At 43.4% G+C, this 62,003-nt stretch overlaps 2 protein-coding genes and 2 pseudogenes across 2 annotated transcripts; all 4 read left to right on the forward strand.

Moving 5' to 3' along the window:
- The first annotated feature begins 26,967 nt into the window (after window positions 1–26,967).
- LOC117443849 (E3 ubiquitin-protein ligase TRIM35-like) lies at window positions 26,968–28,401 on the forward strand (annotated as a pseudogene).
- Window positions 28,402–38,834: 10,433 nt separating this feature from the next.
- Window positions 38,835–41,680, forward strand: LOC117443848 (nuclear factor 7, brain-like). Its single transcript, XM_034079668.2, has 2 exons — window positions 38,835–38,922; window positions 39,019–41,680. The coding sequence occupies exon 2, from the start codon at window positions 39,035–39,037 to the stop codon at window positions 40,421–40,423; it is 1,389 nt and encodes a 462-aa protein (XP_033935559.1). The 5' UTR covers window positions 38,835–38,922; window positions 39,019–39,034; the 3' UTR covers window positions 40,424–41,680.
- A 4,492-nt stretch (window positions 41,681–46,172) lies between these two features.
- LOC139433593 (E3 ubiquitin-protein ligase TRIM39-like) lies at window positions 46,173–48,238 on the forward strand (annotated as a pseudogene).
- A 10,972-nt stretch (window positions 48,239–59,210) lies between these two features.
- Window positions 59,211–60,614, forward strand: LOC117443851 (nuclear factor 7, ovary-like). The gene has a single exon (XM_034079669.1). The coding sequence runs from the start codon at window positions 59,214–59,216 to the stop codon at window positions 60,612–60,614; it is 1,401 nt and encodes a 466-aa protein (XP_033935560.1). The 5' UTR covers window positions 59,211–59,213.
- Window positions 60,615–62,003: the final 1,389 nt, after the last annotated feature.

Genomic DNA, 62,003 nt, shown 5'->3' on the forward strand with positions numbered 1-62,003 from the left:
AACAACGTTACTGTTGAATGTCTCGTTTACTGTGTCGATAATTATCTGCTTCATAAACAAAGAAGCAGAGATTTCGTGGCAACTTTTAGAGGCAACGGTTGATTTGCGGAAGCATATCGGCACCTCTGGATGACATTAAAACACATTTCCATTCATCTATGATTCTCTCGCTGCAGAGCTGCCGATATTTAGTCCTTCATTTGTTAGAAAAAATGCCCATGACATGTTCCTTATCTTGAACATGTAACCCATTTGCTTGGAAAATGTTACAAGTTAAAACTGGCTTTGAGTTTTTCTGCAGGTAGACGGAGGGTTTTTGATATCACTCCATCATAAGACAATAAAAACCTCCACTTACAGGTCTCTTTTTTAATTATATCATCATCAAATAACTTCAATATATCAGCAACGCTTCTGCAGATACAGATTGTTTCACGCAGGAAACCAAATTCTAAATAAAAGTATTTTCCACCAAAATGACCAAAGCTAGAAACGTAGAGATACCATCAAGAGAAATGATAATGCAACAGCTAAACGGGTAAATAAGATATCGTGACTGGACCTTCAATTCTCACTTAATGATCTCTGGCAGGAGTTTGTGTTTACTTTTTTTTTTTTTAATGTACCTTTTAGTTAACCTGTATTTATCCGCAGTAGAGTTTGGCTGGGCGCCAGTAGCTGGTTCTATGTTGGGTCCTTTTCCAAACTGTTTAAATTATTAAGTTAAAACCGGCATTTTCACACTCAAACCTTTTAGTTTTTCTGCAGTTTTTTGTTGCCTAACATCATGAACACAGTAACCAGACTTCTTTCACTCTTCACATCTCAGTTTCTATCAGATATTTCTGTAGTTGTTCTCGTTGACGACTCCTTCTCTCGCTGGATAAACGAGAAGAAACTGAATTCAATCAAAGCATCTTCATAAGTGTTTCTTAAATTAGCATATTTCTAAACCATCCTCAGTAAAATAATCCGTGATTTCAGGAAAAACCACGTTGGATAAAAGCTGCCTCTCAAAGTCGCCCGTGGATTCATGGCTATAGCTAATTATTATTCTCAAAAGCCGATGAATGCAGCTAATTGGTTCATTACATATCAGATAATATAACAGAAAGCGCCCTAGACCTCGTCTCAGAGCCTCGTTTTGTCTGATTAACGAAACGTAATCCAAAGATATCCAGGTGACAATCACATGATCAACATTTGCTTTTTTATTCAGAAATGTGTTAAATAAATGTTATTATATAAAATGCTGCTTTTTTCTGTTTACTGTTTCAGCTTTACATTTCTACATCCAGGTTTTCCTTTTACACCTGTTATACATTTAGACCAAAACGCAGGAAACCAAAGTGAGAAGAAATGTATTTTCCACCAGAACTACGACTCTTACATGTGATCTGAACAATTACGAACTTATATTGCATCTAAACCGTACAGAAACAATGATCAATGTTGTGACTTCCTTAAATACTGGTCGCTCATTCAATCTCAAATCATCTATGTGGCCCTGCTGGGAAGCTGTATTACAGAGACCAGTTGCATTCTGGGAAATGCAGTTTTTAGAGATTTTCTGCAGGTGAACAGGATTGTTTGGTCCAAAAAGCTGTGTGTGTGTGTGTATATTAGTGCTTCTATTCCTTGGAGAGATCTAGATCTATATATAAAACGTTTGCATATCCTGTATTTTTGTTGATTTATTGATCAGACGATGTGACATGTAGGTCGCCATATTTTTGTATAAAAGCTTTAAAGGAGGAGAACTTCCTGATGTTTAAGTTCTTACATCTGTTTGGATGTGAACATCCTGTTTTTTTGGGATCTGACACCTGATTGGACTAGAACTTCCTGAGTTTTTAAGTTCTTACATCTGATTGGACGTGAACTTCACTTTATTTAAGGATATGACGCCTGATTGGACGTGAGCTTCCTGTTTTTAAGGATCTGACGCCTGATTGGACGTGAACTTCCTTATGTTTTGAAGCTCTGACGCCTGATTGGACGTGTACTTCCTTATGTTTGAAGTTCTTACGCCTGATTGGTCTAGAATTTTTTTTTTTGAGGATCTGACGCCTGATTTGACGTGAACTTCCTTATGTTTGAGGATCTGACGCCTGATTGGACTAAACGGCCGACGTGAACCAACAGAATGTAAAAATGTTTTCTCTTCTCTTGACGTCGCTGTGGGATCAATAATAATAATAATTGATTCATGAATTCTGTTTCTTTTGTGTGTCTTTTATTTACATCTGTTAATATTTAGCCTTACTGGGATTCATTTGTCTTTCCGTGAAATAAATGAGGGGGAATCGTTTCAAATCAGTGGATAATTTAGATATTCATATCAGGTGTTTTTTATTCAAATTATTTCACAAATAAGCCTAAAATCTTAACTTAAGTCACACTCAGTTGCTGAAACTCAAAGTGATTCTGCATTAAATATTTAAATAGGTTTTAATACACAATTTATCACACAATTATCAAAAATGTTTTCATAATTCCCTAAAGTTTAGCTTTTCTAGGTTAAAAAACTGAGTAAACCTTAAGCCCCGAGCCTGTTTTTCAGGTCCCAGGCTCGAAAATGACATTCCCAGAACAAATGACCATATCTTCCCTTCTAAAAGGGTTAGATTAATCATCTTTTTTCTCAAAGCAAGGTTACACCTGTGAGTTGGATGTAGAAGTGTCATAATCAATATAGATGTTGTTATTCTAAAGTAAATTCAGATTGAACACAGTATAAAAATGTAAATGATTGTGTCCGTCCAAAAAAAAAAAATTACTTATAGTGAAAACCAGCCTTGAATGATGGGATGGTAGACTAACAGCTTTAGGAATCCAAACTACAACATATAATAAGTACCCTGAATCAAGATTGATGCAAAACAAGTGACATTTGACCTTTTTAGAGAGATTTAGCAAAAAAACCCACTTCTGGGGTCATTTGGGTGGATTTGACCTATCTCTGGCCCCCCTCGCTCGATTTTGCTGATTGACATCTCTTTCTAACCGTCAGAGCCAATAGAATCGAGTCGAACTCTCACATAGTCCTTATTTGGTAATGTGTGTGTTTGAGACTGCCGCATAGCCAAGATCGGAAGCTGCGATAACTCTGGTGGCTACCATTAGCAGCTAACTTTTACTCTCCGATTTTTACATAAAAATGGAATTATGGATTATAAATAAAAAAAAAATATTACCCCGAAACATTATCAACCTATGGATCAACCGATTCAGCCGCGTTTTTTCTCGTTTTAATGCCATTGAACACGTCTTTTGATCAGATTGACAGCTACGGTGAGACGATCTCCCGTAAAAGCTCCGTAAAGGTACGTGTTGTGATGTCTGTGTTTGCTTCCCCTGTCCGAGTTCGGATGACTCAGTGATGATACTATATACCTAAATAATCTGTGGAACCTCAGCTTTAAGTGGATATCTTGTATGTGCAGCTACGATAAGTAATAAGGGTATTTTCTATCTTGTGTTCTGTGCCAAAGTGCGTCAGCATTTTTCGCTCATGGGATATTTAGATGCTTCTTATGAGACTTGTGTTTTGTTTTGGTAAACACGGATTATATCGTCGGTGAGCTGAGATTATTCCCGTTAATCTGGTATAACACATTAATAGGTTCTTAAATATTAAAATACCCTAAACAGTGTCGTGAAAAAAAAGGTACCCGGGTCATTCCAGAATTGGAGGACAATTTAGACAGCAACATTTTTGAAAAATTAACCTTTTATTTAAAAAAAATGTTTTATGTATTTAGGAAAAACAGATAATAAACCATCAAAAAAGTGATTTGCCCAGCTAGGCATCAAATGTATATTTTCCAATGAAGAATTACCCCCGTTACTCTAATTATAGTAACAGGGTTGAAAATCAATGCTAATTTGAGCTTTAACCTCAGGAATTATTGCTAGATGTAGCATGTACTGCTACTTTCAAGGCAAGGACACACTTGGATATCTATTGCAAGAAAGATAACTTTGAAATGAATATGCTTTATTCTGATAATATCAGTAACAGGGTTGAGTGGGTCAGAGTGCCACACTCTTTTAAGACTGAAAAGATTGTGAAAATATGAAAAATGAAAGAGGACTTCGTTTTGGTCTACCCATGGCACAGCACATGGCTTGCTGATGTCACTTCCTGTGTGTCATCTGACATACAGTTTTTTCACTTCCTGTGCCAATCTAAAAAGGTTTGGGTAACAGGGTTGAACGCATGTTGAGGGACACACCTTCTATGCAAAATTACTGTTATTTAAAATATGTTTATGATTTAACAAATAGATTTTACCATTACAAGAGACATCAATAGAATAATACCAAATAAAGTAAATGAAATCCTTATTTTAAATGTTATATTTGACATGCAAGTTGGTCACCAAGAAGCGGGGACAAGAAAAGAAAAATGACATTTAAGGGGATGTTCGAGAGCTATTTGATCATTAAAAAAATATTTTGAAACCACTTTTTCTACAACTTTATACACATTTTGTCTCAAGACAAGTATGTTTAACACAAGTGCATTTATATGGGGGACATAAAATGTCCTCCAATTCTGGAATGACCCACCCGCCGGCGGGGACCTTGGGGCTTAGACTTAAAGAGATCATAAAATCATGAGAAATCTCCATTACAATATACTATATTCTAAATTGTTGCATGGTTTTCCTTCACATCACACAGTCTGAACATTTCGCTCACACATTTAATTAAGAAATGAGAAATCGCTGCAGAAAAATTCCCTAAAAAGCAGGAAATTAAGTGTTTAATTCCCAAATGTCCCGCCTCCAGACCCCACTGTTTATATATGTGTGTTAAAATGAACCCTACGCCCTTTACGGACCCCTTAACCCCCTGAGAAACATCTGGATTATTGCGGTTTATAAATATAATGAACTTTAATGAAGTCATAACTGCAGAGCTCCGCCCACAACATCTATTTTCTGAAAAAACGGAAACGTGTCGTCTTTAAATCACTGCATCTCATCTGAAAGTGTGGTGAAGCATCCTCATTACCCACAATCCTCGGGGTGTCATTGAGGCCAGGGTGGGGAACACACACACACACACACACACACACACACACACACACACACACACTGGGCGGTGTATTGTTGGCGCACTCTGGTTATGATTTGTTCCCTCTGTTATGTGTTGTTACCTCAGGATCATCTCAGTGAGTTATTTCCCATGTGACACACACGTGCTGCTGTAATTAAACACACACACTCAAACTTGGTGACCCTCAGTTAGTGCTAAACGGGACAATAAAACTGTGCACAAACTACAGTATGGTCATTTTCAAAAGTCTTACGATGTTATTTTATAAAACAAAATTTTTTTCAAAGAGTTGCCAATAAATGCACATTATTCTTTTGTAAGACTTTTTTAAGACATGACTATCCATGAATGCTGGAAACAGACTTAGATAACAGTAGTAATTATATATTTATATTAGCAGATAGTGTAATGTGTGTGTGTGTTCAGTATGTAGGTGAAAGGTGAGCAGCAGGAGACTGAAGGAGAAACAAAGATGGAGACTTTTTATTATTCAGAGTCTTCTTCTTTTCTTTCCTCAACTGCTGTGTGTGTCGTCTGATGCTCCCGGCAACAGGTGGCAGGTGAGGGACTTGGAACACACACACACACACACACACACACACACACACACACACACACACACACACACACACACACACACACACACACACACACACTAAATCAGACATTATATCGCTGAGATCATCCCTCCAGGGTCAGATTAACTATAAACAAAGAGAGACAGAGAGAGAGACAGGTGAGGCGGTGAACGTGTAAGATGCTTAGTCATCGTACACACACACACACACACACACACACACACACACACACACACACACACACACACACACACACACACACACACACACACACACACACACACACACACACACACACGCGCGCGCACGCACACATAGTCACAGCATTGAATCAGACTGACTCAGAAAAATAACTCTGTGTGGCAGCTGCTCAGTGACTCTGCACAAGTGTGTGTGTGTGTGTGTGTGTGTGTGTGTGTTGCACTAGTGTTGCACCAGTGTTGCACCAGCTGCAGTACCACTCTGCCCCACCAGAGGAAACGGTAGACCAGAGTTGTAATCCTGCATGGAAACCTCTTCTTGTTTCTTGCACACATTTCTGAATTTACAGAAATAGGAAATAAAAACTTCCTGTTAACTCACAATATCTGCTAACTGTTAATAATTAATGGGAACAGAACATATTGTTTTTTCATATATAAACTTAAAAAAAATATATATTTTTATTCTGGCTCTTATGTGTGTTTTATAACCCTGTTTTCTTATTTATCATCATCATCTTCACTGTTGATTGTTATAACTTGTTTTATTCTGTTATATTTTTCATTAACATTTCACTAGTGTTAACATTCAATTAGATTTCAATTGCTTTTAAAGAGGCCCTGTTTTGCTTTTAGTTTTTTTGTTGTGTTATAGGTTTGTGTGCATGTAAATGGTCTGCAGAGGCTAAAATCCTGTGTTCCCTCCAGGGGGAGTGACATCACTACGTTGCATCACTCGCGCTTCAATTGGCTAGCGCTCCAACACATTGTACGTGATAGGCTAAGAGGCGGGACATCTCTAAGCGGTTGACCAATCACAACAGAGCCGGCCAGCTAACCAATCAGAGCAGACAGGGCTCTGGTTTCAGACAGGCTGAAAAGAGTTGCTGCAGCACAGGCAGTATGAGAAAAATAAATAACTTTTTGAACATTAAAGCATGGAGACATTATATACTGATATACATCTGAACATCAGCAGGAGAGGACTCTTTAAAGTAGAGACGCTACATACTGATATACACCTGAACATCAGCAGGAGAGGACTCTTTAAAGTAGAGACACTACATACTGATATACACCTGAACATCAGCAGGAGAGGACTCTTTAAAGTAGAGACACTACATACTGATATACACCTGAACATCAGCAGGAGAGGACTCTTTAAAGTAGAGACACTACATACTGATATACACCTGAACATCAGCAGGAGAGGACTCTTTAAAGTAGAGACACTACATACTGATATACACCTGACCATCAGCAGGAGAGGGCTCTTTAAAGTAGAGACACTACATACTGATATACACCTGAACATCAGCAGGAGAGGACTCTTTAAAGTAGAGACACTACATACTGATATACACCTGAACATCAGCAGGAGAGGACTCTTTAAAGTAGAGACACTACATACTGATATACACCTGAACATCAGCAGGAGAGGACTCTTTAAAGTAGAAACACTACATACTGATATACACCTGAACATCAGCAGGAGAGGACTCTTTAAAGTAGAGGCACTACATACTGATATATACACCTGAACATCAGCAGGAGAGGACTCTTTAAATTAGAGACACTACATACTGATTTACACCTGAACATCAGCGGGAGAGGACTCTTTAACGTAGAGACACGACATACTGATATACACCTGAACATCAGCAGGAGAGGACTCTTTAAAGTAGAGACACTACATACTGATATACACCTGAACATCAGCAGGAGAGGACTCTTTAAAGTAGAGACACTACATACTGATATACACCTGAACATCAGCAGGAGAGGACTCTTTAAAGTAGAGACACTACATACTGATATACACCTGAACATCAGCAGGAGAGGACTCTTTAAAGTAGAGACACTACATACTGATATACACCTGAACATCAGCAGGAGAGGACTCTTTAAAGTAGAGACACTACATACTGATATACACCTGAACATCAGCAGGAGAGGACTCTTTAAAGTAGAAACACTACATACTGATATACACCTGAACATCAGCAGGAGAGGACTCTTTAAAGTAGAGGCACTACATACTGATATATACACCTGAACATCAGCAGGAGAGGACTCTTTAAATTAGAGACACTACATACTGATTTACACCTGAACATCAGCGGGAGAGGACTCTTTAACGTAGAGACACGACATACTGATATACACCTGAACATCAGCAGGAGAGGACTCTTTAAAGTAGAGACACTACATACTGATATACACCTGAACATCAGCAGGAGAGGACTCTTTAAAGTAGAGACACTACATACTGATATACACCTGAACATCAGCAGGAGAGGACTCTTTAACGTAGAGACACTACATACTGATATACACCTGAACATCAGCGGGAGAGGACTCTTTAACGTAGAGACACTACATGTCAACCTGGTCTCACCAGAATACGTGACTCCACCACGACTCCTTAACACCGCATTGCGTGGTGGAGTCACGAACTCTGCTACATTTACGTGTCTGCACCACGGAAACAACCCCAATGTAAAGTGAATGAGGCTTGTAGTGGACATTTTTAGTTATTATCATCCTTTTTCTATTTCTTTCATATGCTTAAACCAAATGCTTCTTATTTCCTGATATATTCTTACTATTATTATATATCTCTTCTTCCTCTCCTTCAAGGCCAAAGAGCTGCTTTGGCTACTAAGAGACTCACACAGACACACACGAACTTCCCTGCTCTGAGAACCGTTATGCTATCTCCCTTTGAAGGCCAGGTGTCTAATAACAATATGTGACTGTGTGAATCCAGATTTCTCACGTTCCCACTCGGGTTCTATATAACCTTTGCTTTTCCATTGTTCTGCGCACTCTCGCGCAGACTATCTTATACTCTGTGCGACTTGTGACATATTATATTATTGTATCGTGTATTTGAAGCTTCAAATAAATAACCAAAAGACAGCTTTTCTCGATTCACCATTTATTTGTTTTGATCATTTGACTTGTACTCTCCAGCGCTGTGTTGGGTCCTAGATTTCCATAACAAATGGCGTTGTCGGCAGGATCTCTGTAAGTTAGATTGGGGACATCTCCGGACGCTGGTGGTCGCTCCAGGATCTTTGGATTTTCCTCTACCTCGACAGAAACCGTACGAGACGAGAGGACCAGCGCCGGGGTGGAACCGATTGACTTCACGAGATCCAACGAACTCAAAGGGCTTTCAATACTCGGTGAGATGTGCAAAGTCTAAATTGTTTAAAGTTAAACGTAATTAAAACTCCATGACATCTGGGAGAGGGACTGCTCGAAAACAGAGATATTTGGCATATCTGGCATCGACGGATGAAAAATAGTGTTTTGGTGACACGGAGTGTTTTGGTGACACTTTAAAAGACTTTGCTATGGGGGCAAAGCAGGGGAGGGGGTATGTACAGCCTCCTGAGGGTCCGATAGTTGATGTCATGCGAGCAAAATATGGTGAAGAAAGTCTGTCTAAATTAAATATATGGACGGAAATGTTCGGATTTCCTAAGGGAGGTTCTTTGAGTAAATTAAAAATCAAAAACCTAAGGGATAAATTACAAGAGTGTGAAGATGGAATGAAGAAGAAGAGTACAATTAAAGTAAAAGACTTAGAGAAACTGGACACTCATAGAAAGTGTTTAAAATACTGGGAGGATGAAGCAGAGTGCCGTGAAAGAAGGCAATTGGCCGCGGAAATAAAAAAGATACAGGCTGAGGATAAAAGTGCAAAGGAAGAGAAAAAGTGTTTTGTGTTTCCACCACAACATAAAATACAGGCTCCCCTCTATCCTCTGTTTGCAGGCGTGCGGGACCCTCTCCTCGACTCGGGATTTCCATCCCCTCCTCCACCTCCCCCCGTCTGCTACCTGCTGTGGAGGCTCCTGGAGGGGCTGCTGCTGCTGGACCAGAGGTCAACATACCAGCCGCCGCTGGAGCAGCTGCGCAGCAAGACACACAGACAGGGAGCAGAGACGAAGAGAGACAGAGAAAAGAAAATGAAGAAGAAGAAGCAGGACTGAAAAAGATCCATGACAAGAGAGAGAAAAAGAAAAGAGACGTGAAGAAAGCTGAACTCTACAGAAAAGAACACCTCCAAAAAGGAATAACTACATGCCCCGCTTTCCCCGGCCAGCTGACCATGGTCCAGGCTATTACAACCACCTGGACCCAAAGTGATGGCCAGGGCAGAGGAGGGGGTTTCCGAGGCCGCAATAACCACAATCGCTGTTTTAACTGCGGAGAAACGGGTCATCGGATCGCTGAATGCCCACAAGAGAAGAAGAAAAAGAACTTTTGATCGGATAAATCGGACCACAACAAAGACAATTCTTCAAACTGACAGTCGAGGGAGGGAGTGGAGGAGGAAGGAATTCGGTCGGAGGAGACGGATCCCAGGCCAACCACATCAAACCAGGGAAGTGACACACACACACGCATCATACATGCTATTGAGAAATTAGAAGAATTAGAGGACATGTCTGTGGTTAAAAAGGGTACATATTTGAAATATGACAGTGAATGTTTGCATTAAGAAATGTCCCACACATTTTCGGTTGATTCTGGGGCTACACATTCTGTGGTAAAAAAGGGCAGATTTGCCTGAATGCAAATTTAGTGATAGATGTATTCATGTGCTGGGTAAACTGTAAAGGAGAAGTTTCTGTACCACTTCAGAGTGGAGATAACGGTGGTAACAGTCATCCATTCCCACATCAGTAAAAAACAGTTATTTTATCATCTGTCTGCCCAACACATTTACTGGGCAGAGATCTGATTCTCTGGTTCGGCTTGGACCTCATTTTTCCACAAATGAGGGTCTTAAAGTCCGACAGCCATCTCCTACGATGGTTCAAAAAAGTGTCATTTGATGATAAAGAACTGGTGAATGTGTATCAATGGGCTGCTGACATATCCTGATTTTCAGGAGTTGTTGCGTTTGACTGATCAACGTGGTTTTCCACCTGCTGTGTGGAAACTTCTCATTTTGCATTGTACTGCTAACGTGGTTGAAAGATCCGTGTAAATGCTATGATGAGAGTTTTACTGTTAGAATGTGTGAATGATGAGCTCATATTTAAAAATGTATTGGAATTCGCTGGGTAGCACTATCTCTGTTAGACTCACACACACCCAAGACACAACCAGCTGTGTCAAATCCCAGGGGCGGTCCACACATTTCACTAGCCAGGGGGCCCCACTGATAGATGGAGGGATTTGGGTCCAATCGTTAAAGATTGGGAGTCAGTCACTGATTGGGCACCTACACACACAGAATATGTCATGTACTCTATGTCACGTGACGTGTATCAAAGGAAAATGTGCACGAACGTAGCCGTTCTGCGCACATTGCTGTTGGTTGAGGATAAGGTAATTCTCATATCTCTGAGCTTCCTGCCGCGCTTTCAGATGTGCCATACTCACTCTGGGCAGCTCACAGATATGACGTAGGGTTAATGTCCACGTTCACGTACCGTACCCATTGAAACGTGAAGCTGTTGATGGCCAGTGTTTACCTCTCTGCTTAAACAAGGGATCATTATTCCGTGTAATGATTCCCCGGTCCGCACTCCAGTGTTTCCTGTCAAAAAGATCAGAGACAAACCTCCTGACGAGTGGAGATTTGTCCAGGATTTGCGAGCTGTAAATGCAGCGGTTCACGCTCGGGCACCGCTGGTCCCAAATCCGTATCTGATTCTTTCCCAAGTTCCAGCCTCTGCAGCATTTTTTTCTGTCATCGACCTCTCAAATGCATTTTTCAGTGTCCCTGTACACAAAGACAGCCAATTCTGGTTTGCATTTGAATATGATGGTAAACCTTACACTTTTACACGCCTGTGTCAAGGTTATTGTGAATCACCTACTGTGTACAACCAAGCATTGTGTACAAGTTTGGCCTCTCTCCAGGTTTCTAAAGGCACTGCTCTGATCCAGTATGTTGACGATCTTATGATTTGCGCACCTACAGCAGAGCAGTGTGAGGCCGATACTATTGCTTTGTTAATGCACCTCGCAGCCGAAGGCCATAAGGCCAGTTTGTCTAAACTCCAATATGTACAAAGAACAATTACATTCTTGGGTCATGTCATTTCAGGAGAGGGGAAAACGCTTTCAGATAAGCGGATTTCATCATTGGCTGCTCTGCCAAAACCTGTCACTAAGCGACAGATGATGTTATTTTTGGGTTTTTGTTCATACTGCAGGTCATTCATTCCAAACTATTCTCCAATCGAGTTACCACTGCGTACTATTACATACGTCACTGGTTTGAAACCTACAGATCATCTTATATGGACACCGGAAGCCGACGAAGCCTTCATTAATATGAAGCTGGCTCTACAATCCCCACCGACTCTAAGTCTACATGATCACACTAAACCTTTCACTCAGGCAGTGGATGAACGACATGGGTGTATGACCTCAGTTCTACTGCAAGATCATGGAGGAAAACAGAGGCCTGTGGCCTATTTCTCCTCCAAGCTAGATCCTGTAGCTGCTGGCCTGCCTAAATGTCTACGTGCAGTGGCTTCTGCTGAGAAAGCGCTCAACTCCTCACGTGACATTGTGGGATATGCACCTTTGACCCTGTTAGTTCCACATGCTGTTTCACTCATTCTCCTTGAACAGAGAACATCACACCTCTCTGCTGCACGTTACCGCAGGTATCACACCTGCCTGTTAGACATGCCTAATGTTTATGTCAAGCGATGTAACACTCTGAATCCAGCGTCTCTTATGCCTTTGCCTGAAGACGGTGAGGAACACGACTGTGTTGCCGTACTTTCCATTGTGTGCACACCTAGACCGGACTTAAAAGACGTTCCTCTGACCAACGCTGACCTCATTTTGTATGTTGATGGGTCTGCTTCTCGCGACCAAGGGGGCACTAATCGGGTGGGTTTTTCTGTTGTTTCAGATTCTGCTGTACTCCGTTCTGGACCACTTCCATGTCACCTATCAGCACAGGCAGCAGAGCTCATCGCACTAACTGAAGCCTGCACGTTTGCAGAAGGCAAAACCGTGACTATTTACACTGACTCACGATATGCTTTCGGGGTAGTACACGATTTTGGGGCTATTTGGAAGTGTAGACAATTTCTTAAATCTGATGGCAAACCAGTACTTAACCATGCACTGGTTGCAGGCTTACTAGACGCCATTCTGCTCCCATCTGAAGTTGCAGTCTGTAAATGTGCCGCACACGCAAGCAGTACAGACCCAGTTTCCCTAGGAAATGCGTCTGCTGACTCAGCCGCAAAGGCAGCTGCCCTGATTCCTCTCGCACCTCACGCACACTCATTTGTTAAAATCCCTGTCTCCTCCTTCACTGACAAAATGTCATCACTGACTTCCATGCAGCAGCTAGCTACGCCAGTTGAGAAGGCTCAATGGAAGGCTGCTGGGGCTGTTTTTGGGTTGGCCCAAATTCCAATCCATGTCTTCCCAGACATTTTTTCCCTCATTTCGCTAAGTTGACACATGGGTGGGATCATGTGTCAAAAGGAGGGATGTTAGAGTCTATCAATCAGGAGTGGTTCACAAGGGGGTTCACAGTAACAGCTCAAAAGCACTGTGAAGCATGCCTAATCTGCATTATGCAAAATTCTGGTAGACCAGTAAAGGTTACAGGACCCGGAGCACATCCACCTCCCACCAGGCCATTTGAGCACCTAATGCTGGACTTCATTGAGCTTAGCCCATCAGAGGGTAAGAAGCACTGCTTAGTGGTGGTCGACATGTGGTCCAAATGGGTTGAAGCTTTCCCAGTAAAAGCACAGACAGCAAATGCTGTGGCAAAGGCACTACTGAGGGAAATCATTCCTAGATGGGGACTACCAGACAACATTTCTAGTGACAACGGTTCACATTTTGCTAATGAGGCCATTACGCAGATAGGAGAATACATGGGCATGGACATCAGAAAGCATTGTGCTTATCATCCATAGAGTGGGGGTGGGGTGGAAAGAGAGAACGGCACAATCAAAAACAAACTAGCAAAATGCTGTGCAGACACAGGTCTGTCATGGACACAAGCTCTGCCCATTGTGCTGATGTACATGAGGATGCGGAAAAGAACACGGAGTCAACTCAGCCCATTTGAAATCCTTTTTGGGGCTCCTCCACAGATTGGACTCAAGGCTCCAGGATGTCCTCTTCCCTCCACAACTTTGTGTGAGGATGCTATGTTGTCATATTGTGTTAACCTATCATCCACTTTAGCAGACATCCGACGTCAGGTAGCCGCAGCCTTGCCTACCCCTGCCACTGGTCCGCTTCACCGCCTTCAACCGGGCGACTTCGTGCTGGTCAAGGATTTCCGGAGAAAGAGCTGGAAATCCAATCGTTGGCAAGGTCCCTACCAGGTGCTTCTTGTCACCCAGACAGCGGTCAAGGTCGCCGAGAGAGCTACATGGGTCCACGCCAGCCACTGCAAGGTCGTGGTCACAGGAAAGGAGAAACGATAGAAACAGATGACAACAAGTGACATGTCCAAGTCACCAACAGATGACAACAAGTGACATGTCCAAGTCACCAACAGATGACAACAAGTGACATGTCCAAGTCACCAACAGATGACAACAAGTGACGTGTCCAAGTCACCAACAGATGACAAAAAGTGACATGTCCAAGTCACCAACAGATGACAACAAGTGACATGTCCAAGTCACCAACAGATGACAACAAGTGACGTGTCCAAGTCACCAACAGATGACAACAAGTGACTTGTCCAAGTCACCAACAGATGACAACAAGTGACGTGTCCAAGTCACCAACAGATGACAACAAGTGACATGTCCAAGTCACCAACAGATGACAACAAGTGACATGTCCAAGTCACCAACAGATGACAACAAGTGACATGTCCAAGTCACCAACAGATGACAACAAGTGACATGTCCAAGTCACCAACAGATGACAACAAGTGACGTGTCCAAGTCACCAACAGATGACAACAAGTGACATGTCCAAGTCACCAACAGATGACAACAAGTGACATGTCCAAGTCACCAACAGATGACAACAAGTGACATGTCCAAGTCACCAACAGATGACAACAAGTGACGTGTCCAAGTCACCAACAGATGACAACAAGTGACGTGTCCGAGTCACCAACAGAGATGACAGCAAGTGACGTGTCCTAGTCACCACCAGCACCACACTTGCACTACATACACCAAAACACACTACACACAAGGTGTCACGAGCGAGTGCCAGCTGAGCGGTTCCATATGCTCTCTGGTTCCTCGTTTGTGTTATCGGTGTGCGAAGTCTGACGGTCCGTGTCACGAAATCGACCGAGAGAATACACACACACACATCATGGAACATTTCCCCCTCGTGATGAGGGCTCACCTGCAGAGACGACAACGCAACCGTGAGCAATGTGAATACTACTGGAGAGCCTGGACACTCATAGAATGGTTCCTCTGCATACTTGCCATGATAGTTGTGTTAGGACTAGTCCTATATTTTATGTATCCAGGGTCAGCATACAGCATGTCAGCCAAAATCGAGGTATCTAAGAGGTACATGGGGAAAGCAGGGCGAAAAGCAGGGCGAACCACATGGGTCGAGGGGCTGGTCAAGACAGGGATTGGTAACATTACTCTAAGGGATGGGGAAGATAGCACAGTGCAGTTAGACCCGTGCGACTACATGCATTGCCCCCACCCTAAGAAACTGGGGTGGGCAGACGCCTACATATGCTATGTCGAGAATGACAGTCACACCGCCACTCACTGCTCGGGGGGCTGGACTTTTGTTTTATGGACCACCGCGCACACCGATTGGGGTTATACCTTATGGGACGACAAAACAAACATCAAAGGGAGATTGTCTATCTCCAAGGTCAATTCATCGAGCCCCGTTATCCTGTTGCAACTACAGGCTGCCCAGATATCAGACAGGGGTTATTATGTTGTCTGTATGTATCCGGCGCCGACCCGTGTGGCACATTTTACATAGACATCGCGCCCAAAACTCAGACCCCGGAAAAGCGTAAGCAACCTTTGACGCCACTGTTGACATCCATAGGTACATCTACATTTAATCTATACATAGGCGACCATAGCAACATTGATGTGGGTCAGACCAGTAGTGGGATCACCGGTAACGTCTGGTGGCACACTCTGAGATCATTCTTGCAGGCCGCAGGACAAAATGGGTCATGTTATGCATGCACCCTTTTCCCCCAGGACTCATCAGTGTCCGTGCCAGTTCGTCCGCGCTCTCTGACCCAGGTTGAACACCTCTGCGCGTTTATGGCTCTGACAAAGCCCATCAAGGGTGAAGACAGCGTAACCGAGTGGCGTTATGCTAGGCAGCTTCCCCCACCATGCAGCAATCGGTCTGACTCCTCTTTGCGTGCATCCACGCTTGATACCACATACGCAAAGTACCAACCCGTCAGCCATGTGCACCCCAGTCATTTGAGAGGGATGAAACACAACCTCTGCATCCAGAGAGTTTACCACAAAACGTCTCTTACACCACCTTATTTTTTCCTAGGCACTACTACTGGTTGTACTCGCATCCTACGGAACACATGCGGTGACGGTGCTTACAAAATCTCGTATTGTCACATATCTGGTGCCCCTGAGAGAATCCTTTCTAACGTAGCATTCCCTGATGTTGAACATATTTCCCTCCAACTGGCGTGGCCCAGTGATGCTGGGTTTAGCGCGCCAGAAGATTACGTTTGGTTGTGCGGCAACAAGCTCTATCAAGTTCTGGCTCCCCTTTGGATAGGTACATGCACTCTAGTGGATTTGAATCCAGCAGTCACTGTACTCACGTCCTTAATGCACACGACACATCATTACCCAGAGTTCCAACACCCCGACCACCACAAGGTAAAAAGAGATATGACGTCCGCTGGAGCTAAATTCATGGGTGGCCTGTTCCCATGGTGGGGTACAGTAAACAATGCCCATAAAATAAATACCTTACACGTCCGGCTAGAGAATCTCACTTACGAGACGACGCAAGGCTTCCAGGCATTGACCCCATTCATAATAGCCTCTAGGAACATGCTCATGCAGCACCAATTCGCTCTTGACCTTTTGTTCGCCTCAAAGGGTGGCCTGTGTCATGTGATCGGTGACTCCTGTTGCACTTACATTCCCGACGCCACCAAGAACATCACTGACACCATGCTGCATCTTAACAACCTGTTAGCTGACATGAAAGCTGATGACATATCCAACGCAGGTGGCTGGGACTGGTGGGCCTGGCTTACATCAGGCGGGTGGAAAGCATGGCTGGCTAGTATAGTTACACCCCTGGCGATCATTTTTGGCCTATTAATCAGTTGTACCTGTTTGATTATCCCAATACTGAAGAAGTGCGTTTGCAGCATGGTATCCTCAGCTTTCGTTCAGTATACTACTATTCCATTACAAGACAATCCTTTGCGCCACAGTGAGATAGATCAGCTAGAATCAGAAGAGTCTGATTCCGATTTATCAATATAATCATGTGTGTATCTCCTCTCTTATGCTTACATTATATTGGAGTCTGTCCTCCACAAAAACAGCCAGTTTTCTATGATATATTTGTGATGTGTTTACTTAAACCAGCGATGGAGTGTATTCATTGATGTGTTATATCAGTCTATCCTATCATTTGTTTTTTCTATTGATCAAGTATGATCAAAAGGGGAGAATGTAGTGGACATTTTTAGTTATTATCATCCTTTTTCTATTTCTTTCATATGCTTAAACCAAATGCTTCTTATTTCCTGATATATTCTTACTATTATTATATATCTCTTCTTCCTCTCCTTCAAGGCCAAAGAGCTGCTTTGGCTACTAAGAGACTCACACAGACACACACGAACTTCCCTGCTCTGAGAACCGTTATGCTATCTCCCTTTGAAGGCCAGGGGTCTAATAACAATATGTGACTGTGTGAATCCAGATTTCTCACGTTCCCACTCGGGTTCTATATAACTTTTGCTTTTCCATTGTTCTGCGCACTCTCGCGCAGACTATCTTATACTCTGTGCGACTTGTGACATATTATATTATTGTATCGTGTATTTGAAGCTTCAAATAAATAACCAAAAGACAGCTTTTCTCGATTCACCATTTATTTGTTTTGATCATTTGACTTGTACTCTCCAGCGCTGTGTTGGGTCCTAGATTTCCATAACAGGCTCCTTTGTCGTGGTGCACACACACATTTCTACAACGTCCCGCAGTGAGCTTTTATTCTATGAAACGTTTTTAAAATGTAATTTATAGCTTAACTCACGGGAGGCTTCTTTTATTTTATTTGTATTCATAATCATTTGTATTTTTCGTCAGAATATATTATGGTGCATTAGTTACGAATTGTTGTTCTCAAAAAACCAACCCGGTATCACAGCAAGACGTGAACATGTGACGATTTACCATGCTGGGAGACGTGAAGATGTCACGATTTCGTCCCCTCAAAAGTGACAGTTACACGGTATTGTTAACCAGTGGAGAAATACCCGGAAATGCCAAGCAAATGCTCCCCCGACGGTCGGTTGTTATTGTCAATATTAATATAATAATGATTTATTTTGTAATAGTCACACTCGATTACGCCGATGTTCTTGTTGCCCCAGCTGGTCGACACCTCTTTGAGCAGAAACAAAGGCTACATTAATGTATTAAATCGATGTTAATCCATGCGTGTGGATGTGGAATTAACGGACGTGATGTTGTGCAATTGCGTTGCCAGGCAACAGCTTCGGTTCATGTTAATTTACAAACTCTTCAACTAGAACCGTAGTTATATTTAAAAACATTTTAGAAGGCCTTCCGAAATACTTTAATGTAAATTTAAATTTAAATGTGAAGGAATGTGTGTATAACAAAATACATCCGTCATAAACGAAACCGGAAACAGACGTAGGCAAGATCCTCAGCTCGCTGATTGGATGGTTTAGCCGCAATGCACGTTGGGACATGGTGTTTATGCGATGTGAAATCCGAAAACATTTTTTAAAAATAAAATAATACATAGAAATGTCTCTACTTTAAACGTATGTTTAAGCACTTATTTTAACTGATATTATACATATGTATTATACAGTATACTCTTATAAGATGTATGTAGATAGTATAAGAAATGTGCAGAATATGACAGTTTAATGGTGCAATGCTTCATGGGATGCATAATCCATCCATCCATCTATCCATCTTCTCCCGCTTATCCGTGGTCAGGTCGCGGAAGTAGCAGTTCCAGGCCACATCAACCAGCTCTGACTGGGGGATCCCAAGGCGCTCCCAGGCCAGCGAAGAGATATAATCCCTCCCCCTGGTCCTAGGTCTACCCCTTGGTCTCTTCCCAGCTGGACGTGCCTGGAACACCTCCCTCGGGAGGCGCCCAGGTGGCATCCTAACTAGGTGCCCGAACCACCTCAACTGGCTCCTTTCGACGCGAAGGAGGAGCGGCTCAACTCCGAGTCCCTCCCTGATGACCGAACTTCTCACCTTATCCCTAAGGGAGACACCAGCCACCCTGCGGAGAAAACCCATCTCGGCCGCTTGTATCCGCGATCTCGTTCTTTCGGTCATGACCCATCCTTCATGACCACAGGTGAGGGTAGGAACGAAAATGGCCCGGTAGACAGAGAGCTTTGCCTTCTGGCTCAGCTCCCTTTTCGTCACAACGGTGCGGTAAAGCGACTGCAGTACCGCTCCCGCTGCTCCGATTCTCCGGCCCATCTCACGCTCCATTGTTCCCTCACTCGAGAACAAGACCCCGAGATACTTTAACTCCTTCACTTGGGGTAAGGACTCATTCCCTACTTGGAGTGGACAGTCCATCGGTTTCCTGCTGAGAACCATGGCCTCAGATTTGGAGGTGCTGATCCTCATCCCAGCCGCTTCACACTCGGTTGCGAACCGATCCAGTGAGTGCTGAAGGTCGCAGACCGATGAAGCCATCAGAACCACATCATCTGCAAAAGCAGTGGTGCAATCCTTAGTCCACCGAACTGCAGACCCCCCCCCCCCCCACGACTACGCCTCGAAATCCGATCCATGTATATTACAAATAGGATTGGTGACAAAGCGCAGCCCTGGCGGAGGCCAACCCTCACCGGAAATGGGTCCGACCTACTGCCGAGGACCCGGACACAGCTCTCGCTTTGGGAGTACAGAGATTGGATGGTAGGAGTAGAGACCCCCTCATCCCATACTCCCGCAGCACCTCCCACAGTAACTCCCTGGGAACTGGGTCATACGCCTTCTCCAAGTCTACAAAACACATGTAGACAGGATAAGCATACTCCCAGGCCCCCTCCAGGATCCTTGCGAGAGTAAACAGCTGATCCGTCGTTCCACGACCAGGACGGAATCCGCATTGTTCCTCCTCAATGAGGAGGAGGAAATGTAACGAAGGTAACTTCGTTACTATAGACTGACGGCTTTGGGGACCTTGTAATATTGCACATGTGGGTTTGCACTTTATATAACGACTTCCTTTTGCACAGTAAGAATGTCACTCAGCACTTTAGTGAACAGTTTGCACTTTATTAGCATGATTTGCACAGTACAGTTTTGACATGGCCTATTTGCACATTTTTATATAATATATACTATTTATTGATGTAGTCGTTGTTAAATGATTAAACCGTATTATTTGGAATGTCGTCTGGCAGATGCTGGTCGGTCCTCGGCTCCACTTGAAAAGAGAGGGGAGTTATAGCGAGAACGCCGAGAGTATATATGATTGTGTAAGATTGACAGCGGATGAGATTAATCATTGTGTGCAGATGTCCTGTTTTAGCGTGTATACATCATGACTTTAAGTTGCATTCATTGTAGAAGTGAACACTGTGTAAAGGTTACGTCCATTGCTTACCCATGTTGTTTCGTCCGGTGTCCGCTCCAGTGTGTTTGGCCAAAAGGTCCTCGGGGGAAACAAACACTGACTAAGGAAGGTTCCGGGACGAACCAAGTGGCGGGATGGGCGTAGGGGTTTCTGTTGTAGTTGGGAATGCATTTCTATATATTATGGTCGGTTATAATGTGGGGTTTGGGGTTAACTTAACAGCTGGCTATAAACCACTGATCATACATGCACCGAATGTTATAGATTATCATTATACCAATTATGATGACATGTGTATCAACAATTGCTCACCTGTGAATGGGTTCTCCCAATAAGATCCTCTATAAAAGAGCCAGTCTTCAGTCGGAGGAGATGGTTGAACACCTCCATGCTGGCTGGCTGTTCTTTATGGTAGTGTGTGAAATAAAGACACTATGGTGTGCAACTCTACCTCCTCTCGTGTGTGGTTCTTTCACTGGAAATCCAGCCGCTAAAAGGGTCACTGTCTCAATCTGAGGTTCGACAATCGGCCTGACCCTCCTTTCGAGTACCTTGGAGTAAACTTTCCCGGGGAGGCTGAGTAGTGTGATGCCCCTGTAATTGGCACACACCCTCTGATTCCCCTTTTTAAAAAGGGGAACCACCACCCCGGTCTGCCACTCCTTCGGTACCGTTTCCGACTTCCACGCAACGTTGATGAGATGTGTCAACCATGACAGTCCCTCAACACCCAGAGCCTTCAGCATTTCCGGGCGGATCTCATCCACCCCCGGGGCTTTGCCACTGTGGAGTTGTTTGATGACCTCAGTAACCTCCCCCCGGGAGATTGGTGTTGATCCCCCGTCATACTCCAGCTCTGCCTGCATAGAGGGCGGAGTTGTCGGGTTCAGGAGTTCCTCAAAGTGTTCCTTCCAACGCCCCAACACTCCATCAGTTGAGGTCAACAACGTCCCATCCTTACTGTACACAGCTTGGATGGTCCCCTGCTTCCCCCTCCTGAGGTGTCGGACAGTTTTCCAGAACAACTTTGGTGCCGCCCGAAAGTCCTTTTCCATGTCTTCTCCGAACTTCTCCCACACCCGCTGCTTTGCCTCGGCCACGGATGAGGCTGCTGCCCTTCGGGCCTGTCGGTACCTTGCAACTGCCTCGGGAGTCCCCCGGGATAACAAATCCCTGAAGGCCTCCTTCTTCAGTCGGACGGCTTCCCTGACCACCGGTGTCCACCAGGAGGTTCGAGGGTTACCGCCCCTTGAGGCACCTAGGACCTTGAGACCACAGCTCCCCGCCGCGGCTTCGGCAATATCAATCAATCAATCAATCAATGTTTATTTATATAGCCCAATATCACAAATGTTACATTTGTCTCAGTGGTCTTCACAGTGTGTACAGAATATCAGTATGACAATACGACACCCTCTGTCCTTAGACCCTCACATCGTACAAGGAAAAACTTCCAAAGAAAACCCAGTTTAAAGGGAAAAATGGGAGAAACCTCAGGGAGAGCCACAGAGGAGGGATCCCTCTCCCAGGACGGACAGACGTGCAATAGATGCTGTGTGTAAATTGAAAAGATAATACATTTGCAACATAGGTAGTCCAAATGTTTGGAAATGCATGTGTGTATAATAGGAAGATGAATCCACGAGGATATCCATCCAGGACTTATGATCCAGGACCACAGCCACGACTCAAGATCCAGCGCTCGCGATCCAGGACACAGGACCGCAGGATCATCCATGACTCCGGATCCCAGCGTATATAGACACCAAAAGAAAGACATTTGGGGAAGCTGGGTTAATCGGAACATGAGAGTACACAGGTATAGACAGAGAGAAGGAAGAAGTAAGATGACCCCCGACAAACTAAGCCTATATCAGCAAAACTAGGGGCTGAATCTAATCAGCCCTAACTATAAGCTTTATCAAAAAGGAAGGTCTTAAGCACACTCTTAAAACCGGATAGGGTGTCTGCCGCCCGAACACAAACTGGAAGCTGATTCCACAAATGTGGAGCTTGATAAGAAAAGGCTCTGGCTCCCATTGTACTTTTAGAGATTCTAGGAACAACCAACAACCCTGCATTCTTGGAACGCAATGCCCTAGTAGGACAGTAGGGTATAATGAGTTCTTTAAGGTAAGATGGCGCCTGCCCATTAAGGGCTTTGTAGGCGAGAAGAAGAATTTTAAATTCTATCCTGTGTTCTATAGGGAGCCAGTGTAAGGCAGCCAGAACAGGAGTAATGTGGTCCCTTTTCCTAACTCTGGTTAGTACGCGAGCCGCAGCATTTTGAATCAGCTGAAGCGACTTGATTGACTTCTTGGTACTCCCTGATAATAAAGAGTTACAATAATCCAGCCTAGAAGTAACAAATGCATGGACTAGTTTCTCTGCATCGTTTTGAGGCAAGATATGCCTGATTTTTGCCACGTTTTTAAGTCCTTAAGGCAGTCTTGAATTTTATTTAGATGATTAATTTCATCAGGCTTGATTGATAAATATAGTTGAGTATCATCCGCATAACAATGAAAGTTTACAGAATGATTCCTTATAATATTGCCTAACGGAAGCATATATAATGTGAACAAAATAGGTCCGAGCACTGAGCCCTGTGGCACTCCATGGCTAACTTTGGTTTGCGTGGAAGATTCATCGTTAACACGTACAAACTGAGAGCGTTCAGATAGATAGGACCTAAACCAGCCTAAAGCAGTTCCCTGTATGCCAACTAAGTGCTCTAGTCTTTGCAATAGGATATCATGGTCGATAGTATCAAATGCAGCACTGAGATCGAGCAAAACAAGAATAGAGACAAGTCCCTTGTCTGAGGCTATTAGAATATCATTTGTGACTTTAACCAGAGCTGTCTCTGTGCTATGATGTGTTCTAAAGCCAGACTGAAAGTCTTCAAATAAATCATTGTTTTTTAAGTAATCACACAACTGTTTTGCGACCGCTTTCTCAAGAATTTTTGAGAGGAACGGAAGATTAGAAATAGGTCTATAGTTGGCTAAAACCTCTGGATCGAGGTTGTGCTTTTTAAGAAGCGGTTTTATCACTGCTACTTTGAATGATTGTGGAACATAGCCTGATAATAAAGACATATTCATAATATTTAATAAAGAAGTGCTAATTAATGGAAAAACTTCCTTCAACAGCTTAGTTGGAATTGGGTCTAACATGCACGTTGATGGTTTAGAAGAGAGAATCATTGAATTTAATTGTTCAAGACTTATGGCTGAAAAGCATTCTAGTTTCCTATCTAGTGTAATATTAGAACTTACGTTTCCGGTAGCTGTTGATAACACTATACTGGTCAAAGGCAAGAGGTCATTAATTTTGTTTCTAAGAGTAACAATTTTATCGTTAAAAAAGCACATAAAATCATTGCTACCGAGTGCTATGAGAATAGAAGGCTCAATGGAGCTGTGGCTCTCTGTCAGCCTGGCTACAGTGCTGAAAAGAAATCTTGCATTATTCTTATTCTCATCTATTAATGAAGAGTAGTAGGCTGCTCTCGCTTTACGCAGTGCTTTCTTATATTCATTGAGAGTAATATGCCAAATTAAACGAGATTCTTCAAGTTTCTTCAAGTTGTCTAGACTTTTGCTTTATTTTGCGGGTTTCGGCATTATGCCAGGGAGCTAATCTATGTTGTTTTATTTTCTTCTTTTTCAAAGGAGCAATAGAGTCTAATTTTATTCGCAGCGCATCTATAGCACTATCAACAACATGATCAATTTGGGGTGGTGTACATTTTGTATAAGTTTCCTCCCCTACATGCAGACATGCTATCGAGTTAAGTATTGGTGGAATCTCTTCCTTAAATGTGGCTATAGCACTAACAGATAGCTTTCTGTTGCAAGAGCTTTTGACTAATGCTTTGTAGTCTAGTAACAGTACTTCAAAAGTTACTAAGAAATGGTCGGATAAAGCAGGATTATGTGGTTCGACTAATAGTTGCTCAATTTCAATACCATAAGTCAGAACAAGGTCGAGAGTGTGATTATAGCAGTGGGTTGGTTTATTTACACTCTGACAGAAACCAACAGAATCTAATATAGAGTTAAATGCAACAGTAAGGCTATTTTTATCATCGTCAACATGAATATTAAAGTCACCTACGATAATTACTTTGTCTGTTTTAAGAACCAAAGTTGATAAAAACTCAGAGAATTCTGATAAGAATTCTGAATAAGGACCTGGTGCACGATACACTGTAACAAATAAGATTGGCTGCAAAGTTTTCCAGGTCGGATGCGTAAGACTAAAAACGAGGCTTTCAAAAGAGGTATAATTTAATTTTGGTTTAGTATTGATAAGTAAACTTGAGTCAAAGATTGCTGCAACTCCACCTCCTCGGCCCGTGCCTCGAGCAATATGAGTGTTGACATGGCTGGGTGGAGTGGCCTCATTTATGCTGACATATTCTTCATGTCTCAACCAAGTTTCAGTGAGACAGCATATATCAATATTATAATCTGATATTAAATCATTTACCAATATTGCTTTAGATGCTAGAGATCTTATGTTTAAAAGACCACATTTAATCTTCCTGTTTTGTTGCACTGTAGTAGTTGTTACATTTACTTTTATTAGGTTATTATGTATGACACCTCTATTAGGTTTTACCTTAAATTGTCCTTGGGCAGACACACACACCGTTAATATTGGTTATTTTATTGGGTTCGGGATTCCTATGGGTGACTGCCTAGGAGAGAGCGCAGAGAAGCGTGTAAGACTGCGACTCTGCCTCCTGGTCTCAACTCCAGTTTGTCATGGATTGAGTCCACAAAGCCCTGAAATGTTTGCCGAAATGAGATCTGCACCATTCAAAGTAGGATGAATGCCGTCTCTCTTAATCATAGAGGCTTTGAACACCGACCACTCTGGTTCAATGTCCCCAACCTCCACAGGAATGCCCGAAAAGCTCCGCCGGAGGTGCGAGTTGAAGGCCTCCTGAACTTGGGCCTCCTCCAGACGTTCCAAGTTCACCCGAACTACACGTTTGGGCTTACCAGGTCTATCCAGAGGCTTCCCCCGCCACTCGACCCAACTCACCACCAGATGGTGATCAGTTGACAACTCCGCCCCTCTCTTTACCCGAGTGTCCAAAACATACGGCCTCAGGTCCGATGATACGATAACGAAATCGATCATGGACCTTCTGCCTAGGGTGCTCTGGTACCACATACACTTATGAGCATCCTTATGTTCGAACATGGTGTTTGTTATGGCCAATCCATGACTAGCACAGAAGTCCAGTAACAAACCACCACTCCGGTTCAGATCAGGGGGGCCGTTCCTCCCAATCACGCCCCTCCAAGTGTCTCCATCATTGCCCACATGTGCGTTGAAGTCTCCCAGCAAGATTAAAGAGTCCCCTTCAGGAGCCCCATACAGGACTCTTTCCAGGGTCTCCAAGAAGGCCGTATACTCTGAACTGCTGTTGGGTGCATAAGCACACACAACAGTCAGAGTTTTCCCCCCCATAACCCGCAGGCGTAGGGAGGCGACCCTCTCGTCCACTGGGGTAAACTCCAACAACGAAGCACCTAACCGGGGACTTGTGAGTATCCCCACACCCGCCCGGCGCCTCACACCTTGAGCAACTCCGGAGAAGAATAGAGTCCAACCCCTATCCAGAAGTAAGGTTCCAGAGCCGACGCTGTGCGTAGAGGTGATCCCAACCAGATCCAACTGGTACCGCTCCACCTCCCGCACAAGCTCCGGCTCCTTCCCCCCCAGAGAGGTGACGTTCCACGTCCCCAAAGCCAGCTTCTGTCGCCCGGGTCTGGTCCGTCGAGACCCTCCGCTTTCACTGCCACCCTTCTGGCAGCGCACCCGACCCCATCGTTGTTTCCCGTAGGTGGTGGGCCCGCGGGACGGAGAAGCGGAGGTGTTGCCCACGTTGCCTTTTCGGGCTGGGCCCGGCCAGGCTCCGTGGCAAGCCCAGCCACCAGACGCTCGCCGATGAGTCCTCCTTCTGGGCTCCAGAAAGGTACATTTCAAAGTACAAGTCTTAGGGCCTTTTATGAGAGAATGAGGAAGCTGGTCTGTGACATTTGAACAAAAATGCTCCACCCACTGCATGACTCACCTGAGACAAACAAGGATTGTCAGTGTGTTGTTCTGAGACAAAGACAGAAGAGATTTACCTTCGTAGCAAAAACTTCAGTTCACGAGGGGAAAACTGGACTACTGAGACTTCACACTGAATGTAAGTGTATTACTACTAAAGAGAAAACAACACTTGATAGAAAACTGCCATACTTACAGTGCTTGAACTCTTGCTGTGTGCCTGCTTCATTTTCAGCATTTTGCAACACACAATGGCGTCCATATCAGAGGAGGATCTCTCCTGTCCGGTCTGCCATGACGTCTTTAATGATCCAGTTGTCCTGACATGTAGCCACAGCTTCTGTAAAGCCTGTTTGAAGAACTGGTGGAAAGGAAAACAAACACACGAGTGTCCAGTTTGTAAGAGAAGATCCTCAAGGAGTGATCCTCCTCATAACCTGGTGTTAAAGAACCTGTGTGAGACGTTCTTAGTGAAGAGAGATCAGAATGTTTCAGCCGGGTCTGAGACTTTCTGCCGTCTGCACTTTGAGAAACTCAGACTCTTCTGTCTGGACCATCAGCAGCCAGTGTGTGTCGTCTGCAGAGATTCAAAAGCACACACCAACCACAGATTCAGACCCATGGATGAAGCTGCTCAGGATCTCAGAGAGGAGCTCCAGAAATCTCTGCAGCCCTTTAAGAAGAAGTTAAAGACTTTTGAAGAAGTTAAAGTGAAGTTTGATCAAACAGCAGGACACATGAAGGTCCAGGCTCAACACACAGAGATGCAGATTAAGGAGCAGTTTAAGAAGCTTCACCAGTTTCTAGAAGAGGAAGAGGAGGCCAGGATGGCTGCACTGAGGGAGGAAGAGGAGCAGAAGAGGAGGATGATGGAGGAGAAGATGGAGGCTGTGAGCAGAGAGATAGCAGCTCTTTCACACACAGTCAGAGCCACAGAGGAGGAGCTGAGAGCTGATGACGTCTCCTTCCTGCACAACTACAAAGCTGCAGTGGAGAGGCTGCAGCGCCCCCTGCTGGAGGCTCCACAGCTGCCCTCAGGAGCTCTGATAGACCAGGCCAAGCACCTGGGCAACCTCAGCTTTATTATCTGGGACAAGCTAATGGATTTGGTCACCTACACTTCTGTGATTTTGGACCCAAACACTGCTGTTCCAGAACTCATCTTGTCGGAAGATCTGACCAGTGTGAGACGAGGAGAGAGACAGGAACTTCCTGAAAATCCAGAGAGGTTTCATAAATACTACTACTCAGTCCTGGGCTCTGAGGGCTTTAACTCAGGGACTCACAGCTGGGATGTTGAAGTTGGAGGCAGTGCATGCTGGTTTCTTGGTGTAGCCTCAGAGTCCATCAAAAGGAAATGGATAGCACGGTCTGGATTATGGAGAATAGTATTCTCTAATGGAAAATACAAAATATTCTCCCCATCAACAGCACCAAGTAATCTCTCAGTGCCAACGAAGCTCCAGAGGGTCAGTGTGCATCTAGACTGGAACAGAGGAGAGTTGTCGTTCTCTGATCTTAATAACAATGCACACATCCTGACCTTCACACACACTTTCACTGAGAAGCTGTTTCCTTACTTTAGCAATAAGGATAAAATCCCTATAAAGATTTTACCAGAAGTGGATTAGGACAAGGCTGATGGTTGTTATCACAAATATGAGAGCCTAAACATAGATAGATGAATGGATGGATACTTTATTCATCCTAAATTGGGATATAATATTATGGGATTATATAATTTCCCATATTGTATATGACTCCAAATGTCCATCTACATACACATCTAATACTTAATGCAGATGGTAGAACTGACATAGATTTTTTTTAAGTCATTGTCTCGTACTTCTTTGTGACGCATGTGGAAAAACTGGCTCTACAGAACGTGGAATGGAGCAGCCAGTGGTGTGAAGCAACCAAGTAAATTAACTCAAGTACTGTGCTTAAGCACAATTTTGAGGTACTTGTACTTTACTAGAGTATTTCAATGTTATGTTTCTTTGTTCTTCTACCTTTAGTTACTTTACAGATGTGGATGAATGATGTGAAATATAATCAAGTGTTGAATCAGACATTAGTTCCACCTGGAGTAAATTCACAAGCTACCCTGCAGTATACAAAGTCATTCAAACTAGCTGCACCTTTACCAACTTTGAGAACACTTTCATGATCAATCAATATAAAACATAACATATATATTATTCTGAGATTAACCTACTTTTACTGTCACTACTTTAACTACTTTGACTTGAGGAACATTTTGAATGCAGGACTTTTACTGTAAAAGTACCAGAGTGTACACTCTGGTACTTCTACTTTTACTCAAGTACAAGATCTGAGTACTTCTACTTTTACTCAAGTACAAGATCTGAGTACTTCTACTTTTACTCAAGTACAATATCTGAGTACTTTTCCCACCTCTGCTAAAAGTCTTTTTTCTCTGCTTGCTCTCTCTCTCTCCATTAAAATCATGCTCATTGGGAGTTCCACAAGGCTCTATTCTGGGGCCTCTGCTGTTCAGTTATATATCAATCATCTCCCATTAGTTTGTGAAGATGTAAAAAAATGCACATGGATGCTGACAACACGATCATGTACACTGATGGAGGATGTTGAACAAGTTGCCAACAAACAATGTATCCACAGTTTAGAGCTAATGGATAAATCTGTACCCCTCTAAAGTGCAATCTGCTATTTAAATTACAACCATCAATCATTGGCTTATATTTGCAGCTGATCTTAAATCTGCACAGACTTTCACTCTATCAATTATTCAAGTGTTTTAAAGGAAATACATTGGGATGTTGTAGTTGTACTTCTATGTGTATGTGTGGGTCTTTGTACAATATGTTGATATGACTTTGATCAGTGTTTACAATTCTTAATGTCATGAAGACTATTTACTGCTTGTGGCGTGTCTTGATTGTTATGTGTGTACCTGCAGATATAAAATAATCTGTGATAAATCTTCTCTGCTCTTTATTATTTGATTTGAATAATGCTACTTGTTTAATTAACACCAACAATCCTAATAACAGAAGGAGCAGGGATACTCAGACGTTTAACCCTTGTGTAGTGTTCAAATTGACCCGATTTCCATTTTTAATGAATAAAAAAATATATAAGGATATTTCCGTTCAATGGCCAGGGCTTATTTATTGTGAAGGACATGTGGAATTGTTTTAATTTTTTTTCACAAAATGCCCACCCGCATTTATGTCCTTCATAAGAGGTTCGGGTCAATCTGACCCGTATACATTACCAGGACAGACAGACAGAGAAAAACACACAAACACACACACGCACGCACGCACGCACGCACGCACGCACGCACGCACGCACGCACACACACACACACACACACACACACACACACACACACACACACACACACACACACACACACACACACACACACACACAGAGAAGCTGTTTGATCCTGTTTTCCCTTGATCTTTACCCTTTTTAGTGTGTACACAAAACTATCCTAGAACATTATAAACATTTTAGATCTTCCAGAAATGTATAAACATTTTTAAATGTTCTCGCACTGTCCCCCTCGCACCTGCACGCCGGAGGAGGGACTAAACAGAGACATAACCTCACATTACAGTGTAGTGCAGAACTACAATTATCTACCAGCAAAATGGCCAAAAGATATTCTGCTCAGTGAGCCTTGGAGCTAATGATGGATGAGAGTGAGTGGAATGCATTAGAGGAACACGGTGAAGTGGAACAGGAAGACATTTCTGAATATGAGGATAATGTGGAGGTAAACTCAGAATTTGACAGCAAATTGGAAGATAAACTTGACTCAGATTCAGCTGCTGGAAGACCCCCACAGCCTGCCGCTGAAAGACCCCCACAGCCAGCCGCAAGAAGACCCCTACAGTCAGCTTCTGGAAGACTCCCACAGCCAGCTGTGAGGTCTGTGGACCCTCAAAGGACTCCAAGACACAGACTACATGCAGCAACTGCAACAAGTACATCTGTGCTATACACACGAAGAAGTTCTGTACATCATGTGTTTCCTAAACGGACTTGCCCATTGACTCACATGATGTTCTGTCACTTCATCAATATAGTTTTCGGATATACTGTATTTTATGAATAGGGACTGTTAATTGTTTTTATTTGCTTTGTGTTTATATCTGTTCTATGTAATTTATATGGATGTTTCATTCTCTCTATATTTCATAGCCAAATACTTTTGGCTGTGTGGTTCTTGTGTTCCAATTGCTGATAAATTGCTTTATTTCCTTCAGGGCTTTGATTATTATATGACAGATTAAAAATAATAAACATTAATGAAAAACATTTTCATTTACATTTGTCCTAGAAAAGCATGAGCAAAATGTAAACCTAGTTTTTATTACAGTGTATTTTTTTTACACTCAGAAGCTCCTCGCCGCAAGGAATTTCTAAAATATAGGATGAATCCTATTTTTGACGCGGCGCAGTGCAGTGCAGGCAGGAAGTGGAACGTTCATCCAACAACTGCGAGGCTGCACCATGGATGTATAATAAGAACTGGATACAGCGTGGGAGGCGGGGCCTCATTCATTCCTATGAGAGTTGCTCAATGGCGCATCATGACAAAATGGCCCAACTTTTGAGAGAGCGAAACGTCACAGATGACCCGGCATGCCTGAGAAGTACCCGTATGTGCACTCATAGAGCATGCGCAACTTTAACCACGCCGCCCAAAAGGCTCGTTCACATTACGCACGTGAATTTGCGTACACGTAACAGCACCGCGCGTTCATGACAGCATGGTACTGGATTTATATTAACGAGGCGGCAGTTAGCAGCTAGCAGCTAGCTAGTAAATTATGCTAAGTTACACATCAATCGTTATGTACTTTTATATTACGCTGACATCAGGATCTAGTGATATCCAAGCAACAGAGCTTCATTTAGCATGATACTTGTGTGGGTTGTACATGAAACCACTTGGTAATATATACAAATGTATATGTTGAAGCCTGTTATGATCAATTGTGAGTTAAAACGTTATCTAAAAAGTAAAGCTGATGGTGGAGTTAAAATAACAATAGCCTATTTCTTTTTTAAATGTGATGGAGTAAAAGGATAGTAACTGTGATTATTCATGTTAAGTAGCCCACACGTAACTAAAACAATTGCAAGTGCAATAAGAAGCTACAGGAACGTTAATCTGCGTCGGTGTGAAGCTGACCGTTGAGCGGCCCAGACCAAGCAAGGAGGCAGAGGCAGAACGTCCAAAAATATAACCCGACGTGGGCATTTATTAAAAACATGGGCACACAGTGCACAGCCTCAATCCTGCTGTTCTCCTTGTCCACATCCTGCAGCCACAAGGATCTCACACACACACCCAGCCCTCTCAACAGACAGGGAAACAGAGCCTAAATACACACACTCTAATCAGCACAACAAGACACAGGTGAGAGGGGAGGAGACAACACAGGACACCAGGTGCACACAATCATCAGCCACAGACAACATAAACTGTGCAATCACGCTAATAAAGTGCCATATTACCCGGCCTGAAGCCGTCAGTCCATAGTGACGAAGTTCCCTTCGTCACAGTCGGTAATATTAACTTTATTTAATACAACATTTACGGTACAAGATTTACATCATACAGCCCATGTAGTATGATATTTTACAAATGATGAATTACAGCAAACATGTGCAATATATCCATTATTACAGCTCCGTGGGCTGGCAGTAAGGCGATATGGGTCCGTTGTTATTGTGCATCCATGGGTAAAGAGAAACTCATGTACTGAACATGTAACATGAACGTGCCGGGCAGCGCGGTCCCGTGGGTTAGATGTGCGTTCATAATGCCGAGGGAAATAACTCTCAGAATAACGTTATTAGCAGATTTTTACAACTTGAGGAATGAATGTTTTTAATAAGGGCTATACAAACGTTCATACTGGGTAGTTTATTTAGTTTAAAAAAAATTATCCAACGAGTTACAGACCACTCTTTCCCCATGTAAGTCAAAGGGAAAAAGTGTTTCCTGGCCTGGCAACCAAACGGAAGTGTAGTACCGCCGTTTTACCAGCACGAATATTCTCATCAGACTCTGGCGCACTTCCTGGGGGCTTGGGCTGCACACACGACGCTCCGCTTCCGCAACGTTTTGAAATGCGCCTGGTGGGTTATGACGCAGGAGGAGGTCGCAGCGCGGTGCGGCGCAGCGCAGCGCAGCACAGACGCTTCCGGTGGGATCAGGGGGTTAGTAGGCGGAGTCGGCCACTAACGGCTCGACAGTGACGTCAGAGTTCAACTCCCGCCTGTTCCAGCCTGCTCCAAATAAGGGCAAAGAGGCGGGACCTGCTGCCACCGAGCTGGAAGTTCCAGAGCTAGCTGAAGCTACCAAGCTAAGCTAACATGCTCCCCATCTGCACACTGCTGTCGCATTTTACGTTTCTAAGGTAAGCGGACATGAAACTATACAGCAAAACTATAAATAATAATCTAAGTTATTGAGTTTTTAGCATAATACTTCAGAATCTTAAAACCCCTTAAAGGTGGGGTAGGTAAGTTTCAGAAACCGGCTCGAGTGCACTAAAATTTGAAAGTACACAGTCGAAAAGAATCCGCCCCTTCCTTCAGACTTCCTTACAGAGCACCTCCTCCAACACACATGAACGCGCAATGCACGCCCAATTATGGCACGCCCAATGAAGAGATACATTTGTGCGTGCACGAGATGGAAGGCTGACAGACAGGGCGGCAATCCAATCCGGATTGGTCGTGCTTTTTACAGTATTACGGCTTCCACAGATGATATTTTTTTATGGATTTTTTGTCAAAGCACTTCAGATATTCATTGCTATCGGGATGTTAAGAGCATTCCATGGAATATAACAAAAAGTGTATCGGTTTCTCAAACTTACCTACCCCACCTTTAATGTGTGTATGCAATTGTGCTAAATTCAACACTGGAATCAAGCAAATATTAATATGTTTGCATGACATTAGTTATTTGTATTTTGATATCACTTAACTATACGTTTAATACATTTAAGTCAAGCTAAGGTACATGTGATGGTAGCTAGTTAGTGCTCTTACCTGTGAGGCCTCCTCCAAACAGCATAATAACCAGACTGTATCATTAAAACTAAGTACCAGTTCTAGATCCTTGACTTTAGACAAACAATTCAAAAGACAACATGTATTTAAAGACCAATCTTTATTTGAATGTGCCTCTTAAAGGTGGGTTAGGTAAGTTTCAGAAACCGGCTCGAGTGCACTACAATTTGAAAGTACACAGCCGAAAAGAATCCGCCCCTTCCTTCAGACTTCCTTACAGAGCACCTCCTCCAACACACATGAACGCGCACATGACGTCAGCAGACTGGTGAAAGTGGCCGCCTGTTGCTGGCGAGTCATTGAAGTGCTGCTGCAATGCACGCCCAATGACGGCACGCCCAATGAGGGAACAAGATACATTTGTGCGTGCACGAGATGGAAGGCTGACAGACAGGGCGGCAATCTTGACAGTACTACGGGTTCCACAGATGAAATTTTTTTATGGATTTATTGTCAAAGCACTTCAGATATTCATTGCTATCGGGATGTTAAGAGCATTCCATGGAATATAACAAAAAGTTTATCTCGAGCCTATTTCTGAAACTTACCTACCCCACCTTTAACCTGATATATTAGTTATACAGTAATAGTATTGACAATCTAAAAAAACTGAGCAACTCAACAGTCAACTTTATGTTTCTTATTGTCTAAAGCATTTATTATTTTCATTTTCCCCCTCTCATATTCAGTGTGGACGGATTGAGACAGCGTGGTGTCCAGAGAGCTGCAGAGACTTCAGGGAGAAACCTCCGTGTGATGGATGTCCTGTCTGTTGGTTTGGAGAGGACTGAGGGTCTTTCCTCAGCGAGGAGGACCAGGCCTGAAGGAGGAGCCCATGCTGGGCACAGCTGATACCAACTGCACAGGCCTAGTCTGTCACTTTATTGTTTTGGATTAGGCCAACCGGCTAACTCAAACATATCCAGGTTAGGAAAATCCAGCTTCGTAGTACAGGCCTCTGAACTCAGCTCTTGGAAAACTTGTTTTGAAGGCAAAAGTTGTTTTGTTTGATTATATACAAGCACTTTTCTAAGTTGTGGGTATGTGTGTGAGTGTGTGTGTGTGTGTGTGTGTGTGTGTGTATGTGTGTGTGTGTGTGTGTGTGTGTGTGTGTTTGTGTGTGTGTGTGTGTGTGTGTGTGTGTGAGTTTGACCTGTGTTTGAGGTCTGTCCGTTGACACAGGATCACAGGGTCAAACATACGAGGGGGTGTCTAGACGTGTGTGTGTGTGTCTGTGTGCCTGTGTGTCTGTGTGTGAGAGCTGACTCCGGGACTTCGGGTGGGAGTATACGCTGGTGTGAAAGCGGCTAATAGCCGCTGGTACTTAGCTGGTACTTAGCTGGTACTTAGCTGGTACTTGTCCCTTGTACTTGTTCCCCCCCGAACTCTTTAGTCCCTGGAACTGTACTAGTCTATCACGTCCACACCGGAATAAGTCCCTGAGGGAGGATTACGCAAATGAAGCCGCTGACGCCACTTCTTCTTCTTCTGCTTTGGGTTTACTGATAGGCCGCAAACAACTTCACGGCGTATACTGCCATCCGAAGTCCCGGAGTGCCCCGGAAGCTGCTGGGTAGCGTCTTCCGAGTAAATCGCCAGAAGCGCCAACACCTCCTCATCACTCCACCGCTCCCATATTTTATTTTGTGTTGCCATAAGTTTGTCTCTCTCCGTTGGTGCGCTGGGCTAATGCTAATGCTAATCATGCTAATGCGAGCAAATAAAACGGCGGCTTCACAAAACTTTTCAGAGTTTTACGGGGCGTTGTTTGCAATTCTCCCAGCCAATCAGAAATTGTTAGTGTGGCCGACACACCCACGAACCATTTCCTCTCCAGGAAAGTGCCAACTTTCTAGCAGGGACTATCTGGGGGTGAAAATGTTTGTGCGAACTCGGGACTAGTTCCAGATCTTTTTAGAGTGAAACCAGATCTCCCCTCTATTGGCCTAGTTCGGGGCGAAAAGTACTCCGGTGTGAAAGCACCTGTATATAGGCAGTGAAAACAGACACACACATTGAAAAATACTTGAAGTTTTAAGACGATAATTTACTTAATTAACGTCATGTTAGTTTGAGGAAGCCTTGACGGTAGAGATTGAGACTGAGCTCATCTGGAAAATGTTTCCTGAGGTAATGAATCAAGTGAGAGATAGTTACTTTCTGTTAGGAATCTTGACTCAATAGTATGAGGACTCAAATGCACAACCCATAGACAAAAGAGGTTTAAAGAAAATAATCTTTACTTTGCAAAAACAAATGACTCTTCCAGAGGATATAACAAACTGTCAAAAGTAAAGCGCTCACAATGGAGGATAAAAGGCAAAACACTGAGTCCTTTAAATGATGGCTTGGATCTGGCTTAATGGAACGAACGAACAATACGAACTGACTACTAACAAGGGGAGACAGCACAATATATACATGAGGTAAGTGGGCACAGGTGGAAACAATCAGGGGCGGGGTAGACGCTGACAATGGCGGGAAAAAGAACCAAAGCAGGAAGTAAAGGGACCTGGAATGAGACATGGTGAGTACAAAATAAAACAGGAAGTGGAACATAAAATAAACTAGCATGAACATGACAATCACAAACATGACAAAACTTAACATATTTGATGGGACACTGCACTTTCTCATAGACTTCTATACTTCTTGTGTTTTTGAGTGGTGTCGCCGGCTGCTGGCCACTTGAACAGAATAATGACTTTCCAGGCAACCGAAAGGTTATTTCTGTGTTTTGCATTGTTTCATAATTCATGCATACTGTCAGGCCCGCCCCTCCCTACAGGCAGATCACGCATAGTGCGTGGTGCCTCATCTTGCGGAGGGCCGGGCCTCATCTTGCTGAGGGGTCCTCATCTTGTTTGCAAATGCGGCGCAATTTTGTGCTCCACAGTTTCCCCGCTGCGAGGCTCCGGTGCTAACAGCTCCGGCGCTAACAGCTCACGAGCGTGCTCCCCCCCTCATGACGGAACTTTACGTAGGGCCCCAAGTTGGCCAGGAGCAGCCCTGCATGCCGGCATAAAGTAATTGTGGCAGCTGGGTGTGGTTAGAGCGCCGGCTGCTGGGGTGAGGGGAGTGGCTCAGCCAGAGGCCAGATTGTTGTTTATTTTTGTGAACTCCCCCTCAGTTTCAATAAACTTTGTTTTATTTTTCACAAACCACCTTTTACTTCCATCATTTTTAACTCTAGCGTGAGCCAGAATGCTCACAGTGGCACCTGAACTGGGACCTACATGTCGGAATGAGAAAACCCTCAAAGCGCGCTGGGGCAGGCACTCGAGCATCTCCCTACTCTCCAGGAGAACACCACCACGCTACAATGCCAACAGAGCTAGACTCTGCTGGAAATTGATGCTTCCCAGCGCGAGGAGCTGCTGCAGCGTCCGGCCACCCGGAGGCCGCCAGTGATCGGCCTCCAGAAAATGACGTCGGACGACGACCCGGAGGCTTACCTCGATATCTTTGAGGGCACCGCGGCGGCGTGTGGATGGACGGAGGAGGAGTGGGCTGTGCGGCTGCTGCCCCTGCTCTCCGGGGGGCACAGTTGGGTGCGCACAGCCTGCCGACGTCCTCTCGATACGACTATGACCAGCTGAGGACGGCCATCCTGGACCGGCTGGGCAGCACGCCGGAGGGTCATCACGACTTGACTTTATTTTGTGTTCATGCACAGTAGAAAGACTTTCAAACACTTGAACTTATAAAAGAAGAGATTTCTCATTTCCAGGAAAAAAGGGTAATTTTATTCAGATAGTACAACAGAAACAGAGAAAGGACTTGGTCAGCATGCAAAAACAAGGTCTTAATTATCCTCAGGATAGAAAATCTGCTCTGCCGGAGATTGGAAAACCTACTCAAATAAGATGGAAACAACCAACACCAGTGTGATTTTGGTAACAGTACGACTATCTAGGACAAAGTTATAGTGTGGGTGCCAAATCCGGCAGCACCAAGAACTGGTTCTGCCACATGTCATCTTTTCGGATCTTTTAGATGTTGGTAATCTTTTTGGATATTGTGTACTTTTGGGACGTTGGTAATCTTTTTAGATTTTGGTGATCTTTTTGGATGTGAGTGATGTTTTTGGATGGGAGTGATGTTTTTGGATCATAGTGATGTTTTTGGACGTTAGTGATCTTTTCGGATGTGAGTGATATTTTTGGATGTTTCACATGAGTGTAAAAATAGTTATGAGACCACAAGTACAAAACAACATGAAAGTGTTATCACTCAGAGATGTATTCAAATCCCACAGTGAAAAGTATTCTATAAGTCTCTTGATCAGAAAATAGTTATTTCAACTCTTGGTGACCATGGGGGAAAAAGAAAGTATTTTAAAGCAGCAAAATCAATATATATAATATTTACAAAAAAAGTAATGGCGCTTTATGTCAAGAATGTTAGTTGTGCCATTCCTCAAAGCAGATTCTGTCAGATACAAGCCAGAGGGCCACAGTACACTGCCTACATCTTGAGGAGGTGCACTGGTCTGCATGGTCTGCCTACAAAACAAGGCAGACCAAAAAAAAATGGTATGCAGCCCCAACAACAGCCTCTGATTCCTCTGAGTTCGTGCAATGCTTCATGGGATGGATAATTAGATCTATAATCTCCATCTAACTCCTAGAACATCTCAAATTACTTCCAAGATGGATAAATGTTCAAAAAAGATATCCATTGTTTGTTTATACACTTCTTGAAATCTAAGAAAAATAACAATTGTTTTTCTATAATGGATTACAAATTGCCTGAAAAGTTACAAACAAGCGGCAACATATGTGATGAACTTAAGGTCGCTCTGTTGCGGAGATATTTACGCGAGAGTGACATGACTGCACTTCAACCAGAGGACATGCAACACATACCTGGCTGGATTCCAACAAGGTAGGTTGTGATTACATTTCAAAGTACAAGTCGTAGGGCCTTTTATGAGAGAATGAGGAAGCTGGTCTGTGACATTTGAACAAAAATGCTCCACCCACTGCATGACTCACCTGAGACAAACAAGGATTGTCAGTGTGTTGTTCTGAGACAAAGACAGAGAGATTTCCCTTCGTAGCAAACTTCAGTTTACGAGGGGAGAACTGGACTACTGAGACTTCACACTGAATGTAAGTGTATTACTACTAAAGAGAAAACAACACTTGATAGAAAACTGCCATACTTCCAGTGCTTGAACTCTTGCTGTGTGCCTGCTTCATTTTCAGCATTTTGCAACATACAATGGCGTCCATATCAGAGGAGGATCTCTCCTGTCCGGTCTGCCATGACGTCTTTAATGATCCAGTTGTCCTGACATGTAGCCACAGCTTCTGTAAAGCCTGTTTGAAGAACTGGTGGAAAGGAAAACAAACACACGAGTGTCCAGTTTGTAAGAGAAGATCCTCAAGGAGTGATCCTCCTCATAACCTGGTGTTAAAGAACCTGTGTGAGAGTTTCTTAGTGAAGAGAGACAAGAAAGTTTCAGCCGGGTCTGAGACTTTCTGCCGTCTACACCTTGAGAAACTTAAACTCTTCTGTCTGGACCATCAGCAGCCAGTGTGTGTCGTCTGCAGAGATTTAAAAGCACACACCAACCACAGATTCAGACCCATGGATGAAGCTGCTCAGGATCTCCGAGAGGAGCTCCAGGAAGCTCTGCAGCCCTTTCAGGAGAAACTGAAGATCATTGAAGAAGTTAAAGTGGAGTTTGATCAAACAGCAGGACACCTGAAGGTCCAGGCTCAACACACAGAGATGCAGATTAAGGAGCAGTTCAAGAAGCTTCACCAGTTTCTAGAAGAGGAAGAGGAGGCCAGGATGGCTGCACTGAGGGAGGAAGAGGAGCAGAAGAGGAGGAGGATGGAGGAGAAGATGGAGGCTGTGAGCAGAGAGATAGCAGCTCTTTCACACACAGTCAGAGCCACAGAGGAGGAGCTGAGAGCTGAAGACGTCTCCTTCCTGCACAACTACAAGGCTGCAGTGGAGAGGCTGCAGCGCCCCCTGCTGGAGGATCCACAGCTGCCCTCAGGAGCTCTGATAGACCAGGCCAAACACCTGAGTAACCTCAGCTTCAACATCTGGAGCAAGATGAAGGACATGGTGTCCTACTCTCCTGTTATCCTGGACCCAAACACTGCTCATCCATTACTCATCCTGTCTGAAGATCTGACCAGAGTGAGACTTGGAGGAGAGAGACAGGAACTTCCTGATAATCCAGAGAGGTTTGATTATTACTGGCGTGTCCTGGGCTCTGAGGGCTTTAACTCAGGGACTCACAGCTGGGATGTTGAAGTTGGAGGCAGTGCATGCTGGTTTCTTGGTGTAGCCTCAGAGTCCATAAAAAGGAAAGGGAAAGCAGAGTCTGGATTATGGAGAATAGGATTCTCTAATGGAAAATATAAAATACTCTCCCCATCAACAGAACCAAGTGATCTCTCAGTGCCCACGAAGCTCCAGAGGGTCAGAGTGGATCTGGACTGGAACAGAGGAAAGTTGTCGTTCTCTGATCCTGACACTAACACACACATACACACCTTCACACACACTTTCACTGAGAAGATGTTTCCATACATTAGCAATACAGATAAAATCCCTATAAAGATTTTACCAGAAGTGGATCAGGACAGGTAGGTAGGTAGGTAGGTAGGTAGGTAAATTAACTGTAAGTAGTGTACTCAATCACAATTTTGAGGTACTTTACTTGAGTATTTCAATGTTATGTTATTTTGTACTTCTACCTTTAGTTACTTTACATATGTGGATGAATGATGTGAAATATAATCAAGTGTTAAATCAGACTTTAGTTCCACCTGGAGTAAATCCACCAGCTACCCTGCAGTCTACAAAGTCATTCAAACTAGCTGCACCTTTACCAGCTTTGAGAACACTTTCATGATCAATCATTATAAAACATATCATATATATTATTCTGAAATGGACCAATCTGCACAATGACTACTTTTACTGTCTTTACTTTCACTATATTTTGATGAGAATACTTTTCTACTTTTACTTGAGGAACATTTTGAATGCAGGATTTTTACTGTAACAGAGTATTCCTACACTCTGGTACTTCTAGTTTTACAAGTACAAGATCTGAGTACTTCTACTTTTACTCAAGTACAAGATCTGAGTACTTCTACTTTTACTCAAGTACATGATCTGACTACTTCTACTTTAACTCAAGTACAAGACCTGAGTACTTTTTCCACCTCTGCTAAAAGTGTTTTTTCTCTGCTTGCTCTCCCTCCGTTAAAATCATGCTCATTGGGAGTTCCACAAGGCTCTAATCTGGGTCCTCTGCTGTTGAGTTTATATATCAATTATCTCCCATTAGTTTGTGAAGATGTAAAAAAAAATGTACATCTATGCTGACAACACGATCATGTACACTGATGGAGGATGTTGAACAACTTACCAAAAAACAATGTGTCCACAGTTTAGAGCTAATGGATAAATCTGTACCCCTCTAAAGTGCAATCTGCTATTTAAATTACAACCATCAATCATTGGCTTATATTTGCAGCTGATCTTAAATCTGCACAGACTTTCACTCCTTTTTTATTGAGCACCAACGGTTCACTGATCAATGATTTAAGTGTTTTAATTGAAATATATTGGGATGTTGTAGTTGTACTTATATATGTATGTACAGGTCTTTGTACAGTATGTTGACTATTTACTGATTTTGGCGTGTCTTGATTAGTATGTGTGTACCTGCAGCTCTTTTAAAAAACTATTATTTGATTTGAATAATGCTCCTTGTTTAATTAAAACCAACAATCCTAATAACGGAAGGAGCAGGGATACTCTGATGTTTAAGATTGTAGGCCTATGTTGTAGATTGTATTATCGGATCATGTAATATTTATATTTCTGATGTAATTTCTGGAGTGTCAACCTTGGTTTGTTGTTCAATAGATATTTGTTAAGTTGTACTAAACCTTTGTTTATGCTTATTGTAAATATGGGTTGGTGGCCTGACCTCATATTTTGGAAAACTTGTTTTGACGGCAGAAGTTGTTTTGTTTGAATATATACAAGCACCTTTTTAAATTGTGGATATATGTGCGTGTCTGTGTGTTTAGTGTACGGCATGTTGTAGTGTTTACCCTCGCCCTGCATCACTGTGATGTCAGCAGGAGGTCTGTTAGATATGATTGGTCGTCACACAGCTGAGCGGTGTTATTGGAACACGCACGTGCACACACACCTACACACGCACCTACACCCACACACACACACACACACACACACACACACACACACACACACACACACACACACACACACACACACACACACACACACACACACACACACACACACACACACACTTAATTAACTAATTATTTTATAATTTATTTTATTTGTTTTATTTATTATATATAATTTATATATTTAAATATTATTTCACATTTCATTTGCAATGTTGAATGTTCAATGAAAAGTTCTGTTTGAAAGGATGTACTTGAATTATTATTATATATTATCATTATGTCAGTGGTCTAAAGTGGTCTTACAACGGTGCCGACAATATTATCGTTTATCACAATAATTTCCGGGAAAATGTATCGTCCAACAAAATTAATTATCGTGACAGGCCTATATGCAACAAGGTTCAAGGTTATTTATTGTCAAACTAACATAGCTACAGAGTAATTATGTCGTTGAAAATTCTTCTTCTTGGTGTTTTGTACCTATTTAAAGAAAACTGGGAGGAGGGTCCGAGATCAAGTAAAAATGAAATCCAGTACGTTATGGACCTGCGAGAACTCCACTCACTGGGGCAGATATCACGTGAACATTTGCTCCAGGCTCAGGAATGTCAGCAGCGCCTGTACAACAGAGGGTCAAAACTGAGACAATTTTCATCAGGAGATAAAGTGCTTGTGTCTTCTAGCTCTAAATTACTCGCAAAGTTTCAAGGGCCCATTGTGGTCACACGGCGAGTGGGAGACGTAGATTATGAGGTGGTTTGTTCTGACAGGGGGGGAGCAACACAGATTTACCACCTTAACCTCCTTAAAGCATGGAGGGAGGTGGCGTCTGCTTCTCTGGCCACCACGTTGATTGAGAGGGATTTGGGGTTGGGGCCGGAGGTAATAAAAAACAGCAAATTAGCCCCGGACTGTTGTGATGACCATCTCTCACCGGGTCAGAGAGCAGACGTTGCCTCCAGTTGTCCTGACATGTAGCCACAGCTTCTGTAAAGCCTGTTTGCAGAACTGGTGGGGAGGAAATCAAACACGAGTGTCCAGTTTGCAAGAGGAGGTCATCAAGGAGTGATCCTCCTTGTAACCTGGTGTTAAATAACCTGTGTGAGACGTTCTTAGTGAAGAGAGATCAGAACGTTTCAGCCGGGTCTCACTGCAGTCTGCACTTTGAGAAACTCAGACTCTTCTGTCTGGACCATAAGCAGCCAGTGTGTGTCATCTGCAGAGATTCAAGAACACACACCAACCACAGAATCGGACCCGTGGATGAAGCTGCTCAGGATCTCAGAGAGGAGCTCCGGAGATCTCTGCAGCCCTTTAATGAACAGATGGTTTCAGTAGCTGAAAATAAGCCTTATGCAGTCTTATTAAAACATCTTGTAATTTGCATAAAGGACGGTAAATTGTTTTTTTGTGTTTTTTGTTGAAGAATAAGGTGATCACTTAGTGTTAGTGGTGTTTTTTTAATCTGGCATGTTAAAGGGTTTGGTTCTTTCAGTGGAAGAGGGAAAAGAGCAATGTGGCCTTTTAACAGAATATGTACGAACATGACTGTACTTTAACCTGAGGGCATGCAACAAATACCTGGCTGGATTCCAACAAGGTAGGTTGTGAAATTACATTTCAAAGTACAAGGCGTAAGGCGTTTAATTGTGTTAAACCAACAAACTTATTTGAGTTAGGGGAGAAGGCTTTACTTAATAATTGGTAGCATAAACACAAGTTTTGAAGTTGATTACTCAAAAAATTAAGTTGTTCCGACTAGTTTTACCGTATGTTTTAAAAGGAATTTTAAGTTGTATGTACTTAATTACCCTCATTGTGAACAACCATTTATAAATTAAGTTCCTTCAAATATATTGTATTCAATTGTTTGTTTTTCTTAGCTTTTTCATGTTTTTGCCTTTAAAGAAAGAAATTAATTAATTCCACAACAAATATATATTAGGCAATTCACTTTTTATTTTGAACTGCAGTTGTTTATTTCAACACATGATGTTTCAATCAGGAGAGACTTCATTTGGTTTGAACCTTTATTGACACATGCCATGATAAGGTGCATGAACACCTGAAATCACAGCTGACTGCAGGAGAGAGGAGAACCATTTTATAGTTTGGCTGCAGCACGGTGATTGGCTGCTGGAGAATGAGGTGAAATGTAATAGGTTAAAGAGAACGCCTGTGATGAGCTGATTATATGCAGCTGCGGAGTGAATGTATCACACCCAGTCTTCCTGAAAGAACTTCATTTAAATCTTGAAAAAAAGATAAATAACACAAATTTAAATTGCCCCGCAAATATTAAATAAACACATTAGCCATATTACCATGGGACACGGGGACACAGCTCATACATGCTGCCATCACATCGAAGTTAGAGGCCTTTGCATATTTAAAACCAGTGCCAAATGTGTAAAATCGGTAAAGTTTTTGTAAAACTACAGAAACAAACTCTCAATGGCCACCAGTCTGCAGATCTCACATTCATTTGACACAATATGTAACAAAGATGTTTCCACTGCCGACAGTCAGTATTTCAAACAGTACGGACACATTTAACGCAGAATGCTCTTTCATTTGTTTTCCCTCGACCACGATGGTTCCATCGTATGGTCAGATCCATGGACCGGTCACTGATGAAGGCGATATGCATGTCCTTTTGAAGCACATTAAATAATAGGTTAGCGCATAAGAGATAATGAATTAGGTAACTGCATACTTTTTAAACTGTCACTCTTAGCTAATTCAGAGCCATTACTACCAGCTGCTAAAGCAACGCTGCTATTGTTTTCACCTATTGAGTCTGCATGTGTGTGTCGTCATGGCAACGTGGTCCTGAAGACACACAGAGGTGCTTTTGAGTACTTTGCCTAGTGTTTAAATGCATGTGGACAGATTTTGTCAATCCCAACCGTGCACGTGTTAGTGTCCCTTCTCATCTTTTAGCAGGTTCCATACAACATGTGAACTGGTTAAGAAGAGCAGAAGCCACTTTTCAAATTGTACACAATCCTTTTCCCGTGCCATTGCTGTCAACAACACCTATGCATGCTGAACGTTGCTAAGATATTATTGATTGGGGTGTGGCCAAAAGTGCAATATGCTTCAGCATGTAGCTGACAGAGAGCAGTGCTTTTGTCCTGTGTCCACTGGGCCCATTTATTTTTATGTTATTTCAAGATTTTTAATTACGTCGCTAAACTCCTTGAAAAGGTCCTCTTCCTTTTCTCCAAGGTAGCCTACACGACAAGGCAGCGGATGGCTATAGTTCTCTGCGTACTTCAATTGTATTGTGCTATTTTTGAAAAAGGAAAAAAAGAGAAATGACGTAAATGAATATATTCTGAATGGGAGACTGCCAACAACTTGCATTTCAATGACAACTCTAAATAAGGATCCTACCTCAAGAAGCATGTCCTTGATCTGCTTCACCGAGATTCATTTTTAACAAAAAGCGACATCGCAATAGTAACCAAAGTATTTTTACTCTCACAGTAGCCTCTACTACTTTGTACCCTCTCACAGAACTATTCACAGTGCAACGACAAGGCTATCTACTGTATTTGAATGACAAGAGATGACACTCACCTTAAAATGTCCTTTGTATATTTCTATTTGTTTTAACTGTGGGAACTTGTCCAGGCATGTTAAGTGGGAGTGGACTTGAAATCCTTAACTCAAGGTGTAGAACAATTAAGTTATCAAGCCAGTCGCATTACTTACTTCAACTTGAATTTTGTTTTAAGTCAATTGACGCAGAAATCCGAGTTTAAATTACACACAATAGTAAGTTGATGTAATTACCAACATTATGATGTCAACACAACTTATAAATGAATGTTTGCAACTTAAAATGTTTATCTAAATCAATTAATCCAAATGTGTATCTTGCAACCATGCATTTAATTAAGTGGTGGTAAAAGGTCGCCTGAATGACTTTTTAGAGTGCATGACTCACCGGAAACAAACAAGGATTGTCAGTGTGTTGTTCGGAGACTAAGACAGAGAGATTTACCTTCGTTGCAAACTTCAGTTCACGAGGGGAAAACTGGACTACTGAGACTTCACACTGAATGTAAGTGTATTACTACTGAAGAGAAAACAACACTTGATAGAAAACTGCCATACTTACAGTGCTTGAACACAGCATTTTGCAACATACAATGGCGTCCATATCAGAGGAGGATCTCTCCTGTCCGGTCTGCCATGACGTCTTTAAAGATCCAGTTGTCCTGACATGTAGCCACAGCTTCTGTAAAGCCTGTTTGAAGAACTGGTGGAAAGGAAAACAAACACACGAGTGTCCAGTTTGTAAGAGAAGATCCTCAAGGAGTGATCCTCCTCATAACCTGGTGTTGAAGAACCTGAGTGAGACCTTCTTACTGGAGAGAGGTCAGAGGCCTCCAGAGGCTCTCTGCAGTCTGCACTCTGAGAGACTCAGACTCTTCTGTCTGGACCATCAGCAGCCAGTGTGTGTCGTCTGCAGAGATTCAAAAGCACACACCGACCACAGCTTCAGACCCATGGAGGAAGCTGCTCAGGATCTCAGAGAGGAGCTCCAGGAAGCTCTGCAGCCCTTTCAGGAGAAACTGAAGCTCTTTGAAGAAGTTAAAGTGGAGTTTGATCAAACAGCAGGACACCTGAAGGTCCAGACTCAACGCACAGAGACGCAGATTAAGAAGCAGTTCAAGAAGCTTCACCAGTTTCTAGAAGAGGAAGAGGAGGCCAGGATGGCTGCACTGAGGGAGGAAGAGGAGCAGAAGAGGAGGAAGATGGAGGCTGTGAGCAGGAGAGATAGCAGCTCTTTCACACACAGTCAGAGCCACAGAGGAGGAGCTGAGAGCTGAAGACGTCTCCTTCCTGCACAACGACAAGGCTGCAGTGGAGAGGCTGCAGCGCCCCCTGCTGGAGGCTCCACAGCTGCCCTCAGGAGCTCCGATAGACCAGGCCAAACACCTGGGCAACCTCAGCTTCAACATCTGGAGCAAGATGAGGGACATGGTGTCCTACTCTCCTCTCATCCTGGACCCAAACACTGCAAGTTTATATGGAGGTGAATACTCAGCATGGTCAGCATCAGGTCCAGAAACTCCTCTCCGCCTGAAGAAGGAGCTCCAGAGGGTCAGAGTGGATCTGGACTGGAACAGAGGAAAGTTGTCGTTCTCTGATCCTGACACTAACACACACATACACACCTTCACACACACTTTCACTAACATGTTTCCACTCATTAGCAATGGAGATACATTCCCAATTAACATTTTACCAGAGGTGGATAAGGTTGACGACAATGAGGAGGATAGCAAAGAGGAAGGCAATTACAGCGAGGATGTGGACAACGAGGATGACGAGGACATTTGCTACCATTTTGACAAGAGATGTAATTACAAGCTTTGTGAAAAAGTACCAGCATCAAAATAACTTAAATGTCACCTATTATGCAAAATCCACTTTTACAGGTCTTTTAAACATTACTATGTGTCCCATCTGTGTTAAGAGACAGTGATGGTCTCAGGAACAAAGACCCCCTCTCTTTTTGTCCTGATCCATCTTTATAAAAACCTGACCCCCTGCAGTTTGCCTACAGAGCAAACAGTTCCACAGACGACGCCATAGCCCTGGACCAGAGGAACACATATGTGAGAATGCTGTTCATTGATTACAGTTCAGCATTCAATACCATTGTGCCCTCCAAGTTGGTCATCAAGTGCAGAGACCTCAGGCTCAACAGCGCCCCCTGTGACTGGATCCTGAACTTCCTGACGGGCAGACCCCAGTGCGGGTGGGAAACATCACATCCTCCACCGTGATCCTCAACACCGGAGCCCCTCAAGGCTGCGTGCTCAGCCCTCTCCTCTACTCCCTGTTCACTCACATATACGTGGCCACACACAGCTCCAACACCATCGTGAAGTTTGCTGACGACAAGACCGTCATCGGCCAGATCACAGACGGCGACGCCACGGTGTACTTAGAGGAGGTCGAAAACCTGACATCTTGGTGCCAGGATAACAACCTCCATCTCAACGTCAGCAAAACAAAGGAGTTGATTGTGGATTACAGGAAGCAGCAGAGAGAGGGACACTCCCCCATCGCCATCAACATGATTACGGTGGAGAGAGTCAGCAGCTTCAGGTTCCTCATATCACTGAGGACCGGACATGGACTCTTCACACCACCACCATCACCAAGAAAGCTCGACAGCGGCTCTTCTTCCTCCGCAGGCTGAGGAGGTTCAACATGGACTCCAGGATACTCTGCAACTTCTACAGGTGCACCATAGAGGGGATCCTGACTGGCTGCATCACGGCCTGGTACGGCAGCTGCTCCGCCCTCAATCATAAGGCTTTACAGAGGGTGGTGAAAACTGCACAGAACATCACCAGGACGGAGCTGCCATTCATGGAGGACCTTTACTCCCAGCGGCTCAGGAAGAAAGCCCTCAGGATTATAAAAGACCCCCATCACCCCAGCCACAAACTGTTCTGTCTGCTGCCGTCTGGCCGGCGTTAACGCAGCATCCGGACTAAAACCACCAGACTCAGAGACAGCTTCATCCCATAAGACTATTAAAAACCTGACCTGTTGAAACAACATCCACAACATTCATCTGGCTGCAATTTAGAAATTACTTATCTAATATATCATATTCCAATCACTTGTATATACACTCTTATTGCACTATTTCACTATTATACTATTTTACTATTTTTCTTTTTGTATTTACTTGCATTATCTTTTCAGTTTTAGGTTTTATTGTGTTGCACTGTTGGAGGAGCCTGTGACCTAAGATTTTCATCGTCATAACTACACTGTAGCTATGTTCGTATGACCAATAAAAGCCTTGAACCTTGAACCTTTAGCTGATCAGATTTTTACCTCTTTATGATGTCACAATGTTTTTTTGGGTTGTGCAACCATTAGCCAATAACCAACCAAGGTAACACCCCCCACCTTATCACCTGCATCTCCTCCTAGAGCACCTTTGAGCTTTTTAAACCAATCATCTGTATATAACTGAGAACTATATTGTTCCAAAAGAGATGAATAGGGGACCTTTAAGGTTCCAAAAGTTCATGGATGCTACATACAGAATTGCCCAAATCAGAATCTTACGATACACTGATTTATAATTAGCGATGCATTCATGTATTCAACGATTTAACGTTGCTTCTAATAAAGGACAAGCTTATTTGTATGACTTTTTGTTTGTTTTATAGGCATGATTATAGTTATACCATATTTCTTTGTTTTGTGTCACTAATATGATTCTGAAAATTAACTGGGGTAGTGGTGGTCTAGTTCAAATCCCGCCTGGAACACCACCACTTAGCCCTCAGTTACTCCAGGGAGAATGTCCCTGTAATTGGTAATTGTAAGTCGCTTTGGATAAAAGCGTCAGCTAAATGAAATGTAATGTAATGTAACTAAAGCTGCCAAATCCATGTTGACTTATTGACATTAAGGGTAGGGTTGATAAAGTTATGTAACCATCTCCGAGTTGAAGATGAGTCATCTAATGTATTTTCATGCTTTATAGGAAAAAATAAGTGGGACTGATTTGAACACATATTCAGTATCCGAGTCAAATGAACAATTAACAGAGGTTTAAAAATGTCAAATATATATTACTTGCATTACACTGTGTGATTAAGGTTTCTTTGACTGAATTTGTGTGCAATGAAATGTAAGTGCAGTTTGCTGCAGTTAGAGGTGTTGTTTTTATTATGCAGAAGTTTTAAGAGGCCCTATACTGCTTTTTGAGGTTTTCCGTTTCCTGTAGTGTGTTATAAAGGTTCGAAAAGGCTAAAATCCCTTCGTTCCCTCCAGAGGGAGTTTCTCTCCCACACACTCTTTTTTCATTCTGTATGACCTTTTGTTTTGAACATTCAAATGTTCAGTAGCAGACATAAAAACCAGTGAGTATTTTAACGTTTTAATCTGTGACCTGCTAATTGTACTCCTTTTGAATAGCTTTATCTGTACTTGACAATCATTTTAACTTGTTAACACTGTTTAAAGACTGCTAATAAAGGCTGTTTAATAGCATCACAAACACATTTATTGAGTTAAACTTCCTTACGTATTAAATCGTTGTAAAACATAAATTAACCTATTTTTCTTGCTATAGTAATATTAACAGGTATTTTAGTATGTATTTATTAGCAGTTGAATATGGTTTTTGCAGGTATGACATTTAAAACGACAAACTATGTCTTATTAAAGGTGGGGTAGGTAAGTTTGAGAAACCGGCTCGAGATCGCTAGAATTTGAAAATACACGACCTGAGAAAATCTGCCACTTCCTTACAGAGCCCCTCCTGCAACACACACAAACGTGCACATGACCAATGAGCGCACAAGATCAGTTTGTGCACAGATGGAAGGCTGACAGGCAGGTAGGCCATCCAGTTACTTTAGCCGGGCCGGCTCTGTCAGGATTCTCATGTTTTGTCACGTTTGTAGTTTTGTATGTCTGGTTATGGGTATTTTCCTCCTTGTATATTGTCTGGTCTTTTTCCCTGTGTTTTTCCTCCCGTCGTTAGTTTCCCTGGTGTGTCTAGTTGTCTGATTGTTTTCACCTGTCACTCCTTGTGTGTCTCCTGTGCTCTTCAGTGTCAGCCCCGCCCCTGACTGTTCCCACCTGTGTCTAGTTACCCTGTGTTTAAATCCCCCTGTCTCCCAGTGTTCAGTGTCGGTTCGTCTTGTGATTTGGCTTGTCCTCTGTGAGTGTTCTGTTCTGCCTGTGTATATATAGCCTTGGAATAAAGGAATTATTTTTACTTTAATCTGCATTTGGGTCCTACCTGCTTCACACACCGTAACATTACGAACCGACCAAAGATGGACCCAGCGGATCCAGCTTTTTTGATGCCACAGGCGGCTGCTAAGAGAAGGAGGTGCAAAGCCAAGCTAGCAGCCATGCCTCAATGCTCCAGTACCGGCCCACGCAGCTTTGCGTCCATACTGGATTACCTGGTTTACACAGCCAGGGTCCAGGCTTCCGCTCCGGACCTTACAGCCAGGTTTACGGCCCCAGCTGCCACAGTCCCATCTCAAGTTTCCTCTCGAGTCCCCTCTCCAGTTTCCTCTGGAGTCCCCTCTGGAGTCCCCTCTGGAGTTCCCTCTCCAGTCCCCTCTCCAGTCCCCTCTCCAGACCCCTCTCGAGTCCCCTCTCCAGTCCCCTCTCCAGTCCCCTCTCGAGTCCCCTCTCCAGTCCCCTCTCGAGTTTCCTCCTCTAATCCCTCCTCTAATCCCCTCCCCGTCGACTACTCCTCTGTCCTTTAGTCCCTGCTCTAGTCCCTGCTCTAGTCCCTGCTCTCGTCCCTCCTCTAGGTCCCCTCGCGAGTCCCCTCGCGAGTCCCCTCGCGAGTCCCCTCTCGAGTTCCCTTCTCTAGTCCCATCTCTAATCCCTCCTCTAGTCACTTCTCGAGTCCCCTCTCGAGTCCCCTCTCCAGTTCCCTCTCGAGTTCCCTCCTCTAGTCCCTCCTCTAGTCCCTCCTCTAGTCCCTCCTCTAGTCCCTCATTTAGTCCCTGCTCTAGTCCCTCCTTTAGTCCCTCCTCTCGTCCCTCTTCTCGTCCCTCCTCTAGTTCCCCTCGCGAGTCCCCTCTCGAGTTCCCTTCTCTAGTTACTCCTCTAGTCCCTCCTCTAGTCCCTCCTCTAGTCCCCTCTCTAGTTCCCCTCTCGAGTCCCCTCTCGAGTTCCCCCTTGGTTCCCCTCTCGAGTCTCCTCTCGAGTCCCCTCTCGAGTCCCCTCTCGAGTTCCCCCTTGGTTCCCCTCTCGAGTCTCCTCTCGAGTCTCCTCTCGGGTCCCTACTCCGGGTCCTGTCCCGTTGGGGGCTCCGTCGACTACTCCTCTGCCGGAGGTCCGGCCAATCGTATGTCTGTCCCGTTGGAGGCCCCGCCGACTACTCTCCTGCCGGGGGTCCTGCCAACCCTTTGTCCTGTCCCGTTGGAGGTCCCGCCGTCTACTCTCCTGCCGGGGGTCCTGCCAGCTCCATGTCCTGTCCCGTTGGAGGTCCCGCCGTCTACTCTCCTGCCGGGGGGCCTGCCAGCTCCTTCTCCTTTCTCGTTGGAGGTCCCGCCGTCCACTCCCCTGCCGGGGGTCCTGCCAACCCTAGGTCCGGTCTCGTTGGAGGTCCCGCCATCTACTCCCCTGCCGGGGGTCCTGCCAACCCTATGTCCTGTCCCGTTGGAGGTCCTGCAGACTACTCTTCTGCCGGGGGTCCTGCCAACCCTTTCTCCTTTCTCGTTGGAGGTCCCGCCGTCCACTCCCCTGCCGGGGGTCCTGCCAACCCTAGGTCCGGTCTCGTTGGAGGTCCCGCCGTCTGCTCCCCTGCCGGGGGTCCTGCCAACCCTTTCTCCTGTCTCGTTGGAGGTCCCGCCGTCTACTCCCCTGCCGGGGGTCCTGCCAACCCTGTGTCCTGTGTCGTTGGAGGTCCCGCCGTCTACTCCCCTGCCGGGGGTCCTGCCAACCCTATATCCCGTGCCGTTGGAGGTTCTACCGGGGGCCCTGCCAGCCCCATGTCCATCACCTGGTCCACTTCCGTGGGGGATCCTGCCGAAGCCTGTCCGACCGGCTCCGGTTTCTGTCCGGCCGACACCGGGTCCTGCCCGGTCTCCGGAGCTGTCCCATCAGCGCTTTCCTGCCCGGCCTCCGGATCCGGTCCGGTCGACACCGGTTCCTGCCCGGCCTCCGGAGCTGTCCGGTCTTTGCCCTCGAGCCCGGCCCTCTGAGAGCCGGAGTCTTCACTCTCAATCCCGGTCCCCTGAGAGCCACGGCCTTCACCCTCGATCCCGGGCCCCTGAGAGTCACGGCCTTCGCCCTCGAGCCCGGCCCCCTGACTTTCCCGGCCGCGGTGGCCTTTGGCCCTCCATAACCCCCACCTTGGACTCTGTCTTGCCCCCGGGCCATCCGCCCGAGTCCCCCTTCTCGGCTTCTACCTTAACCCCGGGCCGTCCGCCCGAGACCCGTTCCTGGTCCTCTGCCTTGCCCCCGGGCCGTCCGCCCGAATCCCCCTTTTTGGACTGTGCCTTACCCCCGGGCCGTCCGCCAGAGACCCCTTCCTGGTCCTCTGCCTTGCCCCCGGGCCGTCCGCCCAAGACCCCTTCCTGGTCCTCTGCCGTGCCCCTGGGCGGTCAGTTCAGTCCCGTCCTCCAGACCCCCTCCACCCACCCTGGTGGCCCTAGTTTTGCCTGGTCCTAGGTCTAACCCTCGGTCTCTTCCCAGCTGGACGTGCCTGGAACACCTCCCTAGAGAGGCTAGGTGCCCGAACCACCTCAATTGGCTCCTTTCGACTCCTTTTCCCGGGTGACTGAACTTCTCACCTTATCCCTAAGGGAGACGCCCGCCACCCTGCTGAGAAAACCCATCTCGGCCGCTTGTATCCGCAATCTTGTTCGTTCGGTCATGACCCATCCTTCACAACCATAGGTGAGGGTAGGAACGAAAATGGTCCGGTAAACAGAGAGCTTTGCCTTCTGGCTCGGCTCCCTTTTTGTTACCACGGTGCGGTAAAGCGACTGCAATACCGCTCCCGCTGCTCCGATTCTCCGGCCCATCTCACGCTCCATTGTTCCCTCACTCGAGGACAAGACCCCGAGATGCTTGAACTCCTTCACTTGGGGTAAGGACTCATTCCCTACTTGGAGTGGACAGTCCATCGGTTTCCTGCTGAGTACCATGGCCTCAGATTTGGAGGTGCTGATCCTCATCCCAGCCACTTCACACTCGGTTGCGAACCGATCCAGTGAGGGCTGAATGTCGCAGACCGATGAAGCCATCAGAACCACATCATCTGCAAAAAGCAGTGGTGCAATCCTTGCTGTAGTTCCTTTATAGCCAAATATGCTGTTAATATGCAACCCAGGTTCACGGCATTTCGTGATATAGTCACAACATTTAATCTATTGATTCGTGTTCACCAACACGATTTCCCTTTTTTTCGTGTCACACAGAAAGATTTTAAAAGCAATGTATTTCTATTGGTAGTGTGTTTCGTGCCTGCAGCACGTCTTTTTGTCCGTTCGAGTCTTCGAAGACCGGAAGTTGTGTGGATCATAAAAACATGTTCTTACTCAATATCAAGCCACGATTATTGTTTTTATTTTACATCGTTTAATGTCGGACGTTTTTTGCCGTCTGTCAGGAAAATAAATGGGGCTCAGAGCCTCAGAATACTGAAATCTGTATTTTTTAAATCTTTTTTTCCTTCTAATTTGTTATTCTTTTTTATATAACACACTTTTATTTACTCACCAATAACACACAATTATCATTGTTTTATTCTATAATCTCTGGCTTTTTTGGCGTCTGTCAGGAACTGAATTTCAAAATAAAATAACCGGAAACAAATACACACCCACTGAACTGATTACCCAAGATCCTCAGCTATGGTTGGAGCTTGGTAATTGGATTGTTTAGCCCCAATAATAATAATGCGATATGAAATCCAAATATTTTTTTTCAAGAAAATAATACTTTAATCCGAGTGTGCTTGCTTTTCTCTTTGGAGGTCATCACATAACGGCATTATAATACACGGTTCAGCTGCATTACATATTACACATCTTCCGTAGTTCTTTATTTATAGAGCCCTGATGAGAAGACCTTTGGACAAACTGGAAGAACTTCCACCGAAACTGAATACGTGATGTGGATCATAAATATATCAGCAATTAAACAACATCTTCAATTTCTCTTCACACAATATGTCTCCTTGCAGTATCAATAGTAATTCAGCTGACTTTTATATTTGATCCAATTGGTAGATAGGCTGTATTTACACCATAACGGTGCACAGCTGATATAAAAGGACTTGTAGTTTTTTAAAGATATTACTGATTTTCTTTGAATATAATAATGTAATACTGAGTTGAAAGAATAGTCAGGGGTTTTGGGTGATGGGAGACACATCTATGCAATCACAATTTCAATAGCTTACCATTAAATGACGGATATACTTTTCGGTCAATGTTTTACAAATCAGATATTAATGTGTAGAAGTAAAACATGTGAAATAATATAGAAATATCCTGTAAAATGATGTGAAAACATGAATAAAACTACACATCTTCAGATGTTATACATACATAAGTCTCCTACACTAATAATACAAAGTTATTATGGCATTGTATGCTGTGTGTGTGTGTGTGTGTGTGTGTGTGTGTGTGTGTGTGTGTGTGTGTGTGTGTGTGTGTGTGTGTGTGTGTGTGTGTGTGTGTGTGCACCACCTAATGGTTAAAGCATGTTATTTAATAATTTTTTTAATATGTTATATTTGCTGAAAAATATATTAAGAGTACATACTAGGGGGAAAGTAGAATGTCAATGATAGAAATATAGAATATAAAAAATCAAGAACATACTGTAAGTGATCTTTACAATAAAACAGTTTAGTGCCTGATGACGTACAAAGATATTAATATGAGGATGTGCAAAACAGAAAAACTAATTAACCTTTATTTAAACATTAAAGAATACTTTAGGTTAAGGTCTTCTTTCAAATAAGAAAAAAACTTTGGGGGTATCTATCTACAGATAAATATTAAGCCTGACAAAGTACTTAACGTCTAATATATTGCTTTCCTGCAATGTTAATTAAGATGAAGCCCTTATTTTAACTGATATTATACACATTAATTATACTCTTATGTATTTAGATAGTATAAGAAATGTGCAGAATATGACAGTTTAATGCTGGAGGTTTACACACATATTGATAGATGTCTTGTAATGCACTGTTGAGGAACCTGCGACCCAAGTTTTTTATTCATTGCATAACTACACCGTAGTTGTGAATATGATATGTCAATAAACCTTTGAAAATCTTGAAATCTTGAAAGGGATGTGCAAAATAGCCATTATACAGTCTTTAATTAACTATTAGTAGAGAATAACGAGTAATGAATATACTTTATAGGGATCTGCAGATAAATGTTTAGTCTTCTCAAGCACCAACAATCAAATATCTCTCCTGATTGTTGGCACTTGACAATCACCTTCCCTGAATTTTACTCAGGTGTAACTAAAGTCTGATTTAAGGGTTGTTTATATTTCACATCATTAATAAGAATCACATCAAATATACCAGGTTAACCTCTGAATTGTAGTGGAGTAGAATTACAAAATAAGTGGGGGGGGTGCTGGTCCCGTTCGAGTCCAGTTTTGGATAGTCTGCCGTGGTTTCGTTCCATTCCAAAGAGCTGTCTGATGCTCGGCAAAACCTTGGCACACTGCCACTCCAACATCCAATCCCAGAGCTTGAAGATTAATCATGGGGTTTGTCAAGCAACGGGACTGTAGTCCCAAACGATAGCTGAGGATTGTGGGTAGTGTAGTGTTTTTCGGATTTCATATCGAATTAACACCATATCCCAACGTGCATTGCGGCTAAAACATCCAATCACCGAGCTTAAACCATAGTTTAGGATCTTGGGTAATCAGTTCAGTGGGTGTGTATCGCAATGATGCTTGAAATGTCCCATATAGGCCTAAGTCTGTTTCTGGTTATTTTATTTTGAAATTCAGTTCCTGACGGACGCCAAAAAAGCCTGAGATTATAGAATTAAACAAATAAATAAAAACAAGGATAATTGTGTGTTATTGGTGAGTAAATAACTGTGTTATTTTGAAAAGAATAACAAATTAGAAGGAAAAGAAGATTTAAAAAATACAGATTTCAGTATTCTGAGGCCCATTTATTTCCCTCACAGACGGCAACAAAAGTCCGACATTATACGATTTAAAATAAAAACAATAATCGTGGCTTGATATTGAGTAAGAACATGTTTTTATGAACCACATAGCTTCCGGTCTTCCAAGACCCGACCGGACAAACATACGTGGTGCAGGCACGAAACACACTAATAATAGAAATACATTGTTTTAAAAATCGTTCTGTGTGACACATAAAAAGGGGAAAATCGTGTTGGTGAACACGAATCAATAGATTGAATGTCGTGACTATAACATGAAATGCTGTGAGACTGGGTTGTAATATGTGGAGATTATCCTGCTGAACATAACGTTTATTGAGTATCATGAACATCTGTTTCACAAAGAGATTATTTTCTGCAATTATCCAAAATCCAATGGAAATAAACCCATTGGCCTTTGTCGAGGGAGCCCTTGCGATGCTAACTCTCAGGTTGATGGGTAGAATATGCTAGCTAGCATAGCGCTGGGGAGCCAGCTGCCAGGCAAACCTCATTGTTGGCTCATGTAGATATTGTTGCACTGACAATAACTCTCTGAAGGCAGGAAGGACTTGTTCTTACCGTGGTAAAAATTCATTTACGTTTACATCCTGGCACTCGATCAACTTGTTTCAACAGTTTATTTTTTATCAGAAACACTTTGTAACAACTTGTACTTGTACTTGAACTTTGTATTAAGTTTACATTTTGATTCATTTTCTTGTGTTTGAATTGATTATATAATCAAATCAAAACTGCCGGTGCCGCCCACCCCATCTATCTTCTTACCAGTTTAAAAGAAACAAATTATAATATAGGAGTTTTAAAACTTTAAAACCAGCATGGGATTTTATATTTTTAAACATGACATTTGTTGCAGTTTGGGGTTATATCCTGCATTTCTTGGCATCGACACAATCGTAATATTTGACTATTTAAAAAGGTGTATTTGCATATTTCTACATACTGGGATCAATAAACAGCTTTGGATTCGTAGAAATTGGGTATTTGTGGAAGGCTGAAACTCTTAAAGGCCCTGTCACACTGTCCCGAAATTGACACCCGATGGACACACGATAAAGGAAATGTTCAAATTCGGCTGTGATCGTAGCAACATCGGGCCATTCGTGAGGGCATCTAAGCCATCGTATGACCGCCGGTGGAGTTTCTCAGGCTCCGGCAGCAACTTCGTGAGCGGCAACTTCGTAAGGCACTCGTGAGGGCATCTTGTCAAATCGTGAGGGCATCTTGTTATCATCGGTGCATTCACACTCACTCTGATCGGGGCGAATGCCCGATGGCACCGATGATAACAAGATGCCCTCACAATGGCCTTACGAAGGGCAACATTGACACACGAATTCAACACGAAAATGAACTTTCGCAAGGTCCTTCGGCAATTTTTTGGCATGCCAAAGATTTTGCCTCCGCTCACGAAGTTGCTGCCGGAGCCTGAGAAACTCCGCCAGCGGTCATACGATGGCTTAAGATGCCCTCACGAACGGCCCGATGTTGCTACGATCACAGCCGAATTTGAACATTTCCTTTATCGTGTGTCCATCGGGTTGTTTTATTGCACAACAAAATCATGTAAATATATTATGTAAATAACCCAATTTGTGTTTTGTGAAACTAAAAAGGATATAATATATTATTTTGAAGGACAGTTGACAGGAAATTGTTGTTGTTATGGAAACAACATTACGGAGAAAACGTAATATTTTCTACATATAAAGACGGAGAAAGTAAAGAACAAAGTCTGAAGATATCAGTGCAGTATCATAGTACTGTAACATCATTGTTTTTGGTACTTTCATTGCAGTTGTATGTCTTAAATGTAATGTAAATGTTGCCTTCGTGTGTGGTTCGGGGCCATCTTCGTGCGAAATTCACAATTCCATATTCGTGTGTCCATCGGGTGTCAACTTCGGGACAGTGTGACAGGGCCTTTATGGATTCATTTGGCGACGATTTTTCATGTGTGAATATGTTAGTCTTCATAGTAGCCATTTCATTAGTAAGACATTATTAGAAAAACGAGATTGAGGGCATTTAGAGGATGTATTGGCTGTTTGTTTTATCACAAAGTGTATGTGCATGACTTCAAGTAAACAACATCCAAAGTCCAGCAAAATTACTCAACAAGAGTTTTTACACGTCACCAAACGCATAAAAGTCTCACCTGAAGCAATACATCGTGTTTAAATGATGAACCTTTGGTCCATCTCAGTTAATAGTTAACCATGTCATTAAAAGTGCTCTAAATAAATTGCACCCTTTGCAAGGTTCATCTGAAAGATATCCAGGAGGGGTCTTCATTTTGTTGGACGGACGATGAGATTTACCTTGGCAGAGAACTCACAACCACTGAGGACTGGAGGAAAAAAGTCAACACAGCGACAATGTAAGTTTTACGCTACCAAAGTTGTAAACAACCGTTTACTTTATAAATGATAAACTAACTGATTTACAATGTGCCTGCTTTATTTTCAGCATTTCATAGACACAATGGCGTCCATATCAGAGGAGGATCTCTCCTGTCCGGTCTGCCATGACGTCTTTAAAGATCCAGTTGTCCTGACATGTAGCCACAGCTTCTGTAAAGCCTGTTTGAAGAACTGGTGGAAAGGAAAACAAACACACGAGTGTCCAGTTTGTAAGAGAAGATCCTCAAGGAGTGATCCTCCTCATAACCTGGTGTTGAAGAACCTGTGTGAGACTTTCTTAGTGAAGAGAGATCAGAATGTTTCAGCCGGGTCTGAGACTTTCTGCCGTCTGCACTTTGAGAAACTCAGACTCTTCTGTCTGGACCATCAGCAGCCAGTGTGTGTCGTCTGCAGAGATTCAAAAGCACACACCAACCACAGATTCAGACCCATTGAGGAAATCACAAAGGATCTCAAAGAGGAGCTCCAGAAATCTCTGCAGCCCTTTAAGAAGAAGTTAAAGACTTTTGAAGAAGTTAAAGTGAAGTTTGATCAAACAGCAAGACACATGAAGGTCCAGGCTCAACGCACAGAGATGCAGATTAAGGAGCAGTTCAAGAAGCTTCACCAGTTTCTAGAAGAGGAAGAGGAGGCCAGGATGGCTGCACTGAGGGAGGAAGAGGAGCAGAAGAGGAGGAGGATGGAGGAGAAGATGGAGGCTGTGAGCAGAGAGATAGCAGCTCTTTCACACACAGTCAGAGCCACAGAGGAGGAGCTGAGAGCTGAAGACGTCTCCTTCCTGCACAACTACAAGGCTGCAGTGGAGAGGCTGCAGCGCCCCCTGCTGGAGGATCCACAGTTGCCCTCAGGAGCTCTGATAGACCAGGCCAAACACCTGGGCAACCTCAGCTTTATTATCTGGGACAAGCTAATGGATTTGGTCACCTACACTCCTGTGATTTTGGACCCAAACACTGCTGTTCCAGAACTCATCCTGTCTGAAGATCTGACCAGTGTGAGACGAGGAGAGAGACAGGAACTTCCTGATAATCCAGAGAGGTTTCATGAATACTACTACTCAGTCCTGGGCTCTGAGGGCTTTAACTCAGGGTCTCACAGCTGGGATGTTGAAGTTGGAGGCAGTGCATGCTGGTTTCTTGGTGTAGCCTCAGATTCCATCAAAAGGAAAGGGATAGCACAGTCTGGATTATGGAGAATAGGATTCTCTAATGGAAAATACAAAATATTCTCCCCATCAACAGAACCAAACGATCTCTCAGTGCCCACGAAGCTCCAGAGGGTCAGAGTGCATCTGGACTGGAACAGAGGAGAGTTGTCGTTCTCTGATCTTGACGCTAACACACACATACTCACCTTCACACACACTTTCACTGAGAGGATGTTTCCATACATTAGCAATAAGGATAAAATCCCTATAAAGATTTTACCAGAAGCGGATCAGGACAACGCTGATGGTTGGTAGCAAAAATATAGAGCCTTAAAGTAAAGAGTCTTGTAATTCAATCTACTTTAATAGATATATAGATAGATAAATAGATAGATATTTATCTTATTCATCCCAAAATTGGAAGAACTGAAACAGATTTTTTATAGTCATTCTCTTGTACTTTTTTGTGACACATGTGGAAAAACTGTCTCTACAGAACGTGGAATGGAGATTAGCTGCCAGTGCTGTAAAGTAACTAAGTACATTTACTCATGTACTGTACTCAAGCACAATTTTGAGGAACTATTTACTTTACTTGAGTATTTTAGGTTTTTGCTACTTTGTACTTCTACTCCACTACAAGTCAGAGGTAAATGGTGTACTTTTCCTCCACTACATGTATTTAATACCTTTAGTTACTTTACAGATCTGGATGAATGATGTGAAATATAATCAAGTGTTAAATCAGACTTTAGTTCCACCTGGAGTAAATCCACCAGCTACCCTGCAGTATACAAAGTACTTCAGACTAGCTGCACCTTCACCAGCTACCCTGCAGTCTACAAAGTACTTCAGACTAGCTGCACCTTTACCAGCTTTGAGAACACTTTCATGATCAATCATTATAAAACAATCTGCACAATCACTACTTTTACTGTCGCTACTTTAACTATATTTTGATGAGAATACTTTTCTACTTTTACTTGAGGAACATTTTGAATGCAGGACTTTTACTTCCTACTTCCACTTTATTTCTACTTTTACACGAGTACAAGATCTGAGTACTTTTTCCACCTCTGCTAAAAGTGTTTTTTCTCTGCTTCCTCTCTTTCTCCGTTACAATCATGCTAATTGGGAGTGCCACATGGCTCTATTCTGGGGTCACTGCTGTTCAGTTTATATATCAATTTTCTCCCATTAGTTTGTGATGAAGTAAAACAATTCACATCTATGCTGACAACACGATCATGTACACTGATGGAGGATGTTGAACAAGTCGCCAAAAAACAATGGATCCACAGTTTAGAGCTAATGGATACATCTGTACCCCTCTAAAGTGCTATCTGCTATTTCCATTACAGCCATAAATCATTGTCTTATATTTTAAAGTTGCAGAGACTTTCACTCTTTTTAATTATTTAAGTGTTTTAAAGGAAATATATTGGGATGTTGTATTTGTACTTATATGTGTATGTGCAGGTCTTTGTACAGTTTGTTGATCAGTCCGTACAATTCTTAATGTCATGAAGACTATTTACTGTTTGTAGTGTGTCTTGAATGTTATGTGTGTACCTGGAGATATAAAATAATCTGTGATAAATCTTCTCTGCTCTTTAAAAAAATTATTATTTGATTTGATTAATGCTCCTTGTTTAATTAAGACCAACACTCCTAATAACAGAAGGAGCCAACCTTGGTTTGTTG

Source organism: Pseudochaenichthys georgianus, unplaced genomic scaffold (assembly GCF_902827115.2).
Source record: "Pseudochaenichthys georgianus unplaced genomic scaffold, fPseGeo1.2 scaffold_687_arrow_ctg1, whole genome shotgun sequence".
Taxonomy (NCBI): Eukaryota; Metazoa; Chordata; class Actinopteri; order Perciformes; family Channichthyidae; genus Pseudochaenichthys; species Pseudochaenichthys georgianus.

Excerpts from the sequence above, each read along its gene's own strand:
- LOC117443848 (XM_034079668.2), top strand. The coding sequence starts at position 39,035 with ATGGCGTCCATATCAGAGGAGGATCTCTCCTGTCCGGTCTGCCATGAC.
- LOC117443851 (XM_034079669.1), top strand. The coding sequence starts at position 59,214 with ATGGCGTCCATATCAGAGGAGGATCTCTCCTGTCCGGTCTGCCATGAC.